At 39.3% G+C, this 71,096-nt stretch overlaps 4 protein-coding genes across 5 annotated transcripts in view; 3 read left to right on the plus strand and 1 right to left on the minus strand.

Moving 5' to 3' along the window:
• The first annotated feature begins 1,026 nt into the window (after window positions 1-1,026).
• Window positions 1,027-19,849, plus strand: nptna (neuroplastin a). Of its 2 annotated transcripts, XM_042496719.2 has the most exons (9): window positions 1,027-1,415; window positions 9,872-10,219; window positions 11,348-11,516; window positions 12,542-12,636; window positions 13,612-13,745; window positions 14,948-15,221; window positions 16,764-16,785; window positions 18,648-18,724; window positions 18,897-19,849. In XM_042496719.2, exons 1-8 carry the CDS (start codon window positions 1,325-1,327, stop codon window positions 18,706-18,708), a joined length of 1,194 nt encoding a protein of 397 aa, XP_042352653.1. In that variant the 5' UTR covers window positions 1,027-1,324; the 3' UTR covers window positions 18,709-18,724; window positions 18,897-19,849. The 2 variants fall into 2 exon arrangements, with proteins under 2 accessions (XP_042352653.1, XP_042352654.1); XM_042496720.2 differs by lacking the exon at window positions 9,872-10,219 and having other exon boundaries at window positions 1,056-1,415.
• Window positions 19,850-25,493: 5,644 nt separating this feature from the next.
• Window positions 25,494-45,486, plus strand: LOC121950426 (potassium/sodium hyperpolarization-activated cyclic nucleotide-gated channel 2-like). Its single transcript, XM_042496421.2, has 8 exons — window positions 25,494-26,983; window positions 31,551-31,974; window positions 33,129-33,290; window positions 35,786-36,004; window positions 37,731-37,877; window positions 38,640-38,880; window positions 39,886-40,050; window positions 42,139-45,486. Exons 1-8 carry the CDS (start codon window positions 26,334-26,336, stop codon window positions 43,686-43,688), a joined length of 3,558 nt encoding a protein of 1,185 aa, XP_042352355.1. The 5' UTR covers window positions 25,494-26,333; the 3' UTR covers window positions 43,689-45,486.
• Window positions 45,487-49,259: 3,773 nt separating this feature from the next.
• pkmb (pyruvate kinase M1/2b) lies at window positions 49,260-58,824 on the minus strand. The gene is made up of 11 exons (XM_042496765.2): window positions 58,750-58,824; window positions 57,147-57,325; window positions 56,958-57,049; window positions 54,777-54,908; window positions 54,462-54,648; window positions 53,672-53,942; window positions 53,435-53,585; window positions 53,197-53,349; window positions 51,515-51,681; window positions 50,007-50,188; window positions 49,260-49,823 (listed from the first exon to the last, which is right to left on the minus strand). The coding sequence occupies exons 2-11, from the start codon at window positions 57,295-57,297 to the stop codon at window positions 49,717-49,719; spliced, it is 1,593 nt and encodes a 530-aa protein (XP_042352699.1). The 5' UTR covers window positions 57,298-57,325; window positions 58,750-58,824; the 3' UTR covers window positions 49,260-49,716.
• A 3,568-nt stretch (window positions 58,825-62,392) lies between these two features.
• The window catches only part of LOC121950412 (protein mono-ADP-ribosyltransferase PARP6-like), a 10,025-nt gene continuing 1,321 nt past the window's right edge, over window positions 62,393-71,096 (plus strand). The window contains exons 1-21 of the mRNA XM_042496402.2: window positions 62,393-62,471; window positions 63,037-63,394; window positions 63,609-63,683; window positions 63,944-64,021; window positions 65,351-65,445; window positions 65,539-65,599; window positions 65,697-65,787; window positions 65,870-65,936; window positions 66,533-66,682; window positions 66,781-66,922; window positions 67,562-67,693; window positions 68,560-68,655; window positions 68,766-68,858; window positions 68,945-69,070; window positions 69,170-69,235; window positions 69,359-69,426; window positions 69,542-69,590; window positions 70,368-70,480; window positions 70,570-70,642; window positions 70,840-70,909; window positions 71,055-71,096. The exon at window positions 71,055-71,096 is cut by the window's right edge and continues 38 nt beyond it. Of these exons, the coding sequence (XP_042352336.2) occupies window positions 63,681-63,683; window positions 63,944-64,021; window positions 65,351-65,445; window positions 65,539-65,599; window positions 65,697-65,787; window positions 65,870-65,936; window positions 66,533-66,682; window positions 66,781-66,922; window positions 67,562-67,693; window positions 68,560-68,655; window positions 68,766-68,858; window positions 68,945-69,070; window positions 69,170-69,235; window positions 69,359-69,426; window positions 69,542-69,590; window positions 70,368-70,480; window positions 70,570-70,642; window positions 70,840-70,909; window positions 71,055-71,096 (1,615 nt within the window). The 5' untranslated portion in view covers window positions 62,393-62,471; window positions 63,037-63,394; window positions 63,609-63,680. The remainder of the gene's footprint in view (window positions 62,472-63,036; window positions 63,395-63,608; window positions 63,684-63,943; window positions 64,022-65,350; window positions 65,446-65,538; window positions 65,600-65,696; window positions 65,788-65,869; window positions 65,937-66,532; window positions 66,683-66,780; window positions 66,923-67,561; window positions 67,694-68,559; window positions 68,656-68,765; window positions 68,859-68,944; window positions 69,071-69,169; window positions 69,236-69,358; window positions 69,427-69,541; window positions 69,591-70,367; window positions 70,481-70,569; window positions 70,643-70,839; window positions 70,910-71,054) is intronic.

Below are 71,096 nucleotides of genomic sequence, written 5' to 3' on the forward strand. Positions count from 1 at the left end.
GTAAAAACTATCTAAAATATACTATGACAGGAATAAAATACATGAATAAAAGTTTCAGTGCAGTGTAAGAAATGAATAAATATTTGATAAAATAAAAGGCTGCGGCTAATTTGAAAAGAAAAGTCTTCAGCCCTGCAGACTTAACTGCAGCTTATTACTGCTATTAGAGGAGGAACCACACCCACAGAACCACTTGTCCTGGTTTGCTGCCACAGAATGGTTGCTTGGTTGTTATTATTAGATAATAAATAATTCCTTCTATGCATTTTCCACATTTTCAACAACCATATCCTGTAAGTCCCTCATCAATGAGTGGCCTATGACATGATGCAAATCCCAATGACATAAACCACTGACCACAAAGTAAGCTACATTTAGGTTACTTTACCAGCTCCATTTAGTTAAGGAGCACGGTTACACAGTGTTGTGGGCGTGAGGCTGCCATTAGGCCTAGTTTAAAGGGAAATAGGATTAAAAGTCTACTTAAAGCCACAGGTCCTGTTGAGGTCAGGGCTTAGTCATCCTGAGAGACTGCTTGACCCACGGCACAGTTTCAGGCCTGTTGCAATTTTTAAGACATGGATACCATTTGTTATGGCTTTCAACTATGTTACAAAAAACATACAAAAAAATGACAGAAATTGTTTGACTTTTTCAGATACATAAATATAAAAAAAGTTATATTAGTTTATTAAATACAAATGTTCTTTTTAAAAATATTCATTTGCCATTAAAAACATTGTTGGCCCCAGTGCAACCGCACTGCCTGCACTGTCTTTATTTGCTCATGACCACAAAGTTTGAAGAACAACTTCCAAATTCACCAGCGCGTGAAATCTGCAATAATTCCGCTCAAAAGTCAACGAAACTCAACCACAGAAGTTAATACGGCTACAAACAATTTTCAGAGATGTTTTACATTGATAAGTGACAACGGTAAAACCTGGCTGATTAAACAATAACGTCCATTTTGTCTGTTGTTTCCATATTTCTGCTCCACTCTCCAACAGGACGGCGTCTCTGATGTATCCGTTTGTCTCTGTGCTCCTATAAGATCTCGCGGGATTTAAGATTAAAGGGGTGGTTAAGAAGAAAAAAAGGTGGTTCCCTTGCTGCACCGGGCTGACAGCAGCACAGCGGAGAGCCGCACAGGTAGCTAGCAGCAGCGCCGGAGGCTCCCGTTAGTCTACCTAGCGACACTTCCCTCTCTGCGTGATACGACGGGAGTGTGCGGAGCCTCGGCGAATCCAGCCCGCATCATCATACCCCGCTCAGGTCACCTTAGAGCTCGCCTACCGGCATTTTCCATCTCCCGTCTCCGAAGATGATACCTGGCAAACGAAGAGCTGCAGTCATGTCCCTCTCGGTGGCGATATTTGGAGCCCTGATGCTGCAGTCCGTCTCTTCCCAGAACGGTAGGAAACGAGCTCTCCTGGCAGAAAATACATGGCGGTTATCTCACAATATGACGAAATTGCGGGTATTGCGGTGGGGTTGTCGCCTGCATTTCTGCAGCGGGGGTATTTTTAATGAATAATTTTAAAGACGTGTCTTTTTAAGAGCGCTATCCATCACGAATGTCTCCCAAGCAGCCCAAGACTCTTTAGATAATCCCCTAACGTGACATTAACAGAAACATCCCAGTCGACTGAATTGCTTTTTTTTTATTGGCTTTGAAATGAATGGTTAATAAATCATTAAAGAGCTGTGTTTGTTGGGCTGAAGTGGGCCACACGGAGGCCTGTGCGATGTCCCTTAAAATGTCCTTTGAAGTGAGGAGCTGCATGCACGCGCCGTGCACTCAGCAAGGACAGGTTCTGCTCATTATCTTTGGGAACAGGAGAAGGTGCATAAGGGAAATGGTGTCACGCTGAACTTCAAAATCTGTCATGCTTTCCTCAAGAGATGAACACACGCACAGCCAGCATGCTGTCACGCTCGGGTCTGCTCAGGTATGTCAGGATATGGCTCAGGAATTCAGTATCCAGCAGCTCCTCTCTTGCAGGGTGAGATCATTCCCTGCATCAGTCCAGCTCCCTGTTACAGAGCATCACATGTATGTAATTAGATGTAGGACCTCAGAAGTGCTGGAAATAGCACCAGTCCATTTTGCTGCATGCTTCTATTTTTAGAGCAGAGATGCTGCACTGGGAACCATGGCTTTAATGTCCTCTTGCAACAGTGAATCTGTTAACTCTTCGTACTGCACTGCAGAATGGCATTGATTTTGTCAGCACGGTGCTACTTGTCCAATTGACCCTGCTGCTCATAAATCTCACCCCCCACCAAACAGTTTAGGGCAATGTAAACTAGCCTGGGCTCAGTATTTGGAGGTGGCAGTGTGCAGTGTGGCTTTTTATCCCTTCTGCAAGCATCATGTGAGAATGAGTGAGAATTTATTCATCCCTGGCCTTCCCTGGAGTTGATCATGTGTAGGAATGCATTACACATCTGCTCCTATACAGCACACCCACTCATTACATCTTCAATCAGCACGCCAGCAGATAAAACTCTGCTTAAATCTAATGGCTTCTTATCTGACTGACTGCTAGAAAGTGTAATTTTTTCCTCATCTTTGCGTGTTTTCAAAACGTCTGGATGGTTTGCACAATAATACACCAAATATTGTAAGTATAATATACCATTAGCTGATGTTAATGTGAGATATTAACGCACACAGCAGCCAACCACATCATAGAAGCCTTTTGTATCTACTAATGGCTGCTCACATTTGAAGCTATTCCCGCCGAGGTTCCCAAAGGATGTGTGTTTGATCTAAAGTGATCTTTTACCAACAAGGCTGTTTTAACAGTATAATTCAAACCACATTTTTTGGTTATTTCTCATGCAGTAGCCACAAAAACGGCTAAATACGAAGGTCACAGTTAATGAACTCGTCTGAATTGCAGAGGATTTTGTTGCTCCAGTAATGAATTTAGTGCAATCAGTAAGTATTTAGAAATGATCAGTCTTGGGTTCATATTATCGTAGCAGTGTTGAGATTTTCATTAGTACTCAGGCTAGGGTGCAGTTATCCTGACAAAACAACCTGCCAGAGCGATTATTCACCTTCGGATCAGGATCACTTCTATTTTCATTTTCAACGTTAAACTGATATGTTAACAAATCCCAGAATGAGAATACATATTGATTTCAGTCCCAGATTTAATCCTTATTAATACAGTTACTCAACCTGTATATTTGCTGGCAATTTGTGAATGATCAAATAGTGAAATTTTTAACATGTGTTGTCAGTGAGTGTGTGAAAATAAAGCGTACAGTACATTTTAAAACAACTTATTAACATAAAGCTCATCAAGTGACATGTATAATACACAACAGACATCAGCAAGCCTGAAATGTGAAGTTCCTATCTGTGTAGCCTGCAGAATAGGGCTACAGATATTGATTATTTGAATTATTGATTAATCTGATTACAGTTCTCTCAATTTGTTGATTAATTGTTTGGTCAACACGATGTCAGAAAAAAAGCTGAAACTAGGGAATCTGAGGCATTTGAAATACTTAAATGATTATCAAAACTTTTGCAAACCACTATTTTTTCAATTGATTAATTGATTAGTTGTTTTAGTTCTGATTTACATTTCTGTAAAATTTAACATCAAAGGGGCAAGGGCATCCTAACTAGGAAGTATTGTTGACTTTCCTTATTGGATTCAAAATATTAATTTTTTCTTTAATCATTTTAGAAACTCAGTTTGTAAGAGTAAAAACTGTAAATTCAAATGATGAAGCACATTAAAAATCGGATGACAGCAAAGTAATATTTTAATTTTTGTATTTTATTTATTTATTTAGCAGCACATAAAACTGCATAAGATCCAGATGATTTAAAAAGAGGTCAAAAAAACAGCAGCCTGTACACTGTACCTCCCCTCAAGTTAAGGAGAACTTTTTTCTTAGATGGAGAAAAAAAAAATCATGTTTAAGAAATCACTTTTATTTTCTGGAAACATCAGATCGCAGTAGTTTGATCTGATTGATATTTGTTTATACAATGTAAATAAAAAAGATTAAAATCAATAGATTGTAATGAGCGACAACCTGTACAACAAACTCAATGAATAGATTCTCAGAAACAGCAAAAATGAGATCTTAAATGAAATGAAATGGTCAGAGGAATACACTAAATGCACTAAATGTCAGTAATGTAAGTCACTCAAGTAATAATACATCAATACATTCACTTTAAAACCAGCATGTAAATATAATATGTGCTTTCTGTTGCTTTTTCTAATCTCCAGTCATCTCTGTCCGCTTCTGACAGAATATTAATTTGTCATCCAGTTAGCTACTCAGTATGTGCTGCTACAGTTTTGGTACATTACCTGGGACAGAGGCCAGATTCACTTTATATTACACCGGTTTAAAGAAATTCATCAGAAGATACAGAGAAAGTATCTGCAAGGAAAGACTCATGACTATTCCAGGCCATCTGTTGTCAGGTTGTACTGTCAGATTTACCATTTGAATAATGAGCCAGAAATTAGCATCAGTTTAAACTCAAGTTGGTCTCCAGTAATAAATGAAGAGCGTAGTGATGAGAGATTTAAATTTCTGGTGTAAGCATCATATTAACCATCTTCTCAGTTTAGTGGAGCCACATGGCTAAAGGCAGATTTTGGTTAATCCTCACTGACACATCAAAGTTTCTGATTGGAGAAAAGAGCTAAAAACCTTCTATGATGATGCAATGCAGTGATTGTCTCTAGCTTAGAATACATTTTCTGAAATTAACAAAGCATTATAAAGTCATTTTTAGAGCTGAAACAGTTTGCCAAATAATCACTGAGATTAGAAGAAAAACATTTGCCAACTATTTTGATAATCAATAATCATCAAAGTTAGTTATCAAGCTCTAATTCTCTGGTTTCAGCATCTCCAGTATGAATATTTATTGTTTTGGCATTTTTAGGTCATTGTAAAGTGAATATTTTTATTGTTGGTCAGACAAAATAAGACACTTGAAGATGTCACCTTGGACTCTGGGTAACTATGATTGGCATTTTTTCAAATTGTAATTTTCTGATTTTAAAACAACAAAAACAATAATAGATTATCGTCAAAAAGGTAAAGGTATTTATTAGGGGTGTATCAATACATCAGTCTGGATCAATATACAGATTTACTAATCAACAATTTAATATTATTGATGCAAATTGAAAACATCAATATTGTTATCTATAAGATATATCTTTATTTTAAAATTCCCATGGTGCTAGCTGCCTAGCACCAGGCAGACTGTGGCGAGAAGCCAAGAAAAAGAGAATATGGATATTTCCTGGTATCACCTCAGATTAGTGCAGGCCACTGAACTGAATCAAATAGAATCTGTATCATGACAGACTTTGTGATATCAAGAAATATCATGTCATTGTCCAAAGAATCGATCTATCATATTCTGTTGAAACTTGTAATTTACTAACTCTCGTGTTCATTCAACACAACTGATACACCAGGCAGTTTCAGTTTGTTTTTTTCTAAATATTAAACACGCTTTTCCACATATTCATCCAAAAAAAACCAACAAAATCCAGTGTACAACATGGAAAAAGAAACACAAAACTATGAAGATAGACAGATGCTTTACAGACATTTCAACTTTAACAGGAATTGGAAGCAAACTGTAAACAAAGATTTTTATAAATCAAAGTGTGAGCGTGTGCACAAATTTGGCAATACTAATGTAAACAATGAAAATAAATTAAAGGTATTAACAGCATTAGAGGGCAACATAAAACAACTGTCTCTTCTTAAGATCACACATTTAACAGATAAATTGATCATGAAAGGGATCAGTTGGTTTCACTTCAGCACATTCAAAGGTTTAGAATAAATGGACAACTGTAGAATAATCAGGATGATCTAAAAATAAAGAGCACAGTGCAGCTTTTTATAGTTCTTAGATCGACCACATGAGACACACAGAACAGTGTGCCAAAACTGAACTAACAATCAACTTGACATGAGTGATGTCATTTAGAAATGTACAGCACAGTGCGACTGCCTCAGCACTTTTTACTCATCTGGACTATCCGAGGTGGCAGGATCTGTCTCTCAGCAGTTCTGTGTTAAGAGCTGAAGTGTTGCTTTTTGTTTTCAGTCCCAGTCATTTACACTCACTTTATTAGCTAAAACTAATGCAGCCTAATGCAGCAGTCCTGCAATAAATCCTACCTTCATAATTTCAAGTTCTATATGAAAACCACAAATAAAATTAGCGGCACTTTCTGTTTGCAAAAATATGCAAAATAATAGCCAATACCTCACATGTGAAAACCATATCAAATGAGCAGTAACACTGAAGATAGCCTGTCTTTTGCATTGCTTGCTCGAGTGTCTGTGTGTCACTGTCGATAAGGACAAGAGACCAGTAGCATCACTGGGTATGCCTGCTGCACGCCCACTCTGTAAACAAGAGAATAGCAAAACAAACCCCTGATGCATGCTGTGCTCGCATCTGGGAGATACTGACTTTACTTTATGCTGGGTACCAGGTACCATTTAAAGTGAGCGCAGTGATCAAGCCAGGGTGTCTGCAGGTCTGTCTTAAATTCAATTTTATAAATATTAAGCCATATAAGTAATAGCTAGTCTTAAATTTGAATTTCTGGGGTCGTTATTACCGCAAACATTTTGTCTAATTTCATTTATCTGTCTTATTTTTGCCGAAATGCTTGAAAGCCCACATTTCTGATGTTGCAAATCTGTAAACCTACCACTAAACCTCACACCGTCTTTTTATTTTCACTTCGATGTTGGCAAAATGTAGACGGACCTAACAGAACTAGCCGCAACTAAAACCGCCTGTTGTTTCGCCTCTCGACCAAAAGGTAGCACTTAAACACACAGTAAAGACTTAAACAGATGGCCGAACAGCACGTTTGTGTTGCGCCTGTGTGAGAGGAAATAACTCTGTATCAGCAGAGGGCAGTAGTCTGTAATTGTTATTCAAAAAGGGACACTGGAAGACCGTTGTGACACTAGTTAGCACATTAATAACACAATCCAATAATGAAAGCACCAAGCATATTTACCATGCGCCAGTGAACAGCAACAAAAACCATCAAGATGATCAGATCGATGATCAGAGATGTCTCTGCTATAGAGCTCAATGGCTTAAAACAAAATTTTACCTTTTATAACAAGTTTGTTTCGTTCTCACTCCCTCTTGACCTTAGCTGTTTGTTTACTTTCCTCACTTTGGTTTCTCTTCTTGTGAGCTGAGCTGAACTGCCAATCACAGTGATTTCATTCACCGACGGGCTTTGCTGTCTCCAATGGCGATTAAACATGCTGAATCGGCTGAAAAAAGAAAACCGGGCCGACAGTGCGGGACACACCGCAGGGACTAGGACACTCACCATCAGCCTAACATTGACCGACAGCTTGGTGTGTCAGGGTTGTTAAAGTTGGTGAAAAATTATTTTTAAAAGATCTTAAAAAGCATAAAATAAAGGTATCTGTGACCTGTAGACACCCTGACATATAATAACTGAAATTTGAAATGATGATACTAACTAAACTGATAAGCTTTTTTATCCCTAGTTCGGTTTTTGTTTTGCAGATGTGTTGATTCTTCTACATGCTTCTTTCAGAGGCTGCAGTGATTGTGTTGAATTGTGGCAGGTGTCTCTCCTATTTTGTCCACTCCATTTATGTCAGTGAGGTTCGTCAAAACAACAGAGACTTCTGTCAGTATAATGCAATACAATCCAACATAAAAATCTTCATGGAGGTAGGATTTATTGCAGGACTGTTGTATTAGTTTTAGCTTGGTGTACCTAATAAACTGTCAGCTGAGTGTATGTGTCTGTTTGTGCCTGCAGTAAATGTGCTGGTGCTGATGAACCAGTTGTGGGCTTTGCAGCAGGGTTATGATGTCAGCTTGACAAAAAAACAAACATGTCTGTGCGTCTTGTGATGATCTGCCTGGTCCGGCTGGCCGTCTCTTCCTCTTCCCACTTTGTTGCCGTAGAGTGCTTCTATGGAAACGGAGGGGGTCTATCACCATGCGCCCACACACTCCCCAGAGACCTAGAGCTGCAGTTTCTATAAATCTCCTCTCAATCTCATGTGCTCTACACAGTGCCTATAGACCATGCTTATGACTCCAGCCCCCCTCCACCACCCCCGAACTCCTCCTCCTCCTCCAATCTGTGCAGCCGTAATCAATTGTTTCACTTTTATTGAATTAATCTCAGAGAGAGAGAGACATTTCAGTCCTGTAAAATTAACAGTGCACATTTTGCCTGGTGTCTGTGTCCCATTATTGAATGATTATATAAACAAGCACTAATGATGTTTTCATTATATACCGAAAAAGACAAGGTCAGTTGGAGGACTTTTGGATGTGAGTGCCATGTGAGCCTGGCACAAATCTATACGATGTCATTAATTGGACAAAATAAAGTGAGAGCAGCCTCGCAAAGACTTCCCAGGAGAATTGAATGAAAGCTTTCTAGGATAAGCAGCAGTAATGACTGAGGCAGAACTGAGGTCATCTCTTTCTCTTACCAAAAATGTTGGCCTGACCATTCCCAACAGATTGTTTCATGTTGATTTCACTGAGTTGTGTGTCACAAAGAAGTTATTCTGCAAAAAATGGCCAAAATTTTCATAATGTTGGCCATTTTTCCAATTTTATGATTTTCTTTTTTAACCCTTAGGGACTGTTTGGCACGTTTTGCATGCTTTTCATTCTTCATGTTTTTTTGATGATTTTGGCTGTGTTGGCAAACATTTTGGCAAGCTTTTGTATTTTGGTTTTATCTTCGAATTTGCAGTTCAGCTCCTACAATAAGTCTAAAATACACTCTGTAAACATAATCGTTACAGTCATACTGATAAGTGCAAAAACTGCCCCACAGAAACCTCATTTAAACTGGAATTTCTGATCCCACAGCCATCAAAGCATGAAAACATACATTATATTATTTCTGGGTGTCATTCTGGGCTTTTGCCTTCGAATTTGTAATTTTTACTATTTTCCACTTAATGTCATTTTTACCATTTTTGGCATAAGGAGAAGATTCATGCTATTTCCACTAAAAAAATTCTGAAATTTAACAAATATTTGATATTTATGATTAGGACTGATGTTGGTTAAAAATATGACTCCATGAAAGTAGAAAATAATATCAATGTATAATATTTTTTTAAGCTTGGATTTTAAAAGCACATTATTGTGTGCATCTCTGTGTGTTCTGATCTGCTCCAATTGGCAGCGATGAAAATATGCCCGAGCTGACGTCCTAGTTTTTTTTGTCTTTTTTCTAATTTTTCTCATCATGATGCAATGATGCCACAAAATACCATATGTCTCCATCCAAGCAGTGCTTGATCATCATTCAAAATTTTTAGATTCAGTTACAATGACCCTTAAATGATGAAAACAATATTCTGTTACAGACTTATTCAATGGCCTATTTTCAGTAGGTTTTTCCCACGTTAAAAAAATCCTGAATATATGTGTAGATATTGGTGGAAAAGGTGTATATAGTGAACGGAATATTGTTGAGTTTGGAACTGTTGGTCAGCCAAAAAAAAAGAAAATTGTGGACATGAGCCTGGACTTTCATTAATAATGAACGCAATCATTAACGGCAGCTTTTTATACATTTTCTTCTTTCTTTGTTTACTTAAATAACCTTTGTTTCATTTTACGATAATTTGTCTGTCAGTGTCTGTTTGATTACTTTATTTATGTTTTTTTTCTGTGTTTTTCTTTTTCTGGTTCCTTTTTAACTTACCTTGTTATTTTCTTGCCTTTCCATCCGCCACCTGTTTTCCTTCTTTTGGGGGAGGGGCTTATCTCTGGACATGCTGCCCCCTAAATCTCCACCGCCAGCTGGCTTTGTCAAATCACCTTTTTCTGAGACTAAACTCACTGGCGACACCTTTGAGCTGTACTGTGACGTGGTGGGAAACCCCACCCCAGAAATCCAGTGGTGGTACTCTGAGATCAACCGAGGCGACTCCTTCAGGCAGCTGTGGGATGGCGCCCGTAAGCGGCGAGTGTCCATCAATACAGCTTATGGCTCCAACGCCGTGAGCGTGTTGGGTGTCTCTCATCTCACATTGGATGATGCTGGGACCTACGAATGCAGAGCGAGCAATGACCCGCGACGTAACGACCTGCACCAAAATCCAGCCACCACCTGGATCCGTGCTCAGGCCACTATATCGGTGCTGCAGAGTGAGTGGTCACTGTAGAGGAAACACCCCCCTCCTCCTCTATTAGCAACCAAATGTAACACTTCCTGTGTGATTCAGCCTCCCTCAAACCTCTCCAGAGGACCTCTAGCTTCCTTCGTAGGTGCCATCCTCCCCTGCAGACTTAGTAAATGAAGAAAAATACCAAAAACTAGTCATTATACACTTTTACTAGCAAAGTTGAGTATTTTATATTGTGCTCATCCCTCGGTCCTTCAACCTGAGCCCCATTAAGCCTAATCTCCCTATCTTTATTTTCCTCTCTGGTTTGTTTTTCTTTCCCTGTAGCTCTCATCTTTTCATTTCCCTGAACTCTATGCCATAAGATTCAGTTTCCTTCTTTGTTTTGATTATTATTATTTAATCTGTTTTTTTTCCTTTTCCTTAAATGTTGATTTTTGCAGACTGACTTCACACGCAAACACCAATATTTTCCTTGACCTTGTTTCTGAATCTTTTGAATTATAACAGTTGTTTGTTGTTTTTTCAAGCAGCAGCAAACAATCAGCATGTAATTATTTTCTAAAAAGTATAATCCGTTTGGTACAGATGTTTCTTTCTGTACAAACAATCCTGAAATACACAGAACACAGATAGAAGCCACTTGTGGCTACTGAACTTCAGTGTTGAAGAAATGTTTCTGTCGCTATCAAATGTCTGGTCATTACGGTAATCTTGTTTACATTTTTGTTGATCACATAGCAAATGAACCTTGGGAACTGTAGTTGGCTTCTCTACTAACGTTTTTATGTACGGAGGCTTGTAGCTTAACTTTTATTTAAGCAGCAGATATTTCCCATTGCAGTTAGCCATCTCTTGTACTGATGATTCAGCCGAGGGAGTTTTGAGCCTTGGAAGTGCTCCCACTTCCCAGTCACCAAACAACACAGAAAATGACTTCTACTTAAGGAACCCTAAATGCCCAAAATAATTCCTCCCACTTCAGGACTCTGTTCCTGTGCTATGTTGTATAAGTGTGTATAAAGTGTGTTTGGCTGTGGTGTCCGCCTGAATCCTTTGTGCGTTGTTGTTTACATCCTCCAACAGTCCCTCACCCACGGGTAACAGCAAGCATCACTTCTGTCGTAGCTGATCCGTGTCTTTCTTACAGAACCGTCAATCGTCGCCTCCGAACACACCACACTTCCTGTGGAAGGCGACTCTTACACACTGCAGTGCAACCTGACCAGCGCCCACAGTGCACACCAGGAGAGCTACTGGATGAAGAACGGGGAGGAGATCCCTGAAACACGCAGCCCAAATAGGAACACTGAGTACAAGTAGGAGTCACAGCAAAACCTCATACAATTGCTTGTGTAAAGGCCCAGACACACCATACCGACATCAAAGAACTAGCAACGACGAAAGCCAACTGATGCGTCACCTCACGTCACCTGTGTCTCGGCCAAAAAGTTGTGCATGAACACACCACAAAGGCTACAACCGACGGCCAACCAGCGCATACGTTTGCACCTGCGTGAGAGGAAATAACTCTCCATACCAGTAGGTGGAAGTACTCTGTAATCGTCACTCAAAAAGCAAAAATGGAGGACCATCATTATGTTAGTTAGACAGTTAGCCCACACAGTTGTCGTTTGGACATGGTTTGGGTATGAAAGGTCAGACACAGAAGTAGGGAAATATACAAAGCTTGTTCCACGTGCGATGCATAATATGACTATCACGACCATCTCGTATTAATTGTTTTGTTTTTTTAGCCACTGGCATGAGACTCGCTTTGGTGTTTTGTTTTTCCCTCTCTTACGGTTTTCTGCCTCTCACGGACACACAAAAAAAGCAGCAACAAAAACATCAACACTTCAGCCCGAAATGAGCCGTGTCAATGTACAATAGGTTATTAAACTTTATAATAACTTTATTTTATGGCAGTAGCTACTTTATTTGTAACTCTAACTACAGTTCATTTAATAATTTTGTATTTTAGTAGTTTACAGTAGTTTAAAGGAGATTTTCAAAATATCAAGATATATATTGTGTATCCCGATAAAGTCTAAAAATATCGGGATATTATTTTAAAACCATATTGCCCAGCCCTACTGCAAATCATTCATCAATAGACTATGATGAGCTCTGCAGTCTGCGACACCCAAGACATCGATTTAACATGCTGAACTGACTGAAAAAAGGGCAACGAGGGCCAATGGTGAAAGACACACTGCAGTGACTTAAACGCTCACCAACAGCCTAATATTAACCAACAGCCGACTGTCGGCTTGGTGTGTCATGGCCTTAAAACTCAAGAGTTTAGCAGTGAGTTCACGTGAGGTGTGTTTCTGCTCTTCAGGCTGACCAAACCAAGAGGAGATGATGCCGGAGTCTACATGTGTGTCTACACCTTCAAGACGACTCCTCCAGCAAATGCCACCATCGAAGTTAAATGTAGGTGTTGATTTGTGAGCTGCGGGCGTTTTTTTTTGTCAGTTTCAAGGCCACATCAGAGATGTCACCAATAAAAATGGCCTGAATGGCCTTGAGCATTAGCAGCTCTGTCATGTGAGGACCTGTGATTTCAAACGGCTCTGCAGGCTGCTCATGGGGCAGCCGGCGCCCTTGACACCTCCATCTAACCAATGCCCGGCTCAGTGGCAGCAGATGGTGTCTTGTTTGTCTGATGGCAAGGGATTATGTCTCAACGGTAAAATCTGGTCGGCCTTTCCTGCCGTCACACTACAGAGGAAAATTGGATTTGGTTTGCTTTTATTTTACGGGACATTTCTTGTCATGCTTTTACAGCCAGGCAGATTTATAATCTACAGAATACACAGAATAATACAGGCAGCTTGATGTTACATGTTCCTGATAGATACGATGAAATGCTATGAGTTAAATATTTGATGTTGAAGTTTTACTCAGAAGATTGTCAGACCTCCCTGTCTTTTACTCCCTGCTCATGACTAGAAGACTTCGATAGAATTACCTTTTAATTGTGGATTAGTTGAATACCACTGTGTCTGTGTTTTTAGTCTTTACTTGTGAGTTTTCCTCTTTTATATTTCCCTACTTGTTGCAGCCTTGTTTGCTGCATTATTTCCCCCTGCAGCTGTTTTGAAGCCAGTTATATTTAGCATATACTGACTCTAGAATGTGCTTTGTGCATTGTGCTTGATAAGTGCTCTATGAATAAATAATTACTTTTATTATTTTTTATGATTTGAACAAAGTGAAGCAGCTCTCTTTTGCACAAGTAGTGTTTACTTAACTAATATTTAAAAGATAGATGCATTAAAAAAGCACATTGCTACGACTTGAGAATAAGTAGATGAGAAGCCTAAATTGACAAGCATTTTAACATCTTATTTTTGTAGATTTCTTGAATGGTAAAATTGTTCTTTATTATTTTATATTTTATTTTAGCTGCTCCTGAGATCATAGGCCACAAGCGCAGTGAGAATAAGAACGAGGGCCAGCGTGCCATTCTTTACTGTAAGTCTACGGGCTATCCTCACCCCATCTGGACCTGGCGCAAGTACGACAACGGCATGCATCGGGTATGTGATATTAATGTACACCATCTGGCTACTTTATTAAGTACACATGTACAATTTAATGCAGTCAGTACAAATTGTACATTTAAAAAAAGATAATAATGTTTGTTTTTTGTTAAAGCCTTCAGAGAGGTATCCATTCAACTGTGTGTTTATTATTGAGGTTATAGTTGGTGGTGTTGTTGTGCTGGACTGCATTGTAGTGAAATGTGTTTTTAGTATTCTTCCTGTATGTAAATGGGATGGGCAAAAATTTTGAAACACCTCTCAGAACTTCTCCAAACTACAACCTCAATAATACTTAAATGAACACTTTGCTTACAGTATTGGTGTTTAGCCAGTCATTTAATAAATGAGTGAACATGCTTCTAACTACCTCAGCATTCTTTAATGCTTATTTAGTGTTTGTTCGCAAAACCATACTTATACTGAGTTACTGTGAATATTCAAGCTCGAAATGCAATTTATTATTAACCACATTTATGGCCACATGATTACATCAAAAAAGATAAGATGAGAAAATAAGATAAGCCTAAATTGTCTCTCTTAGGAGAAAAAAATAGGATTTTCCACAGTTTTTCCATAAATAAACAATTAGCCATACAAATGTACAATGAAACTACAGTTAGCATTCAGTAACGCACAGATCCATGTATACCATAACATACACACCGAGATTACGATATGATGCTACTCACCATTTGTAAAACAGCTTTCAAACAATGAAGAAGATAAAGACAAAGTGCTTTTTACAGGAAAAAGAAGATAAAAATTAGGATCAGAATGAGATTTATCAACAAAGTTGGTTTTCACTCACAACAAATTTGCTTTATCTGTGGTGGATACAATAAACATATGATAAACATATAAGCAGAAACAAAAATAAAGAGAAAGTACTGCAGCAGTTAAGAACATAACTGGACAAGAAACATTACAATTAGGATATGAAAAAGATACTTAGAAAGTATAAAAACATGACAGCAAAACAAATCTGCACAATGCAGCTGTTTCAGAGTGAGAAAGCCGTACAGTTTTGCGCAGGATGTGCAAAAATATTCATCAGGGGTTGGTAAAAGTTTGCAGGATAGCAAATATGTGCAATGTGCAGAGATAATAGTCTAAGATGTGTGTTAATGTAAAAAAAGCAGCTCTGTTCAACAGAACCACCGTCAACCCTCAACACTTTTTCCTTCCACCCCTGACAGGAAATCGACAACTCAAGCGGTCGCTTCTTCATCAACAGCAGAGACAACTACACCGAGCTCCACATCGCCAACCTGGACATTAATTTAGATCCAGGCGAGTACCACTGCAATGCCACCAACATGCTCGGCACCCGCGATGAGAAGATCGTGCTGAGGGTCCGCAGCCACTTGGCTCCCTTATGGCCTCTGCTGGGGGTTTTGGCTGAGATCATCATCCTGGTCATCATCATCGTCGTTTATGAGAAGCGCAAGAAGCCCGAGGATTTACAAGACGGTGAGTCACCATCGGTGGCGCTCAGAGCTGTTTTATTATTCCACTGTTTTTAATATATTTGAGGAGAAACTGGTTATACTGTTCATTTCAAACCCTGTCAGTGTGGTGTGCGACGAGGCGACCGCAATAGGACGCACGCTTTGTTTTTTTTCAGCTTAAGTTATTCCTCCGCCAGAGACACCAACAGAGTCACCTGACACTGAGCTCTGCCTGATTCCAGTAATTCAGTCTGGCGAGGTTGACCCAACAGGCAGACACTGTTGCAGGAGGTCGCACCTTGTCAGGACAATTTTATGCATTTAATATTCATGAGAAATATGATACTGCAGTGTTGCGGAGGTGGACAGTTTCAATTATTAACAGATTCCCAAGGACCTTGTGCTGTCCCCAAGCTGCTGCAAGCTTAACCACCAGACACATAATTTAGCTACACAACCTGCATGTGCCACTAATACTACCGAGTACTTTATTTTCAAGAGTCTAGCTATATCATAAATTATGCATTAATGGTATTTGGGCGACCTTTTCCTCTCTAACAGAATTTTGATGTTGTCACATGCTGATCAGACGCAACGTGAAGTGAATGACTGACAGCTTGGAGCTGCGACAGTCTGTCAGTCAGTAACACAGGAATATACTGTCATTACGGTTCATTATGTTTAAATCACCTCGAGAATCCTCACAGGACGTAGATTGCGTGAATAAAAACAGCAAATTCTTGCATGAAATGTTAATACTTCCTATTTTACTGAGATTAGCTTTGGCTGTAGAATATTTTAACAGACTGTTGTAATATCTCCCATCCTCCCCTTTTCCCCAAATTGCATAACCTTAACCATGTTCGTGGTAAGTGTGAGACTTAGCATGCTTCATGAATTTTAATAAGCACTCATTTTCTTCCAGTTCACAGCACAAGAATACACATTTCTGCCTCTCCTTAACATTAGTGTCGAGTGCAAAAATCTTACATCTTACAAACAAACAGTAACTTCACTTTTTGGCATCAAATTGCAGCAATGAGAAGGCATGCAAGTCACTGCACAGAATTTAAAATATTTTGTGTTTATTAATCATTTCCCCTGTTGCTGTGTCCCATTGCTTCAGTGACTTTATTACCCTCAGTAGAGCGCTGATATTTTATTCTCACTAATCTCTTTGAACAGCTGTTCTTTGAGAGCGATGCCTGTCTGTGCATGACAACAGTATATTTTTATATTTTAAAATTTTGCTTGTATGTAATTGTTTTAATGTGGTGTTTTGCTGTGTGTTTTGTGAGAGACCTAATGACGTGGTTTTTCCTGCAGCATGACAGCCTGTCGTTTACTATTTTGTTGCTTCATCTAGGCTGCATTTCCATCCCATAACACAGTGTGCACGTGCAGTATAAAACATAAAAACTGTGTCAGTCACAGCTATTGTCCTCAATACTTCATGCTTTCTGTAAAAAGAAAAAAAAACGCCACTTCATCAACGTTTGCAACTTCCTTGCGATGATTTTATTTCTTGGTCTTCATTTCTCCATATTTTCCCTTGTTGCCTCAGATGATGACCCAGCAGGTCCCGTGTAAGTACAAAATTTTTTACCTTAAATAACTTTCCTCTGTAAAGCTTAATCATGTGTGCTTTGTTGTAGCTTATTATGGTGTATCCCCTCCTGACTGTCTTTAGAGCTCAGTGAACAGTACACCCCAGAACTGGGTCACATATGACCGGGAGCATCATGCGGACATGTTTTTGCTGCAGTCAGATAAATCACAGGAAAATATTATCAGTCAAGTACGGACATTTTTATGCCTTCAGTGTAAGAAAATACTGATACACTCGAGTATTGCAATATTATATTTTGTGATACTTGATCAGTTCTCAAAATCACTATCTTTTAATTTTAATTATAAATTTAGATGCACAGATTCAGGGCAGCGGTTCATTTTTGTGTAGTTTAAACCTCTTGAGAACAGTGTTTTAATCTATCTTCAGCCATTTGCTTCTTCCACTGCAACATAACAGCAAAGTGCCAGCGTGTTACAGGGACTGTGACAAATACAAATGTAGCTTCCACTGTTGTGATTGCACAAAAACTAAGCTTTTTTACTCAAATTAAATGCATATAGTGTTAAAGTGTTTCTTAAAATTAGATTTTCATAAAATGACAATATATTGTCTTGCTTACAGTATTGCAATGTATTGTAATGTAACACGTATCAAATCGACAGATTCTTGCCAACACAAAGCCTTAGTCAACGAAAAGTTACCATCTAAATTGTCGTGTTTATGGAAGCCCTGCCCATGATGCTCTAAGACTAAACATTCATAAGCAGTATGCAAACATTTAAAAATACAAGCACACTATAATGCAGCTGAAAGCAGGAGTAAGTATTGTTAAAAGGATCTGTATGTGACATTATGAGCATTAATATAGCAGCAAGCAGCTGTTAGCTGTGTAAAGATATAATGGAGTAATGGCGTCCCGAGTAGAGAATGAAGTTAAGCTACTTCTGTTTATGTTGTAAACTGAGCTTCTCTGTTTTTTGTTTTGCTGCTGGTCTGCATGTTAGTGCATTTTAGTCCTTGACGCTGCTTTGTACTGCTCTCATACAGCAGTTACTGCTGATATCGATGATATGTTGCAGAAATGAAGCTCCCTGGTTCACTCAGTTGGCTCTGTCCATGCTGCTAGCTGCCAGCTCAATATTATTACAACTAAATTATAGTGTGTTGCAGTATAAACCATTTATTAAATGATTGTACATTGCTTTGATATCTTAATGTGTAAAAATGTATAACTGAACTCAGGTACTCCTTCACAGTGAATGGTAGAATTTGTGTTCATGTTTAATTGTTTGTGTAGCTGTTTAGTGTACACTAGAGCTACAACTAAGTACTGTTTTGGTATCGATTAAAGAAGCATTACACCAATCATTTTCTCCACATATCAGAAATTATGCTAAATTTTGACCACTGGTTGGCAGTGTTGACCAGAGAAATTTCCTTTACAGGGGTGACCTCTTGGGGCCACTGAAAATCTTGCAATGGACCTTTTTTACAGCAGATATTTTGACAAGTCATATTGGGAAAAGTGTTTTTTTTTTGTTTGTTTTTTTTATGAGTCGACATTTCTGCTGTGAAAAAACTCTATTGTAACTGGGCAGCAGTGGTCCCCCTGACCACGAATTGGTGGCGCCACTGCTACTTGGCAAAGTTTAAAAAGATGACTTAAAATTGTTAAGCTATTCTAATTGCTGACCAAAAGTATCTCATTTGTAGTAACATGAAATAGAGAAATGTAGTTGTTTGTGTTTTCATTTGATAAATGGCTACAATAATTTAACAGTTATTTTAATTGTAGTCAAATAATTTTACTGTCTTTAGTGTACACACATTTAACTTGGGGTATGCCCTTAATGTGTTGTTTTCTTCCTGCTTAAGGAAAACTAATTCAACCAACAACCACAAAGACAAGAATCTGCGCCAGAGGAATACAAACTGAGCAGTCTGTCTGCTAAGTAAGTATTCAATTATTAAGAAGAAAGCCTGATGATGAATATGTATGACAAGCCTGTGGCTACAAATTACAAGATGATCCACCATATGATCTTATCACTGAACGCTGTTGTCAACCAAAATAAGACTGCTGTCAGATGGGACTAATGAGTCGATTGTTCTCTTTCTTTGCAGGTTTCATTACACATGTATTGACCATATGAAGGTAAACAAGAAGGGAATCCATACCAGTTGTTAATAGGATGTATCTTCCATTATGAGTATGGTTATGGAGGAGTTCAATGAGGCATGCCTTATGATTTTATTGTGTGAGGGTGCGAATATGGAATTGTTAACATTATAACCATTGTTGCTGCATGCGGTTGTTGATAATTTTTTTTTCCCTCTTATCCACTAATTTAACATTTTTACTACTTCTTAAATAATGCATGCAAGATGTTGACCTTCTGTTTGATACAGAAATGGCTTTTTCTTTTTGCTCTTTTCTCTGAGAGTGGCTTCATTTAGATGATCTGTGCCGTGCGTTCTAGAGGAAAAACAAAACTCGGCAATGTAAAAGAAAACGCCACCGTGATCTGGTATGACAGCTGTGTACAGTTTTATCATTCCACTGCATACCATTTTATCTGAAAATATTTATTACATTTTAAGGGCTTTGCAACGTCCCTCTAAATTTGTTTAAGATTTAATTTACTGTATGTACTGTATGTATTAAATCACTATAACTATGTATCAGATCACCATTAATATAAAGACTATTCATATGATATGATGCACTTAAATGTTGAGGATAATGACAATGTGTATAAACCTACTTTAGGAAAACTGTACTAATCATTCTAACATATTGTTTTATAATTGTGTGTATTGTACAGCATGGCTATTATCCTATGCAATTATTATCCATATCAATATATTGAAAATCACTGCAGCTTTTGATTTCTCTGTGACAAAGCTTTAAACTAGTAGGATCACCGTAGAGCGTCGACGGCATACTACACGGCTGCATGAATTCTCCAGCTGACGTGGGAGGCGGTGAAAGAAGCCCACGTCAGGACTGACACGTGTGAAGCAACTCCAAGATCCCCCCGACTCATTTTTAAGAATAAATATCTCAAAAAAGAAAAGTCTGTTGAGTTGGTTTCTTTGTGAAACTCAGGAGATATTGAGTTGCACCTTTAATGATGCACAGAGGCCTCCCCATGAAGATGTAGGAAAAGTAGAGCACGTTGAAAACAGCACCATCTAGTGACGTTAAAGCGACTCACAGCAGACATGTTGAACATGATGATGAACTTCACATCAAAAGAACAAGGACCAGCAAACCTTGATGTATAGAAATACTTTTTCATTGCACAAAAATCCCAGAAATTTACTACAAAACACACCAGTTCAAACTTAAGTCTTCTTTGAACAATACATATTTGTTATGTTGGTTCATTCTAGGTTTTTGGAGTTCTTTTAATATCTGGTCATGAATAACAAACAAACTTTGAATCAGTCTGTGGGGTCATTTACAATTTAGCAATGAGCATTGGTCAAACAACAAAATATTCTAAAACCAGACCCCTAATTACAAGAGTATAGCACCATATTTAATCATACAAGATCATTAACTCTTTCAATTGATTCTTTTCAGTGTTTTTATCTATAAGATCCAGTTTGGATGTGAAATGAAGGGAAATGTGAGATTGTAAAGATAAAGCTATCTTTCTGGTTAGGATTATTGAGGTGGAGATGAAAAATTGTTCTACATTACTATTGACAAAGGCTACTATCGAGGACACTGAGGTCATGCCTTTGGCGTCTGGGGGTTTCTGGCACTTCACCTACTTTAAGGATGTATATAGAGGTTTTATGTACTATTGTACCTTGTCAAGGAACATGGGGTTTTAAAACATCCTTGGTTTGGTGTTTATCATCTACCATTGGAAAAAAAAAGTATTGAGTATTTATGATTGATCCAGATGTTTTTTCTGAGCCCACATTCTAAAATTGGACTGTTTTATGCCAAAATCCAAACGTTAAATTGAACTGAGTCACCCTTGTGCATGAGAAAATGAATAGAATATGATGGGATGCAGCTCCCATGACTTTTGAAAAGCAGTCTGAATGCACCTAAAGCAGCTGTTCTGCCTCCTGAGAAGCATTACCTGTGCTACTGCATGGGTCTTCAACAGGGGATCTGTGACCCATAGGAGGTCATCAGAGTTACTGAAAAGGGGCCCCCAAATTATTGTTGAATAATTTCTCTCATAGGGCCTGTGTCCCCCTGGTGTTTTTTTTCTCAGCCTAAAAATGTTGGCAGGACGCTTGGGGACACCCTCATTCCAGCTTCATTAAACAGCTCTCGTAGCACTTTTTTAAATGATGTGTTTGGGTTTTGTTTCTATAACGATATCTCAACATTAACATTAGCTAGGGAGCTCAGGTGATGCCACATTGACAAGAGGTTGACTACACAGTGAACAACAAGCTCACAACACCGCAGTGATTGAAGCACAACACACACTATCAACATTCAGTGTCCGCCAGCCGATCTGCTCCCACAGAAGGACTTTTCTGTCTTACAGAAAGAGTACTCTTGTGTCAGTAGCTTAGCTAAAAAGCGCCATTGACATCTCCAACACCTCTCTGAAAAGTTCAGAGTTTTTGAACTTGAAGCTTGTGGCATGGCTGCACAAAACAGGCCAAGTGCTTTTTCTCGAGGTCAGCGCATGCAGAAGCAGACGCAATTGAAAAATATGCAAGAGCTGAGAAAAAAAACACTAGCCTATGGGGACACAGGCCCCAAGTGTTTATTTGCTTTTCCTTTTACTCCTAAAAGTGAAATATGTCTGAAAGACATTTACTTGTATGTGAATCCAACATAATATTAAGCAAAGATAAATGACCTATTAAATTAAAAAATGTAATTAAAAAATCGATGTAAAGGCCACAATGTTGATGACAGGCCAATTATTACCCATGGACCCTTGTCAACTGAAACCATTAATATGAATTGGTCGTTTATTACTTTAATAGTGTAGTATTATATGTGCCATATAAAAGTGTATTTATATATGTCACTTTGGGATGCCTACATGGTAATTTAGGTCCAGTTTAATATGCAGCTTAATTTTATTTATGTAGTGGGGCTCTGCTCCATCTCTTTCAGCTGAGGGGTCCTTCGTCTGAAACATGCTGAAGATGCCTGTGTTACTGCAGTTCAGGCTTTTGTCACAGCATTATTATGTGAAAAATTATGTCCCTGGTATTGTAGAGAAGGCTTGAAAGCATCTGGACAATTGTGTATCAAAAAAGGAGCAAAATAAGTATTTTGAATGAGTGATTTAATCATTAACATGCATGGCATGATGGCAACTGATTCAATTTCAAGCAAGAATATGTGCAGTTTTGCCATTTTATGTTTTTTTAAAGACAGAAACACTGCATATACACTCAGTTTATTAGGTACACTGAGCTAAAACTAATGAATTCTAAAACAGTCCTGCTATAAATCAGACCTTTATGAAGGTATTGATTCAGCTGCATGTTCAGTTGTGATGCTGTTGAATTGTATTATCTCAAACAGCAGTGGGCAGCACATTCAACAAATTATGTGGAAAAATGCAGCAGCTTAGCAAAGTGGGGCGCTATTTTATAGTGGTTGCTGTGTGGTAGCACCAGTGGTCAGGTCTCATTTAAGCAACATTTCTGTATCTGTTACCGTCTGAAGAGTGATGGCATATTGTAATGTGTTTTCATAAATTTTAAACTGGTCTTTTAATTATCTGGACTTGGTTCCCATGATGTAATGCCATGTCCTGGATTAATATGTCACTGGGATTCAAACTGTAATAAGACCAGTCCATTTCTAGAACAGAGAGACATCTGTGACTTTGTGAACCCTGGAAAAAAAAAATAGGAACACAACTTTCGAGAAAAGTGATTTGTAGTCGTGTCTGTCTGGGTTAATCTCTCACTCTGAGATGTTAGGTGAAGTTTAAATAAATCAGATGGACTACTTCTTAAACAGGTCAGTAGGTTGTATTTAAAAACAAATGTAAGGGTAGATTTAAACGTTGAGAGATTTATCATTTTATTTTTAATCAATTCATTGGTTTTTGAACCTCTACTTTTGCCTCCTCTGTAATCAGACTGACTCCAATTTAAAGATCCTCTCCAGACATAAAAATAGTTAACACTGAATAATATTTTCTGTCTGATATGGGTTTTTCAACATCGCTGGAGTGTGTGTTTCCCTTTTGATATTAAGTGAAGTGACAGTTTTTTATGTACACTCAGCGAAAACTGGTTTTAGGAAGGTTTTTCTTGCAATGTAATAGGTTAAAGATTACTAGTTACCCTGTTAAAAATGTAATGTAACAATTTTAATTAATCAACGTAATGTACCTTTTTGATTACTTTTCTAATGGGATTGATTGTGGTTATATTTAATCGCTGTATATGTTTATCAGGGTTTTGACATGGAGCATTTTAATGTTGACGAAAACATTGATATATGAATGAGCTTTACATTGTATGGTAATGTTAGAGATATTTTCTGATTTCTGTAGTTCTTGACAACATGACCACTCGCTTTGGCATGGTCGGCAGGTGTCAGGGACAGCAAACTCAGGTTGCATTGATTTGATTGGCTGTGAGAGGCTGTACAAATTTAAATAAGAGAACCAATCAAAAACTATGTTCTAAATTTGAGCGTCACTGACAATTAAATGGAGCCTGTCTTACTGTAGAGACAGCTTCTTGTAATACTCTTGCTTGATGATGCACTTAAATTTGTCCAAATGTCTTTGCTCCCTACTCAGGGAAAAGATGAAAAGCAACAGAATGGATGTTTTATTCTACATATAAGCCTTTTTTTTGTTTTTCTTGTTTGTTTGTTTTTACGGATAAAGAATATTCAGATGTAACCCCTTTGTAATCACCAACATTTTGATCAGTAACTGTAATGGATTACATTTACTTTGTGATTTCATAATGTAACTCCATTACCTGTAACTATTTAACACTTGCTAAAGCTAATATTTGGTCTACTGAAAAGGGGTCTTCGTATAGTGCAATGCTCTTCAACAGCACCACAAGCTGCAGCCTCCAAAATGACCTTAAAGTTGCATCAACACCTCTACACAGCACAGAACATGGCAATTATCTTTGGCTGTGTTGGTTTTTGTGCACCTAATAAACTGTAAACTGAGTGTAAATCATCTTTGTGGTATGAGATGATATCTCACACTTGCCAATAGTCATGCATGCAAGCATAATGAAAAGTGATGACTGAAGTACTGAACTCCTCATTATTGTGCAAAATCCAAATCGCTATCGCTGCAATTTTTTCAATAAAGGACAAAAGCGTCAAAACCTACCACGACAATTGAAGCATTGTGGTGCTAGAGAAATGCCAGAGCCTACAAATCATATTCCACACATATAAGTGGACATGCTTGTTTGTTACAAATCCCAGCAAAAATGACATCATCCTTATTTGATACATATTTTTTTCAGTTAGAATTAAATCAAATTAAAACTGCGACTCATCTCAATCGCATTGTTTACTAAAATAATGGCAATATGGTTATTTTTGCATAGACAGCCTGCAGACAGTTGCATGCATTTGAAAAGTCACTTTTTAAACTTGAGTTTATTGACAAAAATGCACTAAAATCACACATAATAACTGCTAATGGTGTTTATGATTTGTAGGTTTGTTCATCACGCCAACCTGTAATTAGGATTTTAGACCAACGAATAAAACTCTTGACTAATTTCCATCACAGAAAGCATGACTTTTTCCTTCTGTGGCATTTTTGCCTCATAATTCTTGCACATGAATTAGATCACTAATTCAAACTTATTTTTCAAATTTGATTTCCATACGCAAGTGTCCAAATGTCATTTTAGAGTTTTATACAGTGTGAAGAACATCCTTTTACATGCCAATTCTATTCCCTTCATTTTACACCCCATGTTATGTGTCCACTGATGGGAGAATGAAAGAAAAATAGTCTTTGATGCACAAAGTAGCAGAATCTTGAACTCTGATAGACATTTACATTTAGTTCATCACTGTATCATGAGGGAACATTTTGGCAGAAACAAACTGTTTACTTCTCTTTGTCTCATGGCATCTTGCCATATGAAATTGTTGCATGGTTTAAACCAATTCAAGGGAATGACAGAGAGGTAATCAAATCAGCTGCCAACAACCTTTCACCAAATCAAATGGCTCTGTTTGTATATGCCAGGAAGTATTTCATCACTTAAATGTCTCCATCAGGGAATAAAAATTAACACTGCATACACTGAGAGTTATGCATTTGCCATAATACAGGGAGTAGGTGGCCAGACAGGTTGTACCTCAGTGTAATATTATCACAGTAATTGATGAAGGTTTAAACAAGTCCACTATTAAAAAAGAAAGTACTGAATGTTATTCACATTGACTTCTCACCTCAAACTGTAAGTTTAAAGGTTGATCAGAAGGTGTGGGGACAGAAAATTGGGAACAATCAATCCCTCTGGTCCCTTGAGATGTGTCATGGCAGATTGATTACAGCTCAGGTCACATCACATCATTTTGTTTATATAGTGTAAAATCACAAATTTGCCTCAACCGGCTTTACAATATTTACAGCATAAACAGCATGTAACCTTGCAGACTTTTAATTTAGATAATGAATAACTCCCTTTTTTTTGAGGATTTCAGGACATTATAGGGGCTTTGCCAGGACCTCTGTGGGGGTCACTCTGGTGCCTTGTGTAGCCTATACCTAAAACAATCTCTAGTGTGGATCACTTTACTTTTATTGTGAATTAGAAAATGGTTGAAGGGCCACAGGGCACCCTATTGGGACCAAATTTGGCCCGCGGGCCGTAAGTTGAGTATCCCTGGTGTAGCCTATTGTTTCTTCATGCGGGGCCATCTTCAAACATGTGATGATGCATAAAGACCCGACTTTATTCCCTGACATCCCGTCGCTTTCTCTCAACTAGTCAACCAACTTCAAGGCAGGATCGCATGCTTGAATCATCCTCTCCAGCTGTCCTGACTGGGCGGGGTGAGCGCATGTGCCATCCTGGCTCCTATGGCAACCCCATAGATTAGCTCCATCAATATTCACGTTATTAGAAAGCTGGCAGGCTGATGGATCAGTGATGTCAGCGCTCTGTGGACGCCGGTGCCGGCTGCCCTGCATGCGTGTCATCACCTTGCACTGACAGAGAGCTCGGATATTTTGGGGAGGTGGAGATCATGCTTTGTCATTGAGGAGCTCAGCAGCAGCGTTTCTCCCACTCCGGCACGTCCGACGCTCAGCATGCTGCATCCTGATGCGCTCTCGTCTGCACGCCGTGGGGTTACCTGGATTTACACGCATTTCCCGTGTACCTCTTCTACATGACCGTCGGATCGAAGAGGCCACGTATTGTTGACGCATCTCAATGTTTGAACCGGGGGAGAGAGGCACGTCCCAAGTGTCACAGAAGATACAACCTGTCCTGCGGATGCGCCGTCACTGTTTTGCCTCCAGTGGCTTCCCAAGTGATTCATGATTCATCCCTGTGTTTTCACGGGCTATCCTTAGAGCGCATCTCTTCTCCTGTTTAAAAATGGAAAGATTTCAGTCCTCCATGCGCAAACGGCTGTACAGCCTGCCGCAAAACATTGGGCAAAAACCCTTCGTGGTTGACGAAGGAGACAACGGCGACAAGGACACAAAGAGGAAAAGTATTCGGCTAAAACATTTGTCCTCTCCGTCTCCTGCGAGCAGTTGCAGGAGCATCGAGGAGGCCAGGAGCGAAGACTTGGAAAGGGACGTTACTGTGAAGACCAACTTGAACGGGGACTGTCGCTTATTTAGGGGCAGCATCTCCTCCATCACCGGGCGGCATCCTCCCGGGTCAGATCCAGCGGAGCAGCGGCGCCTCATCCCGGAGGCTGGTGTCAGTGAGAGTTACCCCGGTGAGCACGGCCCCGGGGCCCAGCAGCGGGCAACGGGAGGTGTGAGTGGCGCAGCCGGGCAAGCGTCCGTGTTTGACCAGTCAAGTTTCATCAAGTTGGAGGGGACCGAGCAGATCATACCTGAGGACGACCGGCTGTACCAAGCCGGCTTCATGCACCGGCAGTTTGGGGCGATGCTCCAGCCGGGAGTCAACAAGTTCTCCCTGCGGATGCTGGGGAGTGAGAGGGCCGTGGAGCATGAGAGGGAACGAGTAAAGTCTGCTGGCTTCTGGATAATCCACCCATACAGTGATTTTAGGTAATTTGTGGGCAGAAAACCTTCATGTGCAGGCTGTGGTGTCTTACAAAAAAAAGTGCAGCAGTGATCCTGTCACACATTTGAAGCTTTTGCTAGTGTACAAACGCAGAAAAAAAGACTCATAATTTTTAATAGAATAATCATAATGGAGCATAAAATAACATTAAATATGATAAGGTCACTATAAACTGAATAGCCTATCATAGCCACACACTAATCCCCCATATAGCATGAGTGTTTTTTCTTTGATCACTGTGATGACATTATGATAACATGATAATCAGGAGCCTGTAGGACAGATCATTAGATGAATGTGCCTCAGTAATCCACCTTTCTGACAATTATCCTTTTCTAGAGACTCATTCTACTGTGCAGGCCGTTCTCACAGGGAAACATTTGATGTATGCAAAGGCTGGCATCCAAAATCCTCCTATGACAGCCAAATTATAACCCACATATGTAGAATGTAAGTCCCTCTTTTGTTTGGCCTAAGTGTGTGTGTATATGGTTTCATTCACACAAGAATAGGTTCCATAGTAGCTAATCAAAGCAACCAGTTTCCTGCACAAACATCTATAAATTAAATCTCTGCACCAGCCTAAGCCTGTCTGTAATTCCCTAATTTGCCATCCACGCTTTGCGATGCATATATGCACGCTCTATATTTCATTGCACGCCGCATGCAAACCAGCATTCTGTTCATCACCGCCATCAAGGGATTTTCATGACATTTAACCTTGAGGCTCGCTGTCATCATATTTTCACCAGCCAGTTGTACGCCGATGTGTGTCACTGCAGGTTTTTTTTCCACTCATCTGAATTACACTTTTTTTTGATCATTTAGTGAGGGCAATGGATTACAGAGAGTGCAGCAGGGGCTTGGAAATGGGGTAATCAAAATAGGGTAACATGACCATTCGAGATATTAGAAGATATTAGAAGCACACATCAGTGGAGATTATTACAGTACAATTAGTCTAATGGAGTAGAGATGGTGTGGACAGGGAGAGGACACACCACAAAACGACACACACACACAGAAAGAGAGATTGAAATGAAAAGGATGTGAGGAATCAGGACACCCAGCTGTTAACTCTGTGTATGAGGTATGAGGTGTCATGGCTTTATGGCCGGTTTGGGTCACGCTTTGAGCAGGAGGACGGTTTTGGCTTCTTAAGTTGGACATTTATCCTGCAGATCTCATTTCAAGTTACAGGTGTAAACCTTTGTGCCCTTTAAGACTATTCATGTTTTTTCGGCTTGTGAGACACTCTTGAATCCAGTCCTGCAAACAGTCAACTTCGCTTACTTCAAACACTGTATGTTTCCATGACCATTGTGTACCAGCTCAGCACAGTGTTACCTTCTCCATATATCATTTATAAACACCGTCTCTGTGTTGTTTATAGCATAAGTGACTGCTGTCTTTGATTAAAGCTGTCCATGGACGCAGCAGCAGACATACCGAACTGGCACGCTGCGCAAATATGGTTAATATGATTGCTGGTGAGCCTGAGCCACAGTACAGGTGTGTGTTAAGCCACTGAGCTGCATGCAGGCTGTTGTGCTTGAGCTGCGCTCTGGCAGCAAGAGATAAGTATCTCTAGTACAAATGTGATCCCTTTTTCAGCTGTCCTGATTGATCTAAGCTCCTTTCACCATTTTAAGCCTTTTTGTGTTCACTTTGCTTGCAACTCCACTCCCTTTGTGCTCTCATGCTCTTTAACGTGGTTGCACTCTGACCCAAATAGTGCAAGATTCCTTTGCAGACCAGCCATGGTGCAGAGACCCCACAACTGTCAGTTTTTTTTGATGGTAACAGATTATATCAGAAAGTTGTCTGATCTTTGCGGCCTGAATGCTGCGTGCACTGTCGATGAGGATGGTCTGCAGGGGCAGTAATGCACTGTCCCCTGCAGACTTTTTTTTTTTATTTTTTGGTCCAGCTGTTCCAGGGTTCTGCAGCAGGGTGACGTGTGCAGAGCAGTAATGCTAACTACTCAACATCTGGCTGATGGGAGCTGACTTCTGGAGATGACATGGATTCCCAGGAGATAACGGTGGATTTAGCTAGAGAGGGGAAGTGCAATTAGGACCAGTGTGTCACTGCAGAGGCGAACAGGCAGATGAAGAGAGGAATGCAAATGCTTTGTTTGGCAGAGAACAACAGAAAGCTGATTAGAACAAATGGCCACCGTGTCCTCTCTGGTTCCCTCGTTTTGTGATGTTCTCCTGTGATGGTTTGGTGTTAACTCTGAAATCTGGGTTTGTAGGTTGTGATCTGCCCTGGTCACATCTCTGCTGTTTCATGGACCTGTAAGTGAACCCAGAAAATATCAAGAAAACAGTTTAGCCGCCTGTTCCTCTCAGCTGGTTCTTTATGGATTTTGTTTCACAGCTAATCATGGACTCAAGTTTTGCATTACACCTGTTGACGTTTGCATTCATTACAACAAGCTCCTATAGTGTGGTTACTGTATGCTGCCCCACATACCGCTTAAGTAACCTTAAGTGGTGCAATGCATGCGCCCTCGCAGGTCTGCCCCCCTGACACCCTCCCCTACCAGCAGTTTGTGCTGGCCCTGCAGGTGTGTCAGCCTCCTGTTGGATCGATCAGTTGTTAATTAGGTCTCTGGAATGGATCGGACATGCAGTCACATCCGGGCATGCTTTCCTGTTTCACACACACACACACACACACACACACACACACTTAAGATGGTAATTGCTAAACAAACACTCTCCATGTCTTGGCTGGCCGTTTTGTGGCTGAGCTGTACATATTTGTGTTTCCTGTGAATTGGAAAGTGCTCTGATGTTGTCCTCTGTTACACATCATTGGGTGCAATGCAAATTTTGGATTTAGAAGTTTTGTTTTTAAGATGTTTGTAATGAGACATTTAAGAACTGATCGTATCAAATGTCAGGATAGTTAATAGAGCATAGGTGTAGATTTTGGGCATGCGTCATATGCCAAGACTACAGTGTTTCACGCTCAAAATTTTGTTGGCTAGGACCAGACATCTGACTTAATATGTGCCCCCCACCCTCCAGGCAGATATCAGGACTTTTTTTATATTTATCTGTTGGCAGATATTTTTTAATGAAAGCATGCATTTTAATAAAATATTTTTGCCATATTAAAAATGCAATTTAGCAACTTCACTGTAAACAACTAAACGCAGCCCCTTTTTAAATGCAATTATGGATGAAATTGAACACTCTGCTGCTGATACTTGAGGATTTAGTTAGTTGCGAAAATCAATATTTCCTCATGAGCAATTCAGATTGATTCCAATAACCCATTTTCCTCTTTGTCCCTGTGGCCAGAAGCCCAGTATTGAACTGAATTACATTTTCTTGAATCAACTCATTTCTTGCTTTGTTAATGTTTATGCTTGATTTGTTTTCATTGTTTCTCCTCATTTGAACATAAATCCACTGGATCTTGTGTTACAGTGGCAGAATGGTAGCTGCACAGAGATCAATTTCTATTTGAAGCTCCTACACATCCAGAATTGCTTTGAATATGTAGCAGATATTCAGTATTCACAGAGAAACACACACAGACTCTGGTTTTAAGAGTCTCCTGTGTGGAAGGAATAGCAGCCACTGATAAAATTGGTGGTTCTTGCAGGTTCTTTCTGCCATTTCACTCAAAGAAAACAGATTTAAAATGAATCAGTACTCTTCCTGGGGCTACAATTTTTCATTATTGGTTAATCTGCTAATTACTATTTTGATTGATTGTTTGGTCTGTAATGTACACAAAGTGTAAAAATGGCCATAATATTTTCTCCAGAGGCCCTTTAGAACAAAATACAAGTAGATTCAGTTTATCACATAGACTGTATAACTAATGGATGTAGCTACTGTGACATCAGCCATTGTTTGTGGACACTCGTTTTGAAGCCTGAAGTTCAACATTTGTTAGGCTGTTGTTTTTGGAGCCAGACGAGAACATGTTTGGGTGATCTGAACTAAATGTCAGAGTTATATCAAAATGATTCCCTCATACAGTTGTCAGGATTGTTGAAATTAGCAACAGAGACCAAAGCTGTTTTTTGTAGCGGGCTGTAAACATGTTCATTTCTGCTGTAAAGGACATTTTAACATGGTTGATGGGAATTTAGTCTGTTTTCGAGTCAGCCTCAAGTGGCCATTTAATGAACTGCATTTTTTGGCACCTCTACACTGAAGTCCAATCAATCTTCTTTTGAATGAGAAAATTGTAATGAGATTATTTTGTCTTAAGTGTAAATAGGCTAAAATTATTTCCCAGAGGCCAATATATATATAAAAACAGACCAAAAACTCAGATATATCCAATATGCTAATATGACAGAGAAGTCTTAAATCCTAATATTTAAGAAGTGGGAGACAGCAAATGTTTATATTTTTGCCCCGATCTCTTATAAAGTCAGAAAATTCATCCTCACATAAAATATTCAACTCAGTTATTCTCTCAGCGTTGTGAGGTATTGTTTGATGAGTTATCAAAAGACCTGGATGACTTTGGCCAGCTGTTACCTTCATCATGAGTTATGTATGTGGCCATGTGTTTCAGGTTCTACTGGGATCTAACCATGCTGCTGCTGATGGTGGGAAACCTCATCATCATCCCCGTGGGCATCACCTTCTTCAAGGACGAGCACACGCCACCCTGGATCGTCTTCAACGTAGTCTCCGACACCTTCTTTCTCATGGACCTCGTCCTCAATTTCCGCACGGGCATCGTCAAGGAGGACAACACAGAGATCATCCTGGACCCGCAGCAGATCAAGATCAAGTACCTGAAGACCTGGTTCGTGGTGGATTTCATCTCCTCCATACCTGTGGACTACATCTTTCTCATCGTGGAGACACGCATCAACTCGGACTTTTATAAGACAGCACGAGCCCTGAGGATCGTCCGGTTCACCAAAATCCTCAGTCTGCTGCGGCTGCTGCGACTTTCCAGACTCATTCGCTACATCCACCAGTGGGAAGAGGTAGATTCTGCAGGGACAGGCTCTTTGGATCTCTAGAAAAGACTTCACATTAACTAATAGAGATGCAACAGTTAGTCAATTACACCCCAATGGAGTGCTGCAGGAATGAGTCCTAAATCCTGGAAATGAGTTAGCAGTTTAGCACTACTGGTTCCCTCGTCTTGAAGTCAGTGTTTTTTTTTTAAATAGCTTTATGGTTAGATGTCTGAAATATGGTCTGTGGTTAACACAAGCTGAGGAGACTACGAAAGTACATCAGAAAATACCCTATTCGCAAACTCTGAAGCTTTTAAGCGTCTTAAAACAGCCTTGAACAAAACGTGTAAGTATCATAAGCGTTTGACACATGACCTTTTTTTCTGCCATAAACAAAATCCAATGGAAAAATCCCATAGGCTTTTTGACCAGGGAACCAGGGCGACGCTAACTTCTTCATCGGCCTACAGAAAAACGCCATCTATTAATCTGTAGCAATTTTGATAATAATTTTAGCCACTTTATAAGAAGAAATGTCCCAAACGCTCTGCTTATAGCATTTTTAAACAGTGTTTTTGACAATAGTAAAGTAAATAGCTTTAGGTTTTAACTGCTCTTTTTGTAAAACAAGCAATTTAACACCACCTTGCTCTGAGATTATGAGCATTTCTTACAGATTTCTGTCATTTCAACAAACAGATTATAACGTTTTGAAAATCATCATCACAACATGCTGAGATCTCCTTCATATCTATTAACCTGTCTGAATTACTACCCTATTCTTCTTTCAAGGAAAATGCATGATACCCATCGCAAAAAACAAAGAGAGTTCATCTATTGATTCCCCTCAGAGACTTGCGCACAAACAACTGACCTAATAACAGATATTTTCCTGCATTATCTTATTTCTATAATTCCAACTGAGGCTGCACTCCCCATAGGCCATTAATGTTGCTTGCAGATGGTTACACAACACTGGAACAGCCTCTGGTGGTCTATAGAAGATTAAGAACAGTATGGTCTGGTATAGGACCCTGTGCCTGTCAGCCCACAAGGCACCTATTATATTTTTCAAATCCTCTGATTGCATGAGAGAATTGATTTTTCATAGATTTATGTGCAGAGAGACATGTGTTTAGTTGTTTCAGTTATATTAATGCTGATAATCTGTGTCACAGGTTTTCCATATGACTTATGACCTGGCCAGCGCCATGGTGCGCATCATGAACCTGATTGGTATGATGCTGCTGCTGTGTCACTGGGATGGCTGTCTGCAGTTCCTGGTTCCCATGCTGCAAGACTTCCCTCCTGACTGCTGGGTCACCAGAAACAAGATGGTGGTAAGTGGTCAGAGTAGTTTTAACACTGAGTGATGCATGAACACAATCTTTTCCAACAGTTTTGGTTGTTTCGTGAGAGATTTTCTGTATTTTTTGTTGTTTCTGTGCTCCTCTGGCTTGATTGAAGTCGTCAGGTGTGGAAATATATCACACACTGCTATCCACCAATCAGGAGTTAGCAACATTTGCATTGAAAGCTGATCACAGTTGCGGGGTTGTTTAGTCACTGTCAATCAAATTAGATCAAATCAGGGTCATGTGATGGCGCGAAGGAAGATGGCTGCTCAGTGTGGAAGCTCCTGCACCATCGCCATTTATTTTCCCTTATTTTGTTGATACCCATCATTCTGTTTTTTTATTTACAAGTCACAGTCCCAACATTCATTGCACCTACAAGAAAAATGCAGAATTACGGGAAAAAATAAGCCCAAGAGCAAATAAGGAAGGCCGTGCAAGCCTCCTGAAATGAACCAACATCTAATGCTGCGATTTTTGAACTCTTGCAAATGAGATCAAATCAAACCCACACAGTCCTGATGAAGCACAATAGTTGAGTATTTGAATGTTTAACACTAAATATTTTGCAAAGAGAACCTATTACACTCATTTTCAGGTTCATACTTGTATTTTGGGTTTCTAAAAGAACTCGTTTACATGCTTTAATGTTCAAAAACACCACTATCCTCATAATATCTGTACTGGAGCACCTGTATTCACCCTCTGTCTGAGACGCTCCATTTTAGCGCCTGTCTCTTTAAGTCCCTCTCCCAAAAAAGTCCAGTCTGCTTTTATTGGTCAGCGTTTCCAGGACTTCTGCATCTGCACTCTCCGCTGTTGATATGGCATCTCTTGGCCATCACTTCAGAGGGGGAATGACTGTAATGAAGAATAGCAGCACTTCTTACTGTAAAAAAAATCACCAATAAAAACAAAAAACCATAGACTGTATAAACAGAGGAGCTTGTTTCCGTGACATCACCCACTGGTTTGTGGACCCCCGTTTTGAAGCCTCAAGTATGGAATTTTTGGTTGTTTGCACCTTTGTTTTCTGGAGCCAGAAGTAACCATATTCGGACATGAGGTTAGCGCTGTGTAGGAGTGAAGGGTGGATCTGACTGAGAAGCCGAGGACACCATTCGCAGACAGCCTGTCACTCAAAGCAGCCCCTCTCTTAAATATGCATAACTTTAAACCTCAATAAACTGTAAATGGGTGAGTTATATAAAAATTCACCCCCTGTAAAGTTGTCATGAATGTTGAAATTAGCTGTAGAGACCTATTCCAGTTTTTGTTTATTTAGGCTGTAAAGTTGGGCATTTTAACATGTGGGTCCGTGGGGATTTACTCTGTTTTGTGGAGCCAGCCTCAAGTGGTCATTTAAAGAACTGGAGTTTCTGACACTTCAGAGTTGGCCTCATTTTCCAGCCCCGGAGGCTGTTGCTTGTTCTAAACACAACCGTTCATGTTTTAGCAGGAATATGACCTGAAAGTAATCACATCAGCAACCGATATGATATGTTTCCCTGATGTTAAAATGTAGCTACATGTAACAGTGTATGTAATGTGAACACTTGTAGTATTGAGCCTGAAGCAGCCTCCTTATAAAGAAATATGTCACAAGCCTATGTCAGCTTGTCTCGAAAGTAGGAATAAAACGTTGGACCCAGAGTATTCACAAGTTTGAAGCCTGAGGTTTTTCCTCACAGGGATTACCTTTACTTCACTATTTGAAACTATGGCCACATTTAGAATGAACATCTGACACTGTGTCATTTTGACAGAAAATAAGAAAAAGCATAATAGGCCCCCTTTAAAAATTTCAAACTTAAATTTGTTTATTCACACAATTTAGGATATTTAATGTCATAGAGAAATACTTACATTTTGAAACCCATTTTGGGGGCTTTAAAACCAAAAAAAAGATCATATTAAGAGCTGCAAAAATGTGATTAATAGATTAGCTGATTTACAGAAAATGTATTGGCAACTATTTTACTAAGTAACTCATCGTTTTAGTAATTTTTTAAACAAATACTATGCCAAATATTCCCTGGTTTCTCCCTCTTAAATGTGAGAATCTTTTCTTTGTTGTAATTCTTTCTTTGATTTTAGACTGTTGGTCATAAAAAAAAATAAAGTTTAAATGAATCACCTTGTTGTGGCTGTGGAAAATGATAACATATTTTTCATATTCATATTCGAGTGTTTATTGTTGAAATTGATTAATTTTTGGTTTAAATACAAAATGAAGTAAGAGATATACTGGTGACTAAAATAGACTAACAGCTAAGAATAAAGCAGGACAGCATGTTTTAAGGTGTTTTAAGGTGATGTTTTCTGACAGTCATTAGGTGGGCATTTCAAAACCAACAAAACTGGAAAAAAAGGCATCATCTGCATTCTTGATCTTAAACTTTGAATCGTCTCACAAAATGTGCCGAAGCATTAATGTTGTGGTGATAAACTTTCTCTGTCCTCCTCTTCATCTCTTACAGAACGACACTTGGGGTCAGCAATACTCCTACGCCCTGTTCAAGGCCATGAGTCACATGCTGTGCATCGGGTACGGCCTGTACCCCCCCATCGGCATGGCTGACGTGTGGCTCACCATCCTCAGCATGATCGTGGGCGCTACCTGCTTTGCCATGTTTGTGGGGCATGCTACTGCACTCATTCAGTCTCTGGACTCCTCCAGGAGGCAGTACCAAGAAAAGGTGGGCGTTTGTTCTCTGCGTGGCTGAAATTTGTCAACAAATTTTCTTCCTTTGAGTCTTGAAATCAGTGATGGAAATATTGCACTAAAGTACACTTTTGAGATATGTTACTGGAGTATTTCCATTTAATTCTCCTTTTTATTTCTACTCCAATACATTATTTAACAGCATACATTTTTATACAATACAAGGTGCTGAATGATATGCAAAAAAATTGAAATTGTGATTATTTTGACAGATATTGCGACTGTGACATGAGTTGTGATTTAGATGGAAATGGTCACTTTTGCATTTCATTTTCACTAAAAAATTCAAAAGGTGGAGATGTGATTTTAGCAGCCATCCATACCAAACCAGCATCGTCCCTTACGTGATTGTGGAATATGATTTGTAGACTCTGGCATCTCTCTTGCACCACAATGCGAGATTATCTTTATCAAAAAAAGGCTCCTGTGATGTGCATGTATTTCTATTTAAAAAATATTCAGTTTTATTGTGCAGGCCTATACAAAACATTTAATCAGTCTATATAATCTGATGCATTATTACAGATTAAACTACCCATCAGAAATCCAATAATATAATGCATAATAATATAACACTCATGATGGCTGTTTTTCTGCATAATTAGTACTTAAACTTTAAACAATTTAAGTGCAATTTACTAATACTTATGCACTTTTACTTGAATGTGGTACTTTTACTTGTAAGCAAATTTTAAATATTTTCTATTGCTGTGTTGCTGCTTTCATGTAAAGCTCCAGTGTACAGGATTTAGGAGCAGAATGTTATATTATATTCATAACTATGTGTATAATCACCTGAAAATAAGAATCTTTTTGTTTTTGTAACCTTTGAGTTAATCATTTATATCTACATAGGGAGCGGGTCCTTGTCTACGCAGTCTGCCATGTTGTACCTCCATGTTTCTACAGTGGCCCAGAGTGGACAAATCAAACACTGGCTCTAGACAGGGACATGTCTGTTTAATGCGTCGGTTCTCCTACACACTTGGCACGTGGGAGAAGTTTCAGTTCTGTAACCTAACAGCTAGATGCTACTAAATCCTACACACTAGGCCTTAAAATAAAGCATCTGTACTCCATGGATTATCAGAATGCAGTTTGAATGATGATGATGATACATGATATTGTGACAAATTCACCCACCTATCATAAATCTTTAGGCATTTAAGTGAGAAAATGCCCCATAAAAGGAGAATATAAATAGATGAGAATAGATGGAGCAGCATGTAAGTGTAGATTTGTTGTAGAGTTGTTGTAAAGAGAGACATGGTTGACAGGTTAGAGCAAGTTAATAACAGCAAAACAACAACTCCCATACAGTAGATTGGGAGTACAGAGCAGTCATGGTGCTCTGCTGCTAGAGTACACGGCTGAAGGACACAGTAGTTAATGTTATTAGCTGCAGCCTGCAGAGCGCGACTGTATTTGTCAGATGGGACAGAGGCACAGCATCGCTCTGTGGGCAGGTTTCACAGATGGCCTGACAGTTGACTGTTAACATAATGAGACACATTATAGTCCACCTCTGAGCCAACACATCAATCACGTTAATATATTCGTTTTGACATGACTTTGCATTTTCTCTTGCAGTTACATTACAGTTATACAAATGTCTGTGGCTGCCGTTGAATATATAAACTTTGAATGATTTTATAATTGCAATAATTGTGTTGTTGTTGTTGTTGTTGTTGTTGTTACAGTATAAGCAGGTGGAGCAATACATGTCTTTCCACAAGCTCCCTGCTGACATGCGGCAGAGGATCCACGACTACTACGAACACCGTTACCAGGGAAAGATGTTTGATGAGGAGAGCATCTTGGAGGAGCTAAATGAGCCGCTGCGAGAGGTCAGCAGTCATGTTGTTGTTGTGATAGTAAAACAGCTGAGTCATTAAAATGTTGCCCTCACTGTAAAAAAAAAGTATGCAACATTTTACTTTAAAATTGCTTTGCTTTAGAATTTACAAGCAATATAAAAACATAAATAAAGGGTTTGTGACACACTGTAATGTTTTACACAGATATTAATCTTTATTTATTCATTTGTCAATAACCAAAAGTACTGCTGTTAATGCCCATGAGTGGAAACTGACAATGGACGGCAATATAGTAAAACACAGTTTTTATGGGAGACATAGGATAATTTATAATTGTTGAAAAAACAATGTGCATTAATGTTAACTTCAAAATGTCCTTGTATCTGCTTAAAACTACATTATCTTGTGTTAAAAAGCAGTATTTTACTTTAATGCTAAATAGAAGCATTAAAGTAAAGTGTGACCAGAAATGTTTTCCATGTATTTTATTTTATACGGTTCTCAGATTTAATGAAGTGGGCATCCTTTTTCTAAATGGTTTGCAGTTAATTATTTGTGCAATCTAATATGCCTCTCTTACTTTGCACGATAATGTTAATAGTGGTGTAATCTGATTAGTAATGGCCTGAGACTTTATGAGGACAGAAAACCTCATTAACGGAGCACTAAGCCGTTAACCGCCCTGCTTTTATAATGATTGAAATGTACACATGTAGTGACACTGATGTTTGTGTTGTGAAGGCTTTAATCTAAAACACCTTCTTTCTTTTGTTTTTTTTGCATCTCTTGCAGGAGATCATCAACTTTAACTGTCGTAAACTGGTGGCCTCCATGCCGCTGTTTGCCAATGCCGATCCCAACTTTGTCACCTCCATGCTCACCAAACTGCGCTTCGAAGTCTTCCAGCCGGGCGATTACATCATCAGAGAGGGAACCATCGGCAAGAAGATGTACTTCATCCAGCACGGCGTCGTCAGCGTCATCACCAAGAACAGCAATGACACCAAACTGTCCGATGGCTCTTATTTTGGAGGTAATGTCTGCACGCAAGCTGCTGTGTGGACTGCATGCTAATATCACTGACACTGAGTCAGTTTGAATGTATGTGAAGGAGTGCTGATGGTATGATTTGTTTTGATTTATTTGGCTCTGGCACTCAGCAGATTAACTTCCCTGACTATTACAGCTGGGAAAAATTGTCCACATCATCTCCTTAAAAGGGCTCGAGACTAAGAGGAGCAAAGCTTTGTGATCTTTGATTCCATCTGCGGGGGTTTTCCCTCTTTTGTTAAGGCCATATTTAAAGCTGAAGTCCAGAACTTTCAATTTGCTGTCACCCTCGTTTCATTGTCTCGTTGTCGGTTTCTGGCTGTGCAGAAAAGTAGAAACCATCAAATGTGTCAGCTCAGGAATATGAAGATATAATTTGCTATTATTTCTAACTATATTCTAATGTTTATCCATACTCCAGTGAAGATTTCTGACACAAGGATGATGTGGTTATCACTAAAAAATGATATGTTTTGGCTTAAAGCTACTCAGCAAAACACACACACACAGATGTGAAAATGGTAAATGAGGACAGGAAATGTGTGTTTAAAAGAGAGAAAGAGGGTGTGAGTCTGTGTGTGTGTTTCTGTCTATATCCTCAATATGTCTGTCCTGAAAAATATGTCTACTTTTTTTTTTAATGGCGCATTATTTTATTTTCTGATCTGGCACGACAGATGAGGTCAGGACAAACTGTAAGCTGCAGAAATTGCATTAAGTGCTCCATCTGTGGGGTTCAGAGGCATCGCTCTTTTCGTGTTTTTGCATCTCACACTAATAATACTATTTTTGCCTCTCCTTTTGTGAATGGATCAAAAAATATATAAATGTTGTTTCTTATGTGTCATCACATAACACTTCATATTAATTACCTGTTGTTTTTTTTTTAAAAAAAACCTTGATGGTAATCTGATTTGCACTCAGCAGGATGTGTTTTAATAAAAAAATATAACAAATACTTCCATTTTTTCTGCTTTCTTCTCTTCAGAAATTTGCCTGCTGACCCGAGGCAGGAGGACAGCCAGCGTGCGAGCAGATAACTACTGTCGGCTGTACTCTCTGTCGGTGGACAACTTCAACGAGGTGCTGGAGGAGTATCCCATGATGAGGAGGGCCTTTGAGACTGTGGCGCTCGACCGCCTGGACCGCATCGGTAAGTCCTTAACCATAAAAAAAAACCCACATATAGGAGCTTGTTTAATGTGTTGCAGTGAAATATTATCCATATTTTAAGTGTTGGTATTACATTTACAATTGTGTCTGTTCTTCATATATAATGTTTAATATAACATTAATAATAATAATGGCTATTATAGTTCGTGATGGCGGGGACATTGGCTGATGGAGCATCACATCATGAGAAGTGCACATTTAAACACAGAATCCAACAAAGCCGTTGCAACAGTTTATTAATTGCGGTCAGGGATGATTTGATTGAACTGCTGCTGTTTTTTTTTCTTTCAGTACACAAAAATGAAATATTACTAATCAGAACAGTTGGGTTAAACAAAGGATTAAATATGATCGGTGAAATAAATCAGGTCATTGTTATTCTCACATCATTAATGCGGCCATAATCTTTGCATTAAGGAATTTACCATGAATTTACCATGAATACCAAACAATTGAACACATTCAAACAAATCTGTGATCTATTAAGCACGTCAGATACGGATATAAATATGAAAAGCCCATATTTTAACTCACATATAATCTATTGTGTTCTGCACTCTGCAATGGTTTGAAGGACTAACAGGACCAAAAGGTGGAGTTTTTATAATTTCTTTTCCTGGTTTTATCGGCTGTGATATAGTGAATTTTGAAATTTCTACAGAACTTTTTTTTTTTTTGCTGTTTTATTATTTGCCCTTACACTCTTAGTCATTATTTCCACATTTCTGATGATTATTTATCAAAAAATCTCATTGTGTGAATATTTTGTGCTAAAAGACATCCCTATGATATCATTGCAAATTGATATCAAGGTATCTGATCAAAAATACTGCCATGTTTGATTTTCTCCTTATCACTCAGCCTGAGTTCAAGAATCATACTTTTATTGCATCACAGACAGAACACTATTTTTTTGTTAGTGAAGAGCCTTTTTAGTGGAAAAACAAACAATTTTGAAAAGCAAAAGTGTTCTACTATTTTAAATGGCATCAGATCTTTTGACATAAAATATGTCAATGCTTGTTCAGGATCTTTCACAGTTTTTGAGGTTGGTGTGTTTGAATCCTGTTTCCTGACACGATATTCACAATTATCCTGATCATGGAAATTTACCAGCATCAACTTATTGTGATTTTTATCTCGATGCAGAATAAAATCATAAATTATCCAATCCCCTAGAGTCACACCATTTTCCAACTGTTTTGAAAAACATGATTTATATATTTATATTCCAGTGGCTCTCAAACATTTTATTCCCCTTTAGGGGAAGAAAAAATTCAGAGGAATCTGCTCTATAGGACTATGAGATGCAGCATTTATTTATGAAACTGAAACTTACATGGTATATTTACTACTACTTTACCACATTACTGCTAATTCCTCCTCTGCTCCAATCATCAACAGCTGTCTGCTCTGAGCACAGCCACAGCTCTCTCTCTCTCTCTCTCTCTCTCTCTCTCTCTCTGTCTCTCTCTCTGTCTCTGTCTCTCTCTGTCTCTGTCTCTCTCTGTCTCTCTCTCTCTCTGTGAGTTCAGTGGGGTCGGGGGGAGGAAAAACGAATCCCTCTGCATGTTCTGCAGCATTTGTACTCTGCTGGAAAGCATCTCCCGTTCTTGATTTTGTCCTTGTCAAATATCTGTCCATTCTGTAAACCTACAGACTAACTGTAAATGAACACTGTTGCTACTGTGACAGCACAATTTGTTTACTCAAAATATTACATTAACATCGCATTTTACCCCAGTCAGCAACAGCCCACCTGCCAGTTTAAGAAATGCTGATGTAGACAAACTGTTTTCAAAGTGTTCTTATTGAGTTTATTCTTTACAAGGGACAGAGGATTAATAAACCCTTTTTTCTGGAGGAGGAGATGTCTGAGCTGTGTGCGTAGAATAACATTTCAAAGTTTCTGCTTTGTATAAGATCCCACACTGACGTCAATGTTTCAGCCACATGTATTGCAGCATAACACCACACATAGGAACTCAACATGGTTGTGGTTCGGTTGCTGATTTATGGAAATCTTCTGTAAAGAAATAGCACGGCCTTATTTGCATTTTCTTAACAGGAAAGAGGAACTCTGTTCTTCAGAATAAAGTCCAGCATCACCAAAGTTCTGGCACACTAAACTTCCAAGAGAGCGAGATCATCCAAAGAATAGTGCAGCATGACCGAGACATGGCCCAGTGCACGCAGCTGATCCAGACCAGCCCACAGCCTCCCCCCGCACCCCCATCACCCACCCCGGTCATCTGGGCCCCGCTGGTTCAGGCCCCGCTCCAGGCTGCTGCTGCCACCACCCCACTTGCTCTGGCCTTAGCCCACCACTCCCAGCTGCCACCCATCCTCTTCCACCATCCTCTGACACCAGGGCCCCTGAAGGACCCCATCAGCCATCCAAAGAGAGTCTATTTGGGAGCGAACACATCCAGTAGCTGTGGCTCAGGGCCAGGTTCTCCTGCCAGCTCCATTAAAGTCAAATCTGGGATTGAGACCTCCACACCGGCGTCCCTCAGGGCGCAGCAACTCATCGCTGGATCTGTGTCACCCTCACTGACGTCCCAGCCCGTCTTCACCAGCAGCCTGCAGCCTCTGGCCCCTCTGCCCTCACACCACCTCCCGCACCACCCTCCCCACTCGGGCATGGCCTCAGTCTTCCCCATCAGCCAGGCCACCGTCTCCTACACCTGCTCCGCTCAGCTCCACCCTCAGCCCTTCCACGGTGCTATGACCACCCCACCACACACTATAGGTTTACTCCAGCAGGGGGCGCCCGGGAGGCTAGCCGGGAGATTCCCAGCCCCCTCTGCCTCCGCCATAAGCCCTCTGATCTCCAGCTCAGTCGGCCCCATACTAAGCCAGCTGCAGCAGACCTCTCACGCCACCGTGCAGCAGATGGGGTTCAGTCATGACAGAGCAGGCAGGACATCCAGTGGTCTGAACCTCCCACATTTTCCCTTCATCACCAGCACTCCGTCCTCCAGTGGATTTATTCAGCCAGGGTCTGCAGTCGGAGCCGGGGCCACAGCCTCACTGGCGCAGCAAAGCTTTGCAGGTCTCCAGTCTGTTTTCCTCCCCCAGGTTCTCCCCGAGCACTCGGCCCTCGCCTCCCTGGCACAGTATGGCTCCGCCGAGGCCTCGCCCTGCTACACGCCTCCAGTCCATAGTCCCAGCATACAGAGTCCTGTGAAGGGAAGGACATTTTACCACAGTGAGCTCCCCAGCACTGTGGCCTCTCGCAGCCCTCTCACCCCTCAGACCTCATGCCCTGCCAGGGTGGCCTGTACCCTCAAAGAGAGGGCCGAGTCCTCGGTGGATCTCTTTACCCAGGAAATAAAGACTATCTCAGGCTCTCACAGCTCTATACACCAGGAAAGGCCTTTGGCCATGAGCGGCTTCTCAGAAGGGGCAGCAAGGGCATCCAGCCCCTTCTCCTCCCAATTGGCTGTCAGTAAACCCTACAGCCCGATCCCGGGTCAAGTTGCTCCAATCAGCCGGACACATTCAGGTCCCGAACCTCAGAACCAGTCTGTTGGTGTTCACTCTCCCCATGCTAGGTCCCCCGCTAAGATGCTAGAGACCGAACACAAACAGTCCAAACTTCCATCCAACTTGTGAGGTTCAGACACACCCTCCTTTAATGCCTGAACAAACAGGACATCACCTCCTTCTTTGGCATTGTTTCAACCACGACTTTGTCAAATTTTACAGCAGGAGGGTGTGTTATTCTAATCAGATTGGAGATCGGTGGTTTCGTTTTTAATCAGACTGAATGGATCAGGATAATAATGGACAATGATGGATATTTTTTTCTACAGGATATTGAGTCTTTGAATATAGTAATAAAATCCGAAACCTATTGATGGGTATATATAGCACCTCATGAAAATATCAATTGTTCTATGTATTGTATTATAACCACACTCTGTGATTTGTTCTAAGTATTTTGTTTTGTCCAGGCAATTTGTGTAACCTTTTAGCCTCACATGTTTAGTTGGAAATATGTCCACAACTGTTATCCAGTTATGATTGAAACCAAAAATGACTGTCCTTTTTTTATGTCCTTTCCCGCCACTGAGTGTGTCGTTTGAATGCAAGATTTACCCCCTAAGAGATTCGAGGAGAGACTGACTGTGCACTTTGCTCGTTTCAGAGATCACCTAATGGTTTGATGATGGCATGTCTTCCAAGATAACGTTTCAGCAATATTGCACACCCAAATGGGTCACACAAATCAGATCACAGAGTAATGAATGTAATGTGATGTTTGTCTGTCTGAGTGGAATTAATTTCTGAATGTGTTGAACTCGAGGGCCATGATGGTTTTCTGGAGAGTGTAACCAGTTTCAGAGATACATCTCCACAACTGCTGCAGCGTGTGGCGAGACGAGCCACTGATGCCAACTCATTTGACAATACCTTTGGTACAGAACATTTGTTTGTGTGCCATCAGCATAGTATGCAATAATCTGTGTTTTTCTATGGGTATACAAAGGTACTGTGAATTGAAACACTCGAGTCAATGAGTGAGATTCTGTTTTTAGTTCAAGATTAAAGGTTCGGTGTGCAGGATTTAGCGGTATGTAATGGCAGAAATGGAATATAAAAGTTTGTTTTCTTTAGTGTATAATCAACCAAAATAAGAATTGTGTTTTCGTTACTTCAGAATGAGGCATTTATATCTACATAGAGAGCCGGTCATGGTTCACGGAGACGGCCATGTTGGATCGCCACGTTATTACAGTGGCCCAGAACAGAAAGACCAAAAACTGGCTTTAGATAGGGCCATTCGCCAAACAGTGTTGGAAAAACATCAATTTTTCGGGTTGCTGTAACAGTGTTAATCACTGGGTCTGTTTGTTTTGGAGAGGCCTCTAAATAAAAGAGGCCTCTGCAGATAATTCAGCTAGCAGCAAAAACCTCCCTAACGTCTGAATCTTAACTTTTCAGAGAAAAAAAGGTGAGTACAAAAAAGCTGGTGCTGGGCTAGAGCCCAACTGCGAAGAGCCAAAAAATGTATGGAAAACAGTGAGGTTGTTTTTTTTCAGTCCATTTGTTTTTTTTTTTTGCTCTTTTTTTACAACACAAGACAAATATATACAGAGCAAGTCAAGGAATAGACACACAACGACAAAAGAGGGACTTTAGCCACAGTGGTGATAATGACAGGATCAAATACAAAAAATCAGAATAGAAGTATCATTGTAGTGAAAATCAAGAGAGAAGGGGGATTTTATATGAAAAGGTAACAAAAGCAAAAAGGAGAAACAGTCAGACTTAAATATAGATGTATACAGTGTTACAGTTTTACTATTAAAATTTCCCATATATCTCTGTGACTTGAAGTAGCTGCATAGTAATATATGAATACAGAGAAAAAGAGGAAGAGGAAAAGAGCTCTGTGGATCATTTGACTCCTTATAAAAACCTCCTGAACATCTGGATCTTAACTTATCAGAGAGAAAAAGATGAGAACACAATAGCAGGTGCTGGACGGTTTATGACATAAAACTGCTTTTTTTTCATGTTTTACCAGTTTTAGTTAATTGGTCTGTTTGTTTTGGAAAGGAAGAGACCTCTGCAGATAATTCTGCTCTTTATAAAAAAAAACCTAAACAATGAACACTGAAGAAATTCTAACTAGGAGTTCACAAACAGAAGAGGTTTCAACTGGTTGTAATGCGCAATCATCACCACTAGATGTCCCTAAATCCTACACACTGCTCCTTTAAAGCCAAGGGACTTAAATGGAATAAAAGCAATTGTGGATAATCAAACATCCTGAAACCAGCAATGCACTAAGACTGATCTGAATGTTTCTTGCACCAGTCAAAGGGCTAAAAGCAGTTACTTGGACACATGGTTAACAAGAAACCCCGATGGGTCATATTGCTGCATACTTTACCTCTTTCATTTTACATTATTTGATTGTAAGATTTGACATCCGTTGTTGAACAATTGCTGCTTTGTGATGCTATGCTGAATCAATAACACGTGTATCACTGACTGCTTTTTTTTTTTTTTTACAACCTTAAATCTTCCTACTTGTTAATAAGTTCATGTGTTTAAATGATAACTTCTCTCTCTGTGGACCTGTGGCTGGCGAGGACCTGTGAGCAGGTCAACCCATCGGAGGATCCTGTCCAGTGGCTTTTGCTGCCTGGTTACTGAATCTGAGGTTTGCTGTGACTCTGGCCCGCCCAAGGGGAGGAGAGATACTATCAGTCACTAGCCAGTCACTGCCAGTGGGCTCGATCAATCCCTCATTACTATTCTCCTCCAACCCCCGCACCACCACACCACCTGCCAGAGGCATCAGCTCGGGTTAAGTGTAAGGTTACTTTGAGTGCAGTCAACTTAAAGGTGCGCGCAGGAGAGGAGGTGTCAGTCACTCATCTATTTATATATTTATTTCTCATTTTGCTGCCTTTTAACCGACAAATCTGAGAATTCCACCACCTATGTATGTTAGGCATATTTTATTTTAGCTACTGAATTCAGTGCAATAAAACAACATATGGTGAACAGCACTTGTCCTAGCTGTTGATTTTTCTTTTTTTTCAAGAGCAGAGTGTGGCATGTGATGTGAATCTGATAAAACGCTGGTGAAGTTTCAGACTTTAAGCCGGATTATGAATCGAGAACTGTGTGGTGTTGTTCGGTGCCAACATTCAAAATAGCCAGGATTGTAATCTGTGAGATACTCGACTCAACAGTACAAAGAAATTTATCTTCTGTGTTTATGGAGTTGATAACTGCTAGATTAGTAAATATAGATATGTAACTCAGTGCTGCTGCTGCTTCAAAGTTTGATTGAAATAAGATTCAGGTTGTTTCAGGATTTGTGTTTTTCATATGTCAATCTGGACATAGGGTGGACCGACTTGATGTTCTTTGTCGTGTAACAGCACCACTAGATATGATAGTTTTTTGAAGATTATTATATAATAGTCTGACAGAGCATTTACATTTTCTTCTTCTATAAACTTCTACACTACAATTCAGAGGAAACTAGAAGGGCACTTAGAGAGCGTAGAGCGTAGTAAAACCTATAGTCCAGTCCTCTATGCTATGCAAATCTGAAAGCCGACCCACTGTATATCTTGATACATTTCCAAAACTATTAGAATTATGTCAAAATATAGTTGTGACTATAGCTTCGGCCTCATCATCTGAGCTGTGCTTTTATTACATACTAACATTTTCATATTTGTGATAACCACAAAACAAAACTTGATTACCACGCACACTCAACAAAAAAAATGTAACACTTGTTTTTTTCTCCCATTTTTCACAGGTTTAAGTTGAAGATGTAAGACTTTTTATGCACTCAATAGATACATTTCTCTCAAATTTAGGTTGCAAATTTGTTAAAATACATGTAAGTCACTTCTCTTATTCCAAGATAACCCATCCACATCACAGGTGTGGCATATCAAGATGCTGATTAAACAGCATGATTAGCACACAGGTGTGCCTTGGGATGGCCACAATGGGCAGTTTAATCACACAATACATAACCAACGGATGACAGTGCCACTGGCATTTCACACAAAACAGAGACCACGTGTAACCACACCAGCCCAACACCTCCATATTTTGCATCTTCACCTGCAAGATCGTCTGAGACCAGCCTCTCAAACAGCTCATGCAATAGTTGGGTTTCCAGGTTCATTTTCCAGTTCCTACCAATATCCAGCACCCTGATCAACAGGCATGAGGTAAATGGTGGTTACACTAGATACTGATTCTTTATGAGCATCTGACCAAAAAATGCATTTCTGTAGTGATAGTCATATGAAATCCCAATAAGTGTCTTCTATTGTCACCATCCCAAGACACACCTGTGAAGTAATCGTGCTGTTTAAGCAGCAGCTTGTTATAGCACACCTGTCAGGTGGATGGATCATCTTAAAAAAGGACAAGTGCTGGATTTTAACAAATGTGCAATCAAAATGTGAAAGAAATAAGTCTTTATATGCATATTTTTTTTAAACTCATACTTGTGAAAAATGGGAGCAAAGACAAAAGCAAATCAGCAAGTCACACCAAACTGATGATTACTGTGAATAGATATAAAACTGTGTTGATCCCATAATGAAATTCACAGCAACCTGGCAGTAAACATGTATAACGCTGTCTTTACCAGCTGCAATATTAGTGGGATAAACACATGAATTTATCAGTAATCATAGTACACATTATTCTAAAGCAGCCCATTCTGCATACCTTTTATATATTTTGATGCTAATACTTGTACTTTATACTTTTACTTAAGTTAAGCAGAGTATTTCTACACTGTGGTATTGCTACTTTTGATTAAGTGAATGGTACAAGTACTTTTTACACCACTGTAGTCTGATGTAGTTTTTTCTGTTGAGGTATCTGTCCCTTGCTTCCTCACAAACATTCTCTGTTGGCATGACGGCCTGACACACATAGCCGACAGTCGACCGTTGGTCGATGTCAGGGAGTCGAGTGTTTGTTGTCCTTGTTTTGTCATGTACAGTTGCACCTTGTTAGCGTTTTTGGGTAGGCCATTTCAACATGTTGAATCAGTCTAAGTGACAGTGGAGCCTGTCGGCGAATCAAATCACTCTGATTGGCAGTTCAGCTCAGTGCATGAGAGGAATTACAGAAGTGAGGAAAGTAAAGAAGCAACTGAAGCAAAGCAGGCATGAGATCAAAACAAACTTGCTATATTTGGTAATTTATTTATTATTTTAGCCATTGAGCTTCTTAGCAAAAACGGTTTGCAATTGCTGGTGTTACTGTTCATGGGCACATGGTAAATATCATTTGTTCTTTCAACATCAGGTTGTGTTCCCTATGAGTTCTTGTCTAACAAGCGTCTTGACTCCATCCTGTAGGTCTTCATGTTTACCTTTTTGAATGATGATTTCAGACAACCACCACCTGCTGGTATGGAGAGTTATTTCCTCTCTCATCAGCACAGAATCTATGTGCCCATCGGTTGTAGTCTTTGCAGTGTGATTAAGTGCAACTTTCTGACTGACACACAGGTGAGGCCACAACAGTTCTTTGACGTCGGTTTGATGTGTCTGAGCCTTAACGTTAATGATCATAAAAGAGAATTTTCTTATTTGAATTCTAAGCAAATAAATACTGAATAAAAGAAACCTTTCTCAGTTTGGTGTGACAGTAATTATGAGAGGAAAACAAACACAGTTGACCCAAGAATTCCTTTTAATGGATAGAAACCAACTGTTCAGCATGAAACACTGGAGAGGACAATAACAGTACATCTTTATGTTTATCCCTGGACAATTTAAGAACTCAAAACAGTCAAGGGAAGGATCAAATGTGTACTTCAGTTTACAGAGGAACATTGATTTCTGTTTACCATGCAAACAGAGTCAGCACATGCATGACAGTTTCCACTGAAAGGGTTTGAGTTCAGTCTCTGGTAGCATAATTTAGACAATGAATTACAAATATGGATGACAGGAATCATGGAGTTTCTGTCTGTGAACGACAACTTCAAAAGTCCTTTGAAGGAGCGGCCTGGTTTTGACTTTCTGTTGGTTATGAAGACCAACAAAAAAGAAAAGTCCGATGCGGAGTTGGGGGAGGCAGGTTACAGGAGAGGGGAAGGGGAGTCGTTGCTAATGTCCTCTGATGATGTTCAAGGCACCAGCACAACTCTCATGGTGTTGGTGTAACCGGTTCCTGGGCGCCAGCCGGTCACAACAATGGCGACATCACCGGACTTAAAGAATTTGCGGTGCTTGCCTACGGATAGAGAAAAGAGGTGTTAGTTTAATAAAGAAAGATTAAATTCATTTAATTGTCTTGTGACTCCTGAAGATGAACAAAATTTCCCCTTACCTCTTGCACCGATTACAGTTTCACTGAAGTGTTAAGAAAAATTCTCTCTCTATTAGACTAATGTTACCAAAAAACATCACCACTCACCAACTTCCAGGGCAAAGTTCACACGCAGGTCAACGTCCTCGGCCCAGACATCGTTGGCGGGCTTGGTGTAGAGCACAGGGTAGATACCGCGGTACAGGTGGGCCTGGCGGGCAGTCTGGGCACAGCGGGTCACAGCAATGATGGGGGCACGGGGCCTGTACCTTGACAGCATGTGAGCAGACCTGCAGGTAGAGGATACAAATTAATACAATGTTAAACTGAAAGGTTCTTAATTGCAACCCCATTTCAAAATATTAGTGTCAAAACTTAGACCTGAAATAATGGATTATTTGCCCAGTTGGAGCAGGCTTTTCATGCATTGTTCATATTTATATCTACAAACAGCAATGCCACAGAATTAATTTATAACCCACAGAACTTGTAAGACCACGATCACCTAACAAAAGCGCTGATGGGCATAAAGAGGGAGGTGGTATTAAGAGCAGAAGTCCATGTCAGGATTCAGGTTGGGGTGGTGGATGGGTCAAACAAAAACAGGACTTTTGGAGTTATTTTAAGGTATGTCATCACCATGTTTCTTTTCCTAAACCTGTAACTCTATTTTTAGTACATAACTTCACATGATGTGACAATGCCGAACTATCTTTCTTTTTACTTAACCTATGTAACTTTACACTGCGTACATGAATTTATGTTAAAAATGTAATGTGACAGCGGCATACATGGGGTAGGAATTCATTAGGTATCATACAAATTTTTGTATTAGTATACATTACTTGGGGACAGTGGAAACAATTTGTAAAACAGAACATTGACAAATGATCAACTTTTTAAGTTGATTTGACAAAATTGTTAGCAAACTGTTACATATTTACAGCTATTCAGCATAAGCATTCATCTGAAGTTGGGATTACGTCCACTTGTCCAATATTCATTCTCTTTCAGCTCACATTTTGGTCTCCCCAAACTCCTGAGGGGGATATACACTATGTTCATCAGCTATTCTCTAACTTTATCTGGCATGTAGTGCTGACCAAATAGTGTACAGTGTGTTATTGGAGCTTCTTCACAGCTGAAAACAAACCATGATAACACTGAGAGTAAAGCAAAATACATTGGGTGTGGCTGCTTTCACATAGAAGCAGATATGTGATTCATTGTTAAGATGGAAATATTGACAACAGCTGCGTTTATTGTGCTATTATCATTAGGAAATCCACAGCTGACAGTAGGTCATCTTCTGTATCATGTGTTGTGAGAATGAGCTCCCAAGTAGAGAGGAACGAACAGGGAGTTAAAATTAACTCATAAAATGTCAAGGTTCAGATCTCAAAAGGTCACAAGTGGAGCACAGATTTTGAGTGCTGTGAAAGTTGGCACACTTCGTATGAGCCGAGGGCTTGTGTTAGGGAGGGAGCGGAGGCGGAGGAATAGAGAGATGTTGTAATGCACCAGTTTCTTTGCTCACAGTGGGCACCGTGTAGGATGTTATGAGTCAGAGCTCTACAGAGGAGGTTTAGTGGACTGCTTTTTTTTCAGAGTCTCACCTGCCAGACTTGGTGAGCACGATGATAGCGCTGGCGCAGCACTTGAAGGAAGCCTCGACGGCACCGATAGCGACGGACTCTGTGGGGTCACGGGTCAGATGAGTGGTGCGACGCAGCTCCTCGAATATCTGCCTGTGGAACATGGCTGCCTCGGCTTCGCGGGCGATCTGAACACGTGAAAACAGATTACAGTAAAGCTGCAGTCACACAGCCACTTTCAGCTGCAGGAGTTAGTTTTTATTTGCAAAGACAAAACAAAGGGGCACTTAACATTAGTGCTGAAGTCTTCATACCTGAAAGCACACTGAGACATGAAGCTAAACAACAGCGGCGGCCATGATGTCCAGGGACTGTTGCGTGCACTGCAGATCCTCAGACACATGCTAGTTGAGTAATATGAACACACAGTTAAGGCACAATGCGAGAGGACAGCAGATGGATGGAGGGAGTGGAGGCGCAAGCGGGATACACGAAGCAACTTGAACAAATACTAAACAAGCTGTTAGTAAAACCCAAGCTGGTACCAGTGAAAGCTGCTTTTCTCTTAATTCTACATGATACAACCTACATCAAAATGCAAAAATAATCTTTAAGATCTTAATATTTAACTGACAAAAGTAACATATTCTAAAGTAAATCTCATCGGTGTGTTGGTAACTTGTTTTGTTATTTATGATCTTGATAATCACTGAACTGGTGGTGCACCATTATGGAAGTTATAGTCAGATGAAGATGCTAAAATGTGTATAACTGAACAATTTTCATGTTCACCACAAACTGTTATGACAATTACTACAGCAAAATGAGTTGGGGTGTTTTTTGTTTTGTTTTTTAAAGTGTAACAAGCAGCTTCTGGTCTGCACAAAACATAGTGCCTTTGAATATAAACTCAAATAGTGCAAAGCCAATAAGTTATAGTATAGTATAGTAATATATTGCATAATTATGTGAATTTGTTAAAAGCACATGAATGTACCACATGCTTCCAGTGTTAGATGGCCTTAAAGGAATACTTCACCCATCAAATGAAAATCAGTTATTAATCCCATGTTTCCCTGATTTCCCATAGAAAACTTTGTATTTCTCGCATGTCTCTATGGAAAACAGAGAATCCAAAAAAGTTAACCTTCTCAAAATCAAAATCATTGGGGTCCGTCAACAGCAAAATTATAGCAAAGCATCCATTTACAAACTCTCATACAACTCTGTATAATCCAAGTCTCATTTATCCATTCATATACACATGCATTTTCACCAAAAACATACTATTTTAACTGAAAGTCAAACTTATCAGTGCTCTCTTTAAAGTCAGAATTCATCACTAAGAGTCCTGTGCATTCAAATGGATAAATGAGACTTTGATTATACTGTGCGAGTTTTGTGAGAGTTTGTAAAAACATTTTTTTTACATAGTTTTGAATAAATTGATGTTTGGCTTTTTCCATGGTCATTTTTCCATGACTAAGTGATACACAAATGGTTATTTTGTGAGTGACGTATTCCTTCGATATATATAATGAGGCCTTCTTGCAGCCACAAATATGAATAATTGCGACACACGACTGCTGCACTGCATGTGCACAATTGTTACAATTTTTTAAGTAAGAAAACAAACCAACATGCAAGACCACTGGTATGGTCTTTAAACATTTAATAATGGGACCAGTCAGGTGTGCTCTTACCCTGTGCTGTGTGCGGACGGCCTCCAGGGGATAGTCTCCCTTGGCGGTCTCACCGCTCAGCATGATGCAGTCGTTGCCGTCCAACACGGCATTGGCGACATCACTGGCCTCAGCGCGAGTGGGGCGGGGTTTCTTGGTCATGCTCTCCAGCATCTGAGAAGAAACAACAAGACTCTCTGATCCACTTTTCTTTTAAAAATGTCTTCTGCAAACCCGTCATTCTGTTGATGTCACAGACCTGTGTGGCACAGGTGATGGGCTTGCCAACCCTCATGCACCTGCCAGTCATCATCTTCTGGGCGATGAAGACCTTCTCAGTTGGGATTTCAATGCCCAGGTCTCCACGGGCAACCATGATGCCATCACTAGCCTCGAGGATCTCATCGAATCTATACAGGAAAAAAAGTCAATTTAACAATCCTCCAAAGATCCAGATCTGTGCAGATCAAGTGTGACCACTGGTAATTTAACTCACCTGCGCACACCCTCGTGGTTCTCCAGCTTGCTGATGATCTTGATGTCCTTGCCCTTCTCACCCAGTGCTTTCCTGACAGCCTGAACGTCAGCAGCTTTACGGATGAAGGAGGCGAAGACCATGTCGACACCCTGCTCCACGCCGAACTGCAGGTCCTGAAGGTCCTTCTCAGACAGAGCAGGCAGGTCAACAGCAGCTCCAGGCAGGTTGACTCCCTTCTTGCTGCCCAGCATACCACCATTCTCAATTTCACACATCAGGTAGTCGTTTCCTTCAGACACACAGAACGAAGAGAAACTTCATTTCCACCATCAAGAAAAATAGACTGTTCTTATGCAACTTTTGTACGTATGCCTACAAAAAGTGATGTACCACAATTTATATGCAAACCACATAATCAGGGAGGCTGTGATCACGTAACCAATGCGCTGACGTGAGTAAAGAAGTAAATCATATTAAGACCAAACGTATGTGTAAGGAGGAGGGTTGGCGTAATGAATGGATCAAAAAACACAGAACTTTCCCCCATTAGAGCAGTGTTTGGAACTGTGTGAAACCATGTGAACACTGAGTCATTTTAGATGTACATCGTCATCAGGTTTATGTTTCTAAATCTAACTTACATAACTTAACTTGCGTAAACCTAACCTACGCTACTTTAAGTACATAACTTCACGATAAACACATAATGTCTTTCGTGTGGCACTTATTCGCTAGATATCATAGAGAATACATTAATCTCAAGGGTGAAAGCAAAATCTATATGAAAGATAGATGTTTGTGTGCTTACCAACTTCCTTAACCTTGAGGGAAATCAGACCATCGTCAACGTAGACGTGGCTGCCGGTCTGCACAACCTTGGTGATGTTCTTGTAGTCGAGCCACAGAGTTTTCTCATCACATTTCTCCATGAACTGGTTGTCAAGTGTGATCTTGATGGTTTCACCCTTCTTGAGCTCAACCTCAGCAGTGCCACTCTAAAAAAAAAAAAAAAAGACCAACGAGAGCTTGTTCATTCTCATTATAAAACCTTCATACAATTACTTGTGTAAAGGCCTTATTAATTTATAATGCTTGTATACTTTGGAATTTGGCAAGAACTCACGCCCTTGATAAGTCCGGTCCTGATTTCTGGTCCCTTGGTGTCCAGAGCAATGGCCAGTGGTCTGTAATCAGCACTTCCTGGGACAAAGCTCTCAGCTGCCTCACGGACATTCTTGATGGTCTCAGCATGGTACTGTAGAAAAAATAAAAATATTCTTTTATCCACACGTGGTAATTTGCCTCGGAATTTGCAGGTTGGCTAAAACACAATATAGTAAATCGCACAATCAATAACATGACATGCATAATATGGAGAACATTAACAGACATGGATCCAGTGTGAATAGTGTTTGATAAATTTAGTCAAGTTTTAGCATTTGTATTAAGGCTTTTTGTAAATGTTCTGGTTGCTGCAGCAGGTCTTCAGCTTCCACCTGAGGGCAGTTTTAGTAATTCTTTAAGAATGAGTCAACAGGACCAGACATCATTAGTCAGACTTTTGCTTCACCTGTGTCTTTTATGTGAATCCTAGTGGCATTTTTTCCCCTCACCAAAAATTTTAACTGGCCATGTTTGCAATTCTGGTCTGTTTTCGTTCTTAGCCCTGAGTTGCCCATACCATGTATACATATTGTTATTATTATCATTATTATTATTATTCTTATTATTATTAAGTTTTAACACTTAGACAGGACTTCTGGAAACAATCTCTAAAATGTCCTTGCTTATATCGTATGAATTCAGCTAGATTTATAATTTGTGCCAGAGGAGTATTTGTCTTCACAGCCAGTATTAACATACACATATTCACACCAAGATATACACATAGCAAAATACAGCCACATACAGATAGCTTAGCAACACATGACAGTGTCCACAAATAGACAGGACACAATGTCTTCATGCATACATTCATTCATTTATCCCAGCTTGCATTTCATTGTATATAATTTTTCTTTTGAAACTTTAATACATTTAGAATACCATAAACGAATTTTAGTAATTTAAAAAATTTGAAAAATTGAATTAATATCTTGTTTTATTTCAGTGGAGAAAAGATGATCCCTAAATGTGTGAAATTCTTTAAATGATGCTTGGACAACAACAGGTGGACAAAAGTGGTCCCGTAGTCACAAGGACAGCACAGCACTAGTGACATATGCGGTAAATCTTGAATGACAACTGCAACACATTTTTAGGACATGACAGTTCATTGTACTTAACAGCTGTCAGGGATTACATAAGAAGTTTCCAAAATAGTTGAGCTGTAGCCATTAAAACATGGTGTTGGTGGTAAATTCAAATACTTTTAATTTCCTGCATCATGTGATGGACGTGTACCACTGTTGCGCTGTCTGTCTATAGCTATGGATCTGGTATATGAACGCTAGGCTGCATGCAAAAAAACAGAAATTCAAAGTCTAATCTGTACACGACTGATGTCCTCAGTTCATAATGAAAATAACAGTGGTTTCACTACATGCCTTCAACTGTTGCTGCAAGGCTGACCCTCTGAGAAGACCTATTTATAGCTGTACTGACAACTGACACACCAGCAAGACAGAGGTCAGATCTATTTTGCCCATCCCATAAAAATCATTCATGGACTTTGGAATTTTCTGGAGTTGTGATCATAATCTTATTTTTTGTTGCAAAAAAATGGCTAAAGCACAGATAGCTTAAAAGCAACTCAGAGTTGAGCTGCAGTGAAAGAAAAAAGCACAGCTTTTAACCTTTGAAGACCAAAATATCAACAGAGGTGTTCACACTACAGCTGATGATCTGGAGGCTCCCCCACTCAGGTGACAGGGAGAAAGGTAAAGAGGATTGGCTTTTAAAGGCGAAGGGTCAATAGTATAAGGTTGGCTAAAGAGTTGGCTTTGATGCAGTTGGCTCACCAAATCCTAAGCTAGAACACAGACCTGCATTGAAGGGGCAAGTACAAGCTCATAGATCATATTACAGCCACAGACAGTCAGCAGGGCACAAGAGTAATATCACACCAATGGCTGCAGCTGCAAAGGGCAAATTCACACTGAATTACTTGCAAAGGGTAAAAACACTACTGCTGTACTGCTCAACCTGGGTTCAAACTGCGCTCACACCTGAATCAGTTATGTCACAGTCGGTGTTTTTTGACACTTTCTGTGACATCACCTTTTGGGATTGTGTAGTGCAAGCGAAGGTTTCAAGATGCAAATAGGGACAAAAAAAAATTGCTGAATATTTTTCATCGACTCACCTCATGTGTTCCATGAGAGAAGTTCATTCTTGCAATGTTCATCCCAGCCTTGATCATTTCCTTGGCCATGTCCACAGATCGGGAGGCAGGTCCTGCATCAAGACAGGTGAATGAACACAAGAGTAAATATCATACTCGTAAAATGACAATGAAATCATCTTTGTTGTTTGGTTTGTCAATGAGTCTGACCGATTGTGCAGATGATGCCAGTGTTGCGAGACACAGCGGGATCAGAGTCAATGTCCAGAAGACACATGTGCTCGAGGAAAGTGTCCGCCATCGCAGCATGCATCTGCTGGGTGTGGATAATGGAAGAGCCCATGTCCTTTGTCTTCGACATGATTGGATCTGTGTCTGCAGGAAACGTCCTGTGGCGACATAGAAGGGAACAGGTGCAATGATCAATTAGTATGTGACAACTCAACCTTAAACATGTATTATGGGTTATAATGGGGTTTTTTTTAATGGGCCACAGAAAGAAGACAGTTCAGGTAAATACTTTGGTGACACAATTGCTCATGGAACTAAGAGCTTGTAATAGAAACTATCATATAAATTTGAGCATATGCATATTCAAAAAGTGTTGAAAGAAAATCAGAAACTAAAGAAAGATTCTATCAGTTATCTAAATGGAAAAGTGCACATTTATAGGAAGGTGTGACCTCTCCAGAGTGACTGTGCGAGCTGACTGAACAGCCTGTGCAGAGAGCAACAACAACAGTACGTGCCTGCCTGACTGCACTCTCCCACATTCCAGCGGGAGTTTATGTGCAGCTGAAGAAGAGGAGCTGGTCACTTGACAGAGGCTAAAGGTAATTTACACCCACAGAGTATAACTCCGGGACTCCAGGAGGAGGCTGAAAAACATAATTTATGCTGCCTGAGGTGCAATGCAGCAGAGTTATCAGGATTCAGCTTACAACCGTCTATTATAATGGAGGTGTGCAACATGCCAAACGTGTGTTGTCAGCCAGTGCATGGAGACACGGTGGGTGTGTGCTGGGAGACTATTCTTGCCACCAGCATTGACCTAAAATAACTCTGGCAGCTGGGAGCAGTTATGGACTGTAGAAATATATCAGAAATCAGATAAATTCATGATTAAAATGTATTTTTTAATATATATAAATACCACATGTGACAAGGTCTAAGCCACTTGCAGGGTTTTTATTCCAAGTAATGTGGAATATTAAAGCTTTGTATAATGTAAGGGTTAATTGCTAAAACAAATGTAATAAATCACAGAGAAACAGATCATACATTATTGCTGCTATTTATTTGGTTTAAGAAAAAAAGTTTCTTAAAACTTGCAGTTTAAATAGAAAAAAACTCTATCTGCGCATTCAGCATTCAGTAGAGATGTAGTATAAGAACAGGATACAGATATATTAATAAGATATGTAAAACTTAACAAATAAATCAAGGTTTGAGAGCTATTTGGAACTGTAGGTCTATGTGAAAACAAGTGCAATTTATTCCAAAATAAAATGTCATTTTAAACGCAGTTTATTTGTATATTTGAAAAATATGTAATACATAAATAAAATGTATGCATAATTATAATGATCATGCAAGTTAAATATATCAATGAGTCAGTAGAGACTTTAGAAGAAAAAGTTTTAGTGATTCACAGTAGTTCTTTTTGCTTTTTTATAAAAAAAAAAAAAATAACATGATAAGAAATGATAATTTCATTTAAAAATTCAGTTAAAGTTAATGAAAAAAGTGTCCTCTCATCTCTGTCTCTCTGTCTCTGTCTGTCATATAGTTGAGTGTCCTTGCTGCTACTCACCTACTGGGAGAACTGTGCAGGGACCAAGACGCCACTGGCTCAGCTGGTGGGACAATTTTTATGCCCTCCACTAACCGGAACTACTTTCCTGTGCTAACAACACCCGGTGACAGGCGATATAGAGCGCGAGAGTCAAAGCAAGATTAACCCTTTGGACAACAAGCTGAAGGTATGTTTTTCAGACGGGCGTAGTTTTCTATGTGTAAATGTCAAGTTCTGAGTTAAATTTCGAGATAAAATATCAGAAGTTGGAGAAAAGAAATATTGAGGGAGGATACAGCGCAGGTGCGGGTGTTGTTCGCCCGGCCAATCACAAAGCTCCCAGCTGAGTGTTGAACATGAGCCTGGGTCATCAATTTGGACCGGAGGCAACTTAAATTATGAGCAACAGAGTGACCTTTCAGCTCTAATCTAGGCGCTGCTACTTTACTGCCTTTTAAGAATATAGATAAACCTGTTATTACACTACACTTTTCTGCTGTATCTTTTGTTCTTTTATTATTATATTGTTATTATTGTAATTATTATTATCGTTATTATTATTGCTATTATGTTTTTTCTTCTATTTCCTTTTATTTATCTCAAGATCATTTGCATATTTCAGTATTTTTTGTATGGTTGTCTTTGCTTGTACCTTGATAACTCAGTCAAAATATGTTTAATATGTGCATTCTATGGGCTACTTTTAATGACCAGTCTTTATTTACTGACCCCTGACCTCAAGCTATCCTTAAACACAATTCTCACACAAACCCCTAAATTTTACTAATTTTTGCTTAAAGTTAAATCTTTTTTTAAATTAAGTTTTTTAAATGAATGTATTGGAAAATGTATTTCTTACAAATTTCTCACATAAAACATACTTTTGATTTAGCTCTCTAGCTTACTGTCCAGATCCATTATTATTGACATCATAATGTCAAATGTTGTGGATTCATCGAGATGCGTCAGATGCACAACTATGTCCGGACTTTAAGTATTGTTTTTCTTTATCTTATTTATGTGTATTTTTTCTTTATTATTATTTAATTAACTTGAATTACTTTTCCCTCCCTTGTATCATTGCACTACGAAGCTGACACATCATCTCCTTAATTTCTTTTCTTTCAGGTTAGACTTGTTTTATGAACCTAGCAGGGCTGGGATTGTGTTTTCATTCCTGTATCATGACATACCACTTAAAATGCATTCAGCTTGATATAGAGTGACAATGTTTTAAAATTAGAGGAAAGGGGCAGCCAAGCTGAAAATTACAAGTAGTGGAGGGTGTTACAGCTGACATGTCAGATAAACAGCAAATGCTTGCAGAGACACAAACTCGATATTAACCTGCTCACATATTATACAGAAGCACAAATGTAATCGATCAGGTATAGCAAATGTCACACCTTTACTTAAAATAGAGTAGTATATTATACTGTGAGTGCAACTCCACCATATGTTTGGTTGTCACTCTATCACTGTGCCGTATGTTATGGTAAATGCATATATATAGATGAGGCTCGTGTAGCCTGAGGAACATAATTGGAACATGCCGTACCACAACATAAAACCAGACCCTCCCAGTGCCATGTTCAACATATATGTTGACTCCCCTCAGTTATTTAATACAATCAAATGTGCAATCTCAGCCCTGCACAGCAACACAATCATATTTACTATATTTACTAATAGGGGTACTCCATTTTTTAAGCAAATTTACCTTCTACCCTCTAAAATATTTTTAACTACGTATTAATTTGATGGGAAAGCTGCAGGTTTGCTCATCTGCTAACCGGATAGCAAATTGACCTAAATTCTAAGATGCTTTAAAATAACCTTAAAAAATTAACCTTAACTGGACCAGAAATATGTAGTGAGTCCTGAGAGCTAATATTTACTACAACAAAATAACTTCTATAAACATTTATACCTTGTGGAGCTGTTTAGAAGGAGCTATTTAGTATTTCCTTTGTGCATCTTTTACGACTCCAAAGGATCCTTGGAACGTGTGGATGCTATGATCCTTAAGAAGCGGAAATTTAACTCCAAACGACCTTCCACACTCCTCCTGTCCATGTATGGATAATGTAGACAACCTACAGATGGAATTCTCCATCTTTAGGTTGCCAGAGGCTCCCCTGGCTCTACTGGCTGCAGAGAAATGCAACAGTTCTCACTGCACTTTTGCTTCACCTGCATGTATTTAGTTTTGAAGTTATTATGTTGATTTTGGCATCAAAAGTTATCTGAGCATGCATATCACACTGTGAAAAATAGGTCTGTAGGTTTTCATATAATAACAACCATTCTTATTTCACAATATTCAAGCAAAATCTAAGACAGTCTAATTTGCTGTTATATTCTCTGTATGGTATCTACACATCTGTGTCCCATATAAACACTACACACTGATTCTAAGCAGATTTGAGTCTGTAGATTGAGATTCAGTCTGTAGTGTGCAATGCGAACGTAACAAAATTCAGTATGGCATAATAGCATGCATACTAAAGCCGCTTAATTTCTCTGTGTGCTGGTGATGGACACGGTTCTGTCACAATGCAATGTGCAAAGGAAAAGGTGATGTCACGCAGAGTTGCAAAAAACTTGTAGATTTTAGGTAAAAGACCGTTGTGAATGCCCAAGACAACTATTAGTTCTGTAGAAAACATTTAGATGAAATTCAACTGTGAGTGACATCTTAAAATCACTGTTTGATTTTAGTACATAGTGTATCCAAAGTGCATAGTTTGAATTGGGACATACTGTCCATCTGTGGCTCTCTGTCTCCTGTTTTCTCTCTTTCACAGCAACAGCTCTCTCTTGTGGACAGCTGCTTAAATTGTGTTTATGCCTCAAAAGTGCTTCTGCATGAGTGTTGACCTGCACAACAGCTGTAATGTGCAAAATTGTGTAATCAAAACTAAGTTATTAAATATTAATAAGTCTCTGCTTTAAAAAACCCTCAGCTGCACTACATATTCAACGTTACGCCACATACATTGTAAGTGCACAGTCCATAGCGGGGGTTCTGCTATCCCACACAGTGTGTGTGTGTGTGTGTGTGTGTGTGTGTGTGTGTGTGTGAGTGTGTGTGTGTGTGTGTGTGTGTGTGTGTGTGTGTGTGTGTGTGTGTGTGCTTACGTCCATGCGCGCTTGCATGTGTGTGTGGGTTTGGAGAGTTGAGTTATAACAATGAGTTATACAAATGATTTTGATCAAAATCTCTCCTTCCATTTCATTCCATTATCCATTATCCATCCTTCCATTATGTTTTAAAAACCATATTTGTTTTCTTTAGTGTAACGTGAAATTCATTCAGATTTCTTTGTTTATATGATTTTATGCTGTATGTGCAAAGAGCCAGACTCTCTGGGGTATGGTTAAGACTCATACCATATAACTGTAATGTCCCTGATTCATTTCCAACTTGAGATCATATCCCTCCTTCTCTCTGTTCATTTCCTGTCTGTATCTACAATCAGATAAAATAGAGCGAGATCTTAATTTTGAAAAGTTATCTGTTTAAACATTTACAAACTTGTGTTTATATCAGGTAACCTCTTAATAAATCTTAATGTAGACTGTTTGGTTTCTACAACAGATGCAGTTCATTTTGTATAGAGCTGGTTGCTATGGAAACCTGATTCCTGTACCATCCACTGTGGACCTGTTGTATGTCTGTCTTGTGGAATAAACAGGTCTGAGCATCATGGTATAGCAGTGGTTACATCAGATGTGAGGTGAGTGAATAGGCCTACAACACACAAATTTCAAAAAATGAATCAGTATCCCTGCTACCTTTATGGAGCCCACAATGCTTTGTTGTCACTCTGTCTAAGGCGTGTTGACTCACCTCCGCAGAAACTTTCAGATGCCTTAAAGTCAGTCTATTCTCACTGTTCATGCACAGCATTGGCAGTATTTACAGTGCAGGCGTTCATGCTATTGTGCCCACCCACTATAAATATAGACTGCCACATTGCAAACACCCACTCATGTCTAAGTGGATTACTGTGAGAAAAGCATTTGTTAAGAGAAGACCTGCACAGATGTATGCAGTCTTCAAAGAGTCTAATCTGGCCAGACTGCAGAGCAGCAGGCGACTGCTAACAAGGGTAACTGCAGATTAAGGTCAGACTGCAGTGCAGCAGACAGACAGGAAAACTAACAAATGTCAAACATCACCTACTTCACTATCCTTCAAATGTGCCACCACGGCAGTCTTCAAATGGATTAATGAACCTGACTTTTCAAGGGTTTGGAAAATAGTTTGATACATGTTTGTTTTTCTCTTCTTTTACAAAGGAATACATGCCATGGAGTGGTTGGTGCTCCTATCACACTGATCATGAAAGCGTAAGACTTGTAGCTGCAGGTGTTGACCTCCGCCGCTCCTCTTTCTGGACCAGGTTCAGCTGATCAGGCCGTTAGTACCTGCAGCCAATCACGTGACGCTGAAGTCAGAGACAGAACATGTGGGAACTGCCGTTCAAGCCCAGAGGGTGAGAGGACGGCCAAACACACACAGACAGCCAAGCCATCAAACTGGAATATTCTTGTTTTTAATGTCACATGGTCTTAAGATTTTTTTGTTTTTTACTGTTATAGCATTACTTTGTTTGCTCACTTGAATTATGTGGAAACTTCAAGTTTTTTCAGGAAGGTAAGATAAGCACTTTTCAGCTTTGTGCCACTGACATCGTTAACATGTTGCTGTCTTTGAATGAGTTCCTCAGGGACATAATGTCCTCAGGGACATTATGTCCCTGAGGATGCTTAGATAAATGTGATTGTCATAATGGAAATATAGTTTCAGTAATATTTTCATATACATGTAGAGGTATCTAAGCTAATAAAAGTTGCATATGTTTTTCCAGCATCTTTGTTTCAGTCACAGTGGAGGGAACAACTGTTGATTGTTGCTGAAAAAGTTCCAAACTACTAAACATATGGTGAGTCTGTGAGCCCCAAATTCACCTTTCATCTATCACAGTCTGATATGTCTTCAGGTAGTAAGATGTTTGCATCCACAGACGATAAACCTTAACAATTTTTTGATGATGGATCAGTGGTTTGACCTGCATGTGTGTTAAAATCAGTGGCAGTCTCGGCTGCATGGTTGGTTGACTTTGTTTGGGTGGACAGAAGGAAGTAATTAGCGTTGTAAATAAGACGATCTTTTGATTGACAGCTTCTCCCATTAACCCAACAGGAGACCGAGTGCCAGCAGTGGGCAGACAGCCAAACTGATGAGGACAGTGACACAGAGCAGATCCTGTGTGGAATCCATGTAAGAATTACTCTCTGGTGCTTTGGATGTCATTTTTAGCGCAATCAATTATCATCATAATGACAACAACCTACAGTAACAGCTGCTTATGCGGTTTTATTTGAAGTCACAAATTGTCATTGTAGTCACTGAATGTTGGAATGGCAATGGATCACCTTAGTTTGCATATTGAGGAGTAAAGTTTGGGGTAAAATGTTTCTTGATACGTTAAATCAGAATATACACCATTGATAAATGCTGTATAAAATTATAATATAGCTGCAAACAGATATGAGGACATTTTGACATCATTTAAGTGTTTATTCATGTATTTGTCAACAATTTATCTTTTAAGAAATACAATAAATGATTGATTACACACATACAGCCATATTAAATATTATGTATGTAAGAAAATATTGATACACTTGAGCATCGCAATATATTTTGTTACACTGTAACATTTCTAAAAAAAAACCCCACAGTATTGAATTTTAATTGATAGTTTACATGCAAAGATTTGTGGCGGGGATTTATTTTGTGTTGTATTTAAACGCCCGACTGCTTAATATCAGTGTTGTAATCTAGTTTAAGTCATTTGACTGTCAGTCTGATATAACAACATTTCGCTAGCGTGTTACAGGGATGGTGATAAATACAAATGCTGCTCCCACTGTACACAAAGAGCTCCAATTGCAAAAGAAAAAAGGAAAAAACACTTTTACTCAGATTTTATGCATATGATGATCTGTTATTACTGTGATTTTCTAAAATTAAATTCTAAAATATGTTGTATGTGCCGTGATATGTATTGTATTAATAAGTTGTTGCAAATATGCAGCCCACTTTATTATGTATTACTACATAATCAGCTGTAATTAGCTGTTTATACACATGCACAGGTTCCTTGCAGTCAGGTTTAAAACTGGTCATGAATGTGTTTAAAACTCATAAAGTTAATCACGTTAAGCCTCAAGGATTATTACTGACCATAACTTTCCGACTCAATGTCCACACACTAGATGTCTTCTGCAGCTTTATCACAGCTTGCAGCCTTCACCATTAAAAGACACACAGAAGTTGCATGCATAGTAACTTTAATAAACACTTAAACTTTTACTTATATCTGCTTGCAACTACAGTATAGTGTGTTATGGTGAGTGTTTTAATTGTTTATATACTGCTTATAAATGCTAAATAAATTGTTACCCACATTATATCTTAAGAAGGGCTTAACATCTTTTACTCAGCCATTGTTGTAAAAATGTGTGACTGGTTTAATCCCTCAGCCCCCTGTGGTGCTGAGCTGTTTGGGCCATAAGGTAAGTATGTTAGTGTTTGTCTCGGCAGGAGAGCTGTGCCGCTGACCTGACTCACCACCCTCAGCTGGATGCAGACATAGAGGCGTTCAGGACTTTGTATTCAGACTCTGCAGTCTCCATCAGGTCAGAACATCTTTTCTTATTCATGGTTTTAAAAGGATCACTGCGGCTTTTCTACAATGTCAAATTTCCGCTTCCTCCTCTTTCTTCTTTTAGGGAGTATGGGTCAATTGATGATGTGGATGTTGACTTGAAAATAAATGCCAACGTTTTGGATGTAAGTTAAATTTGCAGCACAGTCAGTGTCAGTACAGTATATCGACATGTTTGCATGTTGGTGTGTTTTATGTGATTGCATTGTGTGGTGTTCACAGGAGGAAGTGGCCAAGGCCTGGAGGATTAACCCATCAGAGCCCATTGTTATCCGTCTGCACTTTTCTTTGTCTCAGTATCTGGATGGACCTGGTGAGCATCAATAACACTGCTGCACACCAGATTTACTATTAACTTTATGTGACACAAGATTAAGTGATGTTTCTTACCACAGCACCTTCAGTAGAAGTCTATCAACCATCCAACACAGATCATTTCAGCCTTGGAAAACAACTACAGAAGTGAGTGTGAATACTATCATTTTTATGACAATTAGTACATGTCCTTTATTTATCATTAAATATGTCATTTTAAACTTTTTAGTTCAAAAATGGATGAAGATGTTAAACCTTTTCTATGGCATTGCAACACGTTTCCCAACTCCCAAATACAGCAGCTTGGTCAGTGGCTTTTTGTTTCAAACCATGATGCTCTCTATAGCGTCAATTTTGGACGTGTCAGTTTCTGCTCATAACTATAACTACGATGTTCACAGGTTATGGAGGTTTTTGTACCAAAACTATTTCGTTAGGTTTAGTAAAAGATTGTTATTTGGATTAAAATTGATGCTGACTTTTGGTTTCACATGGGACACAAACAGCCGTCTCCCAGGTTAAAGTCTGTGTTTGTTTGACCAATGCCTCAGCCCCTACCTTCTTCCTATGCTGACGTTCTTGCTCTTTAGACTAAACAGTTGAAAGCCTAGTGCTCCAGATGCTAGAGACTGCCTTGTGTGTTGGTATCAGATGCTGAGCGGTGTGACAAAGCAACGGTATTTTACGATGACCTGAGATAGCCTACTGATTACTCAGAAGAAATCCTCATTTCTTTTCCCCAGTATTCTCCTAGTCTTCTTATCTCGGGAGTGGAAACATCTGACCAATGAGAACATTGTAGTCCGACAGAAGAGAAGACACAGCTGGTTCAGGCCAAGTGGAACCATCAAGAAATTTCGGGCAAGACTTAGCATCTGGCTCCCACCATCAAAGTATGTGACAGTCTGATGAATATGGCGGTTTTATCACTGACTCACTCTGATCTGAAGTCTCTTTACATTTTTGCTGTTTCCTCCCTCACTGTGATCAGGTCTAATGAGCTCCAGGAACCCACAGTGAGAGGAAAAATCATTTCGCCAGTGATGAAACTAAACCGTTTTACTAATCAGACAACTTCATACTCCATCAAGAATCCCAGAGGAGAGCTTTTCACCTATACACCCAGTGGAAAGGTAAATTCAGAGATATTGCTCTGTCACAGTCACTTGAGTATTTCGTGGTTGCTGTTGCTGCATTTTTGCAAGACTTTGTCCCTCTAATAACTCAATAAGTTCTTTATGTGTTTAGTCCTCCTGTTCTGTTCAACTCTAAGGAGAAGCAATGATGTTCTCAGGTCAAATTGACTCAGTGCATGTTTAACCATCTCAAACTAGCATATGTTTTCTCCCAAAACAATATCTTTAGCTCAATTAATGTTAATTTCATTAATTATTAGTGTAATCAAGTTTTTCACCTCTTACAGATCATGGTTTACTGACGAGACTTCACTTGTTTTCCATAAAAAATGTTTTAAAAAATTCAAACAGTTGTTTTTTTCTGTTTGTTTGTTTTTCCAACATTTTAAAATATGTTCTGTTATGGGGGCATGTTGATCAATTCAAACAACACATCTCTTCTGTTCTTCACATTTCATTCTTCCTTTAAATTTAAATTTAAATCTTAAAACCACAGTCATTTTTTAACAATGTTGAAAATGTTTACAACAGGAAACCTGAACAAGAAGGAGAGAACATTTTGTTTGTATTTCTAAAGTCTATTATATAATAGAAACAGGGGGGTTAATAAAAGTGTTTGTGTTCCTTCCTCCACAGCGGGTGGTGGTGTCAGCAGTTAAGTCATCAGCACAGCTCAGCACCAAACAGCTGTTAGAGCTACTTTTCTCAACCCAGGCCATCAGGCACTGTAAGACCACCCCGAGCCTGCAGCACGGCTTCTTGGTTCAGGTAATGCAGCAGAAATAAGGCAGTATAATATTTTGGCAGAGAGGGACATTTCAGAGTAACTGCACCCAGTCTCATAATAAACATTGCACTGACATCTACTGGTGACTTTATACTCTTTGTACAGCCAATGCAGCAGCGTTTGAGAGTGGCACTATCATGCAGTATTAGTACTTGTGTTGCACCCTCTTATTGTTGAAGTTTACTACAGTTATTCTGCCATTCTCTGCTATTATCAAAGAAAAACTCGTTTTCGTTGTTGGTATCAAAAATTGTACTGAATATCGATATTTTTTAAGGCATTGAATCATAGGTGGAAATTCCAGTGTCCTAAAAACACCAGTACAAAGTGCTCCAAAGATGACTTTAAGAAATGATAATACACAGAACAATGTAGACCACAAAAACAACAAAAAAGACAAAAACAATTTCACAATTTGAGACCAATGCACCAATGCACCAATTGATAAGAAAAAATGTAAAAAAAAAAAAAAAAAAAAAGGAATTTCAAAATAGATATAGCAATACTAATCCTAATACTACTACCACTAATAATACTACTAATAATATAAGGTCTGGCTAGACTAAAAAATAAAATAAATATAAAAGACAAAATATATTTAAAACAAAAAAAGGCAAATAAAACCGGTAAGAGGGAGGAAAAACATAAATAAAATAAATGAAAAAGGTATATAATGTCTATAAACCTTCTTACATTGTAAAAAAAAAAAAAAGTACTTGAAACTGAAGCGACCACATTCTGAAGTGTTCAGGGTTGAAAATTTGAATCTCATTATTAGCTTGTATGAAGCAGATAGTGGGATGGAATGCCACAAAGTCTGTAATGATGTTTTCCATTGTGTTGACAGATAATGAGGTATGCCGAGCAGAGACTCCCCACACTGAATGAATACTGTGTTGTTTGTGATGAGCGCCATGTGTTTCAGAATGGCCCGATGTTAAAGGTACATGCCTGCAAATAAATAAGTTGTAAATTTACTACTTAATGAGAACTAAAAAAAATGCACTTAACTGTTGATATAATGTCACCATTCTGTTTTGTGTGTGCTTATAGCCGGCAGTTTGCACCAGGGAACTGTGTGTGTTTTCCTTTTATACGTTGGGGGTTATGTCTGGAGCTACAGAGGAGGTAGCCACTGGTGCAGAGGTTGGTAACACACGTGCACACTTTTATTGGAAGTCTGGGTGATCGTAATATAAGACTGATGTATTGCAGTAATGTTTGTTTCACAGGTAGTTGACCTGCTGGTGGCCATGTGCAGAGCTGCTCTTCAGTCTTCACGCAAGAGCATCATATTTGAGCCGTACCCCTCTGTTGTTGATCCATGCAATCCCAAAAGCCTGGCCTTTAGCCCCAAGGTATAAACTAAAGCAATCTGATGTATTACTGACTTAATTTGTAACTCCTCAATATGTCATTTATTTTACACCTGAAGGAATCATGTGTGTTTGTTGCAGAGAAAGAGCTATGAGAGGCTGCAAAAAGCACTGGACAATGTCTTGTTAATCAGGAGGATGGCACAGGTGACTGATCTTAATCCGACACTCATGACACCGTTTTCATATCTGGTTCTCCTCGTCTGACACTAATCTGAAAGCTGTTGTATTAATATCAGATGGATCAAACTGCATTTTTTTCTTATCCAGGGTCCATATTCAGAAATAAAGAAGCAGATGGATAAGATAGACCCTCTCGCTCATCCCTTACTACAATGGTGAGTGAAACAATCTGAACATATTTTCTTTCTGTTGCATAACCTTGATCAAACCATCAAATCCAAATGTTTCTTAGCTTCACATCCAGGTGTGGTTTTGTATGTTTGACAACAGGATTTTGTCAAGCAACAGATCACACATTGTCAAGCTTCCACTGAACAGGGTATGATAGAGCAGTTCACAGCTAGAATATGATGCTTCAAAGGGACATTTCACCCCAAAATCAAAAATAAATACATTTTTCCTCTTATCCATAGTGCTTTTCATCTACAGATTGTTTTGGTGTGAGTTGCTGAGTGTTGGAGATATTGACCATTGATATGTCTGACTGCTCTCCAATATAATGGAACTACATGGCACTCGACTTGTGGTGCTCAAAGCCCCCAAAAAAGGGTATTGAAGTAAATGATAACCACATTTAACAGTAAAACTGTATCAAGGCATCAGTTTACAAACTCTCACACAACTCATGCAGTATAATCAATCTCTCATTTATCCAGCAATATGCTCAGTGCTTTTCTCAGCTGCATATGGCTTTGATGTGAAACACCTTTTGTCTTCGTAATTATTCAACTTTTGAAAGAAAGAAAGTGAGACAGGGAGTGAGCATCTACTCATGGACGAGAGGCTTGTGACAGCACAAGGTGTAAACATTAATGGTGTCCTCCTTGGCTGAAGTGTAACGTTAGGTAGTTTAGAGGTGCTAGGTGAGCTAGCTGTTGTCACACCAAAACAACCTAGATTGATAAATAGTGCTATAAGTAAATATGTATTTTTGATTTTGGAGTGAATTGTCCCTTTAACTCAGTAGTTGCAGGTTTTAGAGCTGTAGTACTGTAGTTAAAGTTAGCAACCATTAGCAGACTGGCTTTTTATACTTCATATAAATTTTATTGTTTGTGCTGTCTCATCTGTTTTTGTATCACTTCATGTACCACAGCAACTCGAGTTCATGCACACTCCCCATCAGTTCCTGTTGATCAGCAGCCCTCCATCCAAAGAAGCTCGTTTTCAATCTAGCAAGAAACTTTATGGCAGCACCTTTGCTTTCCAGTGAGTAAAAACAAAGCTGTGCCACTGATAAAAAAAATAAAAACATACACGATATGACCCCTGCTTCACCTTATCTTCTCTTCTTACAGTGGTTCCCACATTGAAAACTGGCACTCTATTTTGAGAAATGGGCTGATTAATGCCTCTTATACAAAATTACAGGTAAAGTATGAAAATAACAAAGGGTTTTGTATTCCGTGAGCTAAATCAATGTAAGCTTTTAAATCTAATGGCATGTCACAGTGGAGATTTCAACAGAATTTTGAATTGGTTTTTTTTTCAGATTAAGTGTATACTTAGTCCTATGAGACTTAAGGATTTGAAATTAACTAAAGTGTTCACATTGTTTCTTACACAAGCTTCATGGAGCTGCATATGGGAAAGGCATCTATCTGAGTCCTGTCTCAAGCATATCATTTGGATATTCTGGTATGAATGTGCACCTTTTTTTTTTTTATGAATACCACATACAAAATAAACCGTTTATTCAAAGATAATTCGTCCTTATTGATTCTACAATGCTTTTCTTTTGTTTGATTTTTATTTTTTAAATTTATCCTTCGTCTTTGTACAGAGATGGGTAAAGGGCGACACCAAATGCCGACCAAAGAAGAAC

Source organism: Plectropomus leopardus, chromosome 7, assembly GCF_026936395.1.
Source record: "Plectropomus leopardus strain MGB_pleo_1.0 chromosome 7, ASM2693639v1, whole genome shotgun sequence".
Classification (NCBI taxonomy): domain Eukaryota; kingdom Metazoa; phylum Chordata; class Actinopteri; order Perciformes; family Serranidae; genus Plectropomus; species Plectropomus leopardus.

Bases quoted from the DNA above. Each gene is read 5' to 3' on its own strand.
- nptna (XM_042496719.2), top strand. From the start codon at position 1,325: ATGATACCTGGCAAACGAAGAGCTGCAGTCATGTCCCTCTCGGTGGCG. The intron at 15,222-16,763 runs GTGAGTCACCAT...TTGTTGCCTCAG, and splicing joins GCCCGAGGATTTACAAGACG to ATGATGACCCAGCAGGTCCC. The intron at 16,786-18,647 runs GTAAGTACAAAA...TTCCTGCTTAAG, and splicing joins GATGACCCAGCAGGTCCCGT to GAAAACTAATTCAACCAACA.
- LOC121950426 (XM_042496421.2), top strand. From the start codon at position 26,334: ATGGAAAGATTTCAGTCCTCCATGCGCAAACGGCTGTACAGCCTGCCG. The intron at 37,878-38,639 runs GTCAGCAGTCAT...CATCTCTTGCAG, and splicing joins TAAATGAGCCGCTGCGAGAG to GAGATCATCAACTTTAACTG. The intron at 38,881-39,885 runs GTAATGTCTGCA...TCTTCTCTTCAG, and splicing joins CGATGGCTCTTATTTTGGAG to AAATTTGCCTGCTGACCCGA.
- pkmb (XM_042496765.2), bottom strand. From the start codon at position 57,297: ATGTCGAAGACAAAGGACATGGGCTCTTCCATTATCCACACCCAGCAG. The intron at 51,682-53,196 runs GTAAGAGCACAC...TCACGTGTTCAG, and splicing joins CCGTCCGCACACAGCACAGG to ATCGCCCGCGAAGCCGAGGC. The intron at 50,189-51,514 runs GTGAGACTCTGA...CTCTACCTGCAG, and splicing joins GTGCTCACCAAGTCTGGCAG to GTCTGCTCACATGCTGTCAA.